The sequence below is a fragment of the Petromyzon marinus genome, unplaced genomic scaffold (genome assembly GCF_048934315.1).
Source record: "Petromyzon marinus isolate PM22_M1 ecotype Great Lakes invasive population unplaced genomic scaffold, UKy_Petmar_22M1.pri1.0 PM_G_Scaffold_37, whole genome shotgun sequence".
Classification (NCBI taxonomy): domain Eukaryota; kingdom Metazoa; phylum Chordata; class Hyperoartia; order Petromyzontiformes; family Petromyzontidae; genus Petromyzon; species Petromyzon marinus.
Window position 1 is genome coordinate 2143365 of NW_027422950.1, and position 71249 is coordinate 2214613.

A 71249-nucleotide genomic window follows, 5' to 3' on the forward strand; every position below is an offset into this window, starting at 1 on the left:
CTGCAGGTAAGTGTACACAGCCCATTGACATCCCCACACGTGTGTTGTGTTGTATAATGACGAGTAAACTTCTTACGAGGCACACTCTGTTTATTGTCTTCTCTTACACAGTCCTTAACACACACAGAGGGGTATACGGTCCCCTCAACCGATACCCTAAGAAGGTACAGCGTCCGGACTTAGCGGGACCTACACACAAGTCTCTTGCTAACCTAAGGAGGTACAGCATCCTGTCTTGGCGGGACTTACACGTCTACCGCTATCCTACAGTCCTCCGGCTTGGACCTAGGGAGGCTATCTGACCCACCGCTGGCCTGGCGGGTCTTGACCACTGGATACGCCGAGCCTTAGCCCTCAGAAGGGCCGGGAAGCCGGGTCCAGGGTCCTGGCTATCTTCAGCCCGGGCTTTGGTCTTCGTGTAGGGAGAGAACTCACCCTTATACCCGTTTGTGGCCAGGTGTAACCAATCCCACATTCACACGTGGAACTGTCTGATTGGTTCTTACCAAACCGTGGCTACGACCCACTTCACCTCGTCTGACCCTAACCGTTATCTACACCGAGGTAACGCTGCACTGCCCCTTTGATACCTAGTGGCCATGCAGGTTACCGAACAGTGAGTAGTTAGCACCTCTACACGTGTACAATACACCTACAAAGGCTAAAACTCTATGCTAATTTACTTTTTAACCTAATGCGCCCCGGTCAGAGCTGTCGTTACTACCCAATCACAGTGACGCTTCGAAGTCACGTGGTTTTGTCTGCACGCGCTGCCGGTTTCGGTCACTGCTGGTGTTTCTATAGTCGCTGAATTTTGTCAGATTTTCTGGTGTTTTAGCTACAATATTGCGCCATTTAGTTTTTGTGAACCTATATCGATAACGTTTTTGAGAATGAAGTAGTAATTAAAAGCGATATTGTCATTTAAAGGTGTAATTTTAATGTTGCTCGTTGTTTACGTCACTAATATTGCCATTGCATTCAGTGATATATGGGAATTACGATGTACGAGTAACGGTACAAAAATCTCAGGAGTCTGTATGGTCTGGTGCGGGCAGAGGTCCATGAGGGGTGACAACATGGGTCACCGCACTGGGTGACACCAATCCTAGCGACGCCACTGGGGTAGTGTATCGCGTAGTGTACACTATATACTACACGATACGCTGTTTTATGTGTACACCACACCATGCACGCGTAAAAATACACTATACACTACCACGAAAACTCCATATGTACAGCAGCAGATATCGTCAAGGTCGAGATGGAACCCACGACCTCCTGTAATACCAGACAAGATAGTTAATCTCCAAGTCACCGTGGTGATGATGATGATGAGAGAGAGAAATAACTCCAAATGTACAGCAGCAGACATTCTCATGGTCTGTATTGACCCACGACCTCCCGTATACCAGGCGAGAGAGATAATCTCCTAGCCACCGTGGTGGTGGTGATGATGGTGATGAGAGAGAAATAACTCCAAATGTACAGCAGCAGACATCCTCAGGGTCTGTATTGAACCCACGACCCCCCGTGTACCAGGCGAGAGAGGTAATCTCCTAGCCACCGTAGTGGTGATGATGATGAGAGAGAGAAATAACTCAAAATGTACAGCAGCAGACATCCTCAGGGTCTGTATTGACCCACGACCTCCCGTATACCAAGCGAGAGAGTTAATCTCCTAGCCACCGTGGTGGTGGTGATGAGTGATGAGAGAGAGAGAGAGAAATAACTCCAAACGTACAGCAGCAAACATCCTCATGGTCTGTATTGACCCACGACCTCCCGTATACCAGGCGAGAGAGTTAACCTCCTAGCCACCGTAGTGGTGATGATGATGATGAGAGAGAGAAATAACTCCAAATGTACATCAGCAGACATCCTCAGGGTCTGTATTGACCCACGACCTCCCCTATACCAGGCGAGAGAGTTAACCTCCTAGCCACTGTAGTGGTGATGATGATGATGAGAGAGAGAGAAATAACTCCAAATGTACAGGAGCAGACATCCTCATGGTCTGTATTGACCCACGACCCCCCGTGTACCAGGCGAGAGAGTTAACCTCCTAGCCACCGTAGTGATGATGAGTGATGAGAGAGAGAGAAATAACTCCAAATGTACAGCAGCAGACATCCTCAGGGTCTGTATTGACCCACGACCTCCATATACCAAGCGAGAGAGTTAATCTCCTAGCCACCGTAGTGATGATGAGTGATGAGAGAGAGAGAGAGAAATAACTCCAAATGTACAGCAGCAGACATCCTCATGGTCTGTATTGAACCCACAACCCCCCGTGTACCAGGCGAGAGAGTTAACCTCCTAGCCACCGTAGTGATGATGATGGTGATGATGAGAGAGAGACAGACACTTTGCACCAATCCAAGCGGTCAATGCGTTGCCACAGAATCTCAAACAATGAGTCGACAACAACGCCGCCCCCCTCCCCCCACCCCCCCTCCCCCCACCTGGTTCGCAGCTGTTGAAGCGGCACGCGGTTTGACGGCCGCACCTGGCCGAAGCAATTAACCACTCAGTGAATTAAGGTGATGGGTTGGGGGGTTGGGCACCTGTAGCACAACGCGTGGCTGGGATAATGCAAATTAACACCACCACCACCACAATCATCTCGCGTCCAATGCTGATGTCACATCCCTGCACCACCATCACCACCACCGCCATCACCATCACCACCATCACCACCACCATCATCACGTGTGGAGAGGCAGAAGAGGGGAGGCGGTGGCGGTGGTGCAGAGAGGAGCTTACTCGAAAGACGGAGGAGGTGTGGAGGAAGGTGAAGTGAGGAGGAGAAAGGTGAGAAGGAGGAAGAGAAGGAAGAGGAGGGAGAGGAGGAGGGAGAGGAGCAGGAAGAGGAAGAGGAGAGAGGAAGAAGAGCAGGAAGAGGAGGAGGGAGAGGAGGAGGAAGAGGAGGAAGAGGATGAGGGAGAGGAGGAGGATGGGTGAACTGCATCTGCAGCGGCCCCACGCAGCAGGGAACTTTGTCCGCTACCTCCTCCTGCCCCTGCTGCTGCTGCCGCTGTGCGGGGTTCGTACTGCACCGGCCTCCTGCTGCCCCTGCTGCTGCTGCCCCTGCTGCTGCTGCCACTGCTGCCCCTGCTGCTGCTCCTGTTGCTGCCCCTGCTGCTGCTGCCCCTGCTGCTGCTGCCCCTGCTGCTGCTGCCCCTGCTGCTGCTTCTGCTGCCCCTGCTGCTGCTGCCCCTGCTGCTGCTTCTGCTGTTGCTCCTGCTGCTGCCCCTGCCCCTGCTGCCCCTGCCGCTGCTGCCCCTGCTGCTGCTTCTGCCCCTGCTGTTGCTCCTTACAATGTCCCCCCCTCACCTCCCTCACCTCCCCCCTCACCTCCTCCTCTCCTCTCCCTCCCCCCTCCCCCCCAGCAGTGCGACGCCTCTGGCGACTTCTCCCTGCAGGTGACTTCTCTCCAGGCCCTGCCCAGCGGGGGCGACGCTCTGCGTGGCTCCTTCCCCTCCTCCTTCGTGGTCCGCGTCTGCCTCGGGGAGGCGTCCCACGGGCTGAGGCCCTCGCCGGGCCTCCGCCCGTGCCCCTTGGGCTCGGCCACCGCTCGCGGCGAAGGCGGTGCGGGGCTCCTCCTGTCAGTGGCCTTCGACTTCGCGTGGCCGGTGAGGGTGAGACGCTCACCTGGTGAGGGTGAGACGCTCACCTGGTGAGACGCTCACCTGGTGAGGGTGAGACGCTCACCTGGTGAGGGTGAGACGCTCACCTGGTGAGACGCTCACCTGGTGAGGGTGAGACGCTCGCCTGGTGAGGGTGAGACGCTCACCTGGTGAGACGCTCACCTGGTGAGATGCTCACCTGGTGGGGGTGAGACGCTCACCTGGTGAGGGTGAGACGCTCACCTGGTGGGGGTGAGACGCTCACCTGGTGAGGGTGAGATGCTCACCTGGTGAGGGTGAGACGCTCACCTGGTGAGGGTGAGACGCTCACCCGGTCGGGGTGAGACGCTCACCTGGTGGGGGTGAGACGCTCACCTGGAGACGGTGAGAAGCTCACCTGGTGGGGGTGAGACACTCACTTGGTGAGGGTGAGACGCTCACCTGGCGGGGGTTGTGGTAGTGGGAATTGTGGTGGTGGTTGTGGTGGCGGTTGTGGTGGTGGGGGTTGTGGTGGTGGTGGTTGTGGCAGTGGTTGTGGTGGGGATGGGAGTTGTGGTGGTGGTTGAGGTGGTGGGGGTTGTGGGGGTTGTGGCGGTGGTGGTGGTGGTGGTGGGGCTTGTGGTTGCCATTTGCGGTTTTGAGCTATCACGGGTGAAGGGTAACCTCCTTTGTATAACAATTCACAGCTTTCTCCAAGTAAGAGGGGAGGGGAGGGAGGCAGGGAGGGAGGGAGGGGAGGGAGGCAGGGAAGGAGGGAAGTGAGAGAGGGGAGGGAGTGCCGTGACCTCGCCCTGACCTCGCCATCAATGAGTGACTCATTGACGGTGAGCTTGAACTTTGCAGCTGTGGTGCTCGCTGGCTGTGGATGTGTGGGAACAGCACAACGGCACCGCGCCAGGTACGTGCGTGTGTGTACGTGTGTGTGTGTACTTGTGTGTGTGTACGTGTGCGTGTGTACATGTGCGTGTGTACGTGTGTGTGTGTACGTGTGTGTGTACGTGTGTACGTGTGTGCGTGTGTACGTGTGTGTGTACGTGTGTGCGTGTACGCGTGTGTGTGTACGTGTGTGTGTGGGGAGCGATAGTGTAGCGGTTAGCGCGCTGCGCTATGAACCTGGCGACCCGGGTTCGATTCCCGCTCACGGCCAACACCAGTGACGATTATCTGAACCGGTCCCGGGCCTCCCCTAGGTCGACTCAGCCTCAAATGAGTACCTGGTGCGGTGTGTAAACATTGCCACTAGGGAGACAAAGGCGGTCGGGCGTGGTGCTGGCCACCCACCCCCTCGTGTACCGTTCCGGCCTTCATAGGTGCTCGCTAACAGCACTTGCCCCTACAGTCTGTTAAGGCTATATGGGGGATCTTTGTCTTTGTGTGTGTACGCGTGTGTGTACGTGCATATTGCTCACGTATGATGAGCGGTGGTGCAGTGGTTAGCTCACCGCGCTATTAAAATTCGCAGCCAATATTGAATTTATTTTTTTTAATGAATATAGTTTAAATATTTACGACCATATTTATTTAAATCTTCATATAACACGTATTTATTGTTCATATATTTATCTAGATATGTATTTACATAGTTACATAATACAGCAAAAAAATGTTACGTAAATATTCATGTAAATATTTCTATAAATATTCATGTAATATTTCTATACTCTTTGGTTCTTTTTGGTAAAGTCACGTAAAAAAAAACAAAAAATATTCATGTAAATATTTCAATGAATATTCGCATGCTTTTATTTTGCACATTTTTATTTCGCTATTTATTTGAATCGTCACGCGACATCCTCCTCCTCCTCTTCCTCCACCCCCCCCCCCCCCCACAGGAGGAGATCTCCGGCAGGTGACGCGAGCCGTCCACGTCATCGGCGACCGCCCCGGCGAGCCGTGGCGGACGCTGCACCACGCGGCCGCCGCCAACGCCACCGCCCTGGAGTACCGCGTCCGCGTGCGTTGCCACGCCGACTACTACGGCGTCGACTGCAAGCGGTGGTGCCGTCGCCGTGACGACCACTTCGGCCACAACGAGTGCGACGCCCACGGACGCAAGGAGTGCATGCCGGGCTGGGCGGGGGAATATTGTGACAGAGGTGCGCTGGTGGCGGTGGTGGTGGTGGTGTTGGTGGTAGTGGTGGTGGTGGCGGTGGTGGCGGTGGTGGTGGTGGAAGCGGTGGTGATGGTGGTAGCAGTGGTGGTAGCGGTGGTAGCGGTGGTGGTAGCGGTGGTAGCGGTGGTGGTGGCGGTGGTGGTGGCGGTGGTGGTGGTGGTGGTGGCGGTGGTGGTGGTGGTGGTGGCGGTGGTGGTGATGGTGGTGGCGGTGGTGGTGGCGGTGGTGGTGGTGGCGGTGGTGGTAGTTTTGGTGGTGGTAGCGGTGGTGGTAGCGGTGGTGGTAGCGGTGGTGGTAGCGGTGGTGACGTGAGGCCCTGATGAAGCACACACACACAACACAATCCTTGACACAAATAAACCCCCGACACCTCCCTCGCTGCTGCTGAGCTCGTCAAGGAGCATGAACCACCACCACCACCACCACGCCAACTCCGCTCATTCTCGCAGCAGCAGCGGCCTTCTGGAGTGTTCTTTCCTGCCGATATCTTGGGGAGCCGCTGGGAGGCCGTGCACTCTGAAACCGCCGCCCCGAATTGACGACCTCGTTGCTTTAGAAGTGAATTATTTCTCAAGCTTGACGCGTAGGGAGCCTTTCACGACCGATATTTGTCGTAACAAAGGTTTGTTGGTATCAGATTGCATAAGTATCGATGTTGTGTCGTAACCCTCCACCACCCGACACAACCAATCAGTAAGGGATTTGTAACGTCAACAAAATGCCAATTTGTTACTATTATAATTTAAAGTAATGTATAGTGTAGTGTATAGTGTCGTGTATAGTGTACAGTATAGTGTATAGTAGTATAGGGTATAGTAGTGTATAGTGTAGTAGTGTAGTGTATAGTAGTGTTTAGTGTAGTGTATAGTGTAGTGTATAGTGTAGTGTATAGTGTAGTGTATAGTGTAGTGTATAGTAGTGTATAGTAGTGTAGTGTATCGTGTAGTGTATAGTGTAGTGTATAGTAGTGTATAGTGTAGTGTATAGTTGTGTATTGTATAGTGTAGTGTATAGTGTAGTGTATAGTGTGGTGTATAGTGGTGTATAGTAGTGTATAGTAGTGTGTGGTGTATAGTATAGTGTATAGTGTAGTGTATAGTGTAGTGTATAGTAGTGTATAGTGTAGTGCATAGTATAGTGTAGTGTATAGTGTAGTGTATAGTATAGTGTAGTGTAAAGTGTACTGTATAGTGTAGTGTATAGTAGTGTATGGTGTAGTGTATAGTGTAGTGTATAGTGTAGTAGTGTAGTGTATAGTTGTGTATAGTATAGTGTAGTGTATAGTTGTGCATAGTATAGTAGTGTAGTGTACAGTATAGTGTATAGTAGTGCAGTGTCTAGCGGTGCATAGTGTGTGTATAGTCGTGTTTAATGTAATATATAGTGCAGTATATAGTGTAATGTATAGTAGTGTATAGTCGTGTAGTGTATATTAGTGTAGTGTATCGTGTAAAGTATTGTGTAAAGTATAGTGTAGTTTATAGTGTATAGTAGTGTGGTGTACAGTAGTGTATAGTATAGTGAAGTGTACAGTAGTGTATAGTAGTGTAGTATATTGTAGTGTAAAGTATAGTGCAGTGTATAGTAGTGTGGTGTATAGTGTACAGTAGTGTAGTGTATAGTGTAGTGTATAGTAGTGTAGTGTATAGTAGTGTAGTGTATAGTAGTGTAGTGTATAGTGTAGTGTGTAGTGTATAGTATAGTGTATAGTGTAGTGTATAGTAGTGTAGTGTATAGTAGTGTAGTGTATAGTATAGTGTATAGTAGTGTAGTGTATAGTATAGTGTATAGTAGTGTAGTATATTATAGTGTAGTGTATAGTAGTGTAGTGTATAGTAGTGTAGAGTATAGTGTAGTGTATAGTAGTGTAGTGTATAGTAGTGTAGTGTATAGTGTAGTGTATAGTAATGTCGTATAGTATATAGTAGTATATAGTAGTGTAGTGTATAGTGTAGTGTATAGTGTAGTGTATAGTAGTGTATATTATAGTGTAGTGTATAGTGTAGTGTATAGTAGTGTATTGTAGTGTAGTATATTATAGTGTAGTGTATAGTGTAGTGTATAGTGCAGTGTATAGTGCAGTGTATAGTAGTGTAGTATATTGTAGTGAAGTGTATAATGTAGTGTATAGTAGTGTAGTATATTGTAGTGTAGTGTATAGTGTAGTGTATAGTAGTGTAGTGTATAGTAGTGTAGTATATTGTAGTGTAGTGTATAGTAGTGTAGCATATTGTAGTGTAGTTTATATTGTAGTGTATAGTAGTGTAGTGTATAGTGTAGTATACGACATGAGCCCACCGGTGTGTTTGCAGAGTAAATCCACGACATTGACAATGTGTGTGAGCACCGTGACGTTTCGCCGTTACATCAACCAGTGGAATCGTCGCCGTGGTCGGGCGATTTGCCAGAATGGCGACGAATTTTCTCTTCGGCTTCCTGCCTCAGCAATTTGCAGGCCGGGCTGCGATTCGCTGCGTGGAGGCTGCGACGTCCCCGGACAATGCCGGTGAGCGAAACTTTGACGCCAACAACGCCGCAATGCACTCCCAGCGAGGCGTTGGACGACCTGCCGCTGAGCGTACCGACGTCGTGTGTCAAGTAGTGGAGTGTGTAGTGTAAAGTATAGTGTAGTGTATAGTGTAGTGTATAGTGTAGTGTAGTGTATAGTGTAGTGTATAGTGTAGTGTATAGTAGTGTAGTGTATAGTGTAGTGTATAGTGTAGTGTATAGTGTAGTGTGTAGTGTTTAGTGTAGTGTAATGTATAGTGTAGTGTATAGTAGTGTAGTGTATAGTGTAGTGTAAAGTGTAATATATAGTGTAGTGTATAATGTAGTGTGTAGTGTAGTGTATAGTGTAGTGTAGTGTGTAGTGTATAGTGTAGTGTAATGTATAGTGTAGTGTATAGTAGTGTAGTGTATAGTGTAGTGTATAGTGTAGTGTATAGTGTAGTGTATAGTGTAGTGTAGAGTGTAGTGTGTAGTGTATAGTGTAGTGTATAGTGTAATGTATAGTAGTGTATAGTGTAGTGTATAGTGTAGTGTATACTAGTGTATAGTGTAGTGTATAGTAGTGTATAGTGTAGTGTATAGTGTAGTGTATAGTGTAGTGTGTAGTGTAGTGTAGTGTGTAGTGTATAGTGTAGTGTAGTGGATAGTAGTGTAGTGTTTAGTGTAGTGTATAGTAGTGTATAGTAGTGTAGTGTATAGTAGTGTAGTGTATAGTAGTGTAGTGTGTAGTGTATAGTAGTGTAGTGTATAGTGTAGTGTATAGTAGTGTAGTGTATAGTGTAGTGTGTAGTGTAGTGTATAGTGTAGTGTAGTGTATAGTGTAGTGTATAGTGTAGTGTATAGTATAGTGTATAGCGTAGTGTATAGTGAAGGAATGAGCAGGATTTGCATTTTTAAACCATTTGCAACCGTTCCCTGACGACGTCAGCGCTGCATCGTCTCGCAGCCATACCTGGCGATGTCCACGTGGGGTCTCGTCAGGGCCGTGGTGTCCAACAGGCCACAATAGGCACCGTGGATGGGGGGAGGGAGGGAGTTGGGGATGATGGAAGTACTAACACTGCCCACAGACTCAACACTACCCATAGACTCAACACTGCCCATAGACTCAACACTGCGCCATAGACTCAACACTGCACCATAGACTCAACACTGCACCATAGACTCAACACTGCACCATAGACTCAACACTGCACCATAGACTCAACACTGCACCATAGACTCAGCATTGCCCATAGACTCAACACTGCACCATAGACTCAACCATAGACTCAGCACTGCCCATAGACTCAACATTGCACCATAGACTCAACACTGCCCATAGACTCAACACTGCACCATAGACTCAACACTGCACCATAGACTCAACACTGCACCATAGACTCAACACTGCCCATAGACTCAGCACTGCACCATAGACTCAGCACTGCACCATAGACTCAGCACTGCACCATAGACTCAACATTGCCCATAGACTCAACACTGCCCATAGACTCAACACTGCCCATAGACTCAACACTGCCCATAGACTCAACACTGCACCATTGACTCAACACCGCACCATAGACTCAACACTGCACCATAGACTCAACACCGCACCATAGACTCAACACTGCACCATAGACTGAGCACTGCCCATAGACTCAACACTGCACCATAGACTCAACACTGCACCATAGACTCAACACTGCCCATAGACTCAACACTGCACCATAGACTCAACACTACCCATAGACTCAACACTGCCCATAGACTCAGCACTGCACCATAGACTCAACATTGCCCATAGACTCAACACTGCACCATAGACTCAACACTGCACCATTGACTCAACACCGCACCATAGACTCAACACTGCACCATAGACTCAACACCGCACCATAGACTCAACACTGCACCATAGACTGAGCACTGCCCATAGACTCAACACTGCACCATAGACTCAACACTGCACCATAGACTTAGCACTGCCCATAGACTCAACACTGCACCATAGACTCAACACTGCCCATAGACTCAACACTGCCCATAGACTCAGCACTGCACCATAGACTCAACATTGCCCATAGACTCAACACTGCCCATAGACTCAGCACTGCACCATAGACTCAACACTGCACCATAGACTCAACACTGCACCATAGACTCAGCACTGCCCATAGACTCAACACTGCACCATAGACTCAAAACTGCCCATAGACTCAACACTGCACCATAGACTCAACACTGCCCATAGACTCAACACTGCACCATAGACTCAACACTGCACCATAGACTCAACACTGCACCATAGACTCAGCACTGCACCATAGACTCAACACTGCACCATAGACTCAACACTGCACCATAGACTCAACACTGCCCATAGACTCAACACTGCACCATAGACTCAACACTAACCATAGATTCAGCACCTCCCCATAGACTCAACACTACCCATAGACTCAACACTGCACCATAGGCTCAACACTGCCCATAGACTCAAGACTGCCCATAGACTCAACACTACCCATAGACTCAACACTGCACCATAGACTCAACACTGCACCATAGACTCAACACTACCCATAGAGTCAGCACTGCACCATAGACTCAACATTGCACCATAGACTCAGCACTGCACCATAGACTCAACACTACCTATAGACTCAGCACTGCACCATAGACTCAGCACTGCACCATAGACTCAACACTGCACCATAGACTCAGCACTGCACCATAGACTCAACACTGCACAATAGACTCAACACTGCACCATAGACTCAACACTGCACCATAGACTCAACACTGCACCATAGACTCAACACTGCACCATAGACTCAACACTGGACCATAGACTCAACACTGCACCATAGACTCAAAACTGCCCCAAAGACTCAACACTGCCCATAGACTCAACACTGCACCATAAACTCAACACTGCACCATAGACTCAACACTGCCCATAGACTCAACACTGCACCATAGACTCAACATTGCACCATAGACTCAACACTGCACCATAGACTCAACACTGCACCATAGACTCAGCATTGCCCAAGGACTCAACACTGCACCATAGACTCAACCATAGACTCAGCACTGCCCATAGACTCAACATTGCACCATAGACTCAACACTGCCCATAGACTCAACACTGCACCATAGACTCAACACTGCACCATAGACTCAACACTGCACCATAGACTCAACACTGCCCATAGACTCAGCACTGCACCATAGACTCAGCACTGCACCATAGACTCAGCACTGCACCATAGACTCAACATTGCCCATAGACTTGTAGTGTTGTAAGGACGAGCAGACTTCTTTAGGAGGCACACTCTGTTTATTGTATTACTTCCTTATACATCGCTTAACACACACAGAGGGATATTCGGTCCCCTCACCCGATACCCTAGGGAGGTACAGCCTCCAGACTTGGCGGGACTCACACGTCTACCGCTAACCTCCTTGATACCTAAGGAGGTACAACCTCCGGACTTGGCGGGACTCACACGTCTACCGCTATCCTAGTCCTCCGGCTAGGACCTAGGGGAGGCTATCTGACCCACCGCTGGCCCGGTGGGTCCTGACCACTGGGTATGCCGAGCCTTAGCCCTTAGAAGGGCTGAAAGGCTGGTCCAGGGTCCTAGCTAGGCTTCAGCCCAGTCTTCTGTCTTCGTGCCGGGAGAGAACCCCCGAGGTCCGTTGGGTCACCCATCTTATACCCCTTCGTGGCCAGGTAGAACCAATCACACATTCCCACGTGGAACCGTCTGATTGGTTCGCACCAAACCCTGGCCACGATCCGTTTCACCTCGACTGACCCCAACCGTTGTACCCAGGGGTAATGCTGCACTGCCCTGGTGGCAACGCAGGTTACGCAACAGCGCGTAGTTAACACCTCTACATCACCCCCTCCTTCGGAAGCTCCAGCCGTCCCGGCTGCAACAATGGGAACTCCGAAATTACCAACGGTAGAAGAATTGTGAGTGTGCCTCACGAACAACAAGAACAATTAAACCCCTATAAATACCCCCCTTAACAACATAACGTATGTACAAGGCACTAGACATGCCAAAAAAAAACATTATAACAACCGGCGAGATTTCGCGCGCGTGCGTTTCGCGGGACCATCGTAGGGGATGGCAGGCTTTGTTGGCGGCACAAGGGAAGGAGGAGGATGAGCCAGAGCATCCGGTGGGCCTTTAGGCATCTCCACGGGGACACCTGCTGCTCCACGGTCCATTGAGGCCGAACGTGGCCTGCATGGAGCCGTCACTCCCGCGTCATCTGCAGGAGGAATGACACGCCTGCGCTGCGGGTTAGGCACCAACGGGGCAACATCTGGCTCGTCGGACGCGTTGCACACTCGGCCCCCATGTCGTGTGTGTTGTGGAGGGACGCGTGGCGTGACGAAGGGTTTTAACCGAGAGGGGTGAACGCACCAGCGACGCCGTCCCCAGCGAATTTTAACACATTTGGGACGCAGGACTTCCACTACCTCAACCGGGCCTCGCCATGGTCTGAGGAGTTTGGCCGACGTGGACACCGGCACCTGGGGGCAGTGGAGCCATGCCCTGTCTCCCGGTGCCCACCGATGCGTGTACGACCGAGGGTCCCGCAGTCGCAAATTCGCCCGTTGGCGGGAAGCCGAATTTTCAATGGCGGCCTCCCGTGCCTCGGCCAACTTACGGAGGCTGAATCGCAAGTGGTCAACGAGCTTTGACTTTTGCGGTGGCTGTTCGATTTCCAGCCGAACGTCGGCGGGAGGAAAGGCATCCCTGCCGTACATTAGAAAGAACGGGGAAAATCCCGTCGCCGCGTGAGGTGCCATACGGTATGCGGCGAGGACCCCCGGAACCTGCAAGTCCCAATCGAGGTGGGATTCATCGACCTGATGGCATAACATAGCGGTGAGAGTTCTATGAAGGCGCTCCACCATGCCGTCGGTCTGGGGATGGTAGGGCGAAGTGCGCACTTTCTTAGTGCCCAACAGGCGGCACACATCAGTCAGCAAGGCTCCCGAAAAATTTCTTCCCTGATCGGTCAGCAACCGTTCTGGTGCGCCCTTGTCCAGGACGTAGCCTTGAACAAAGGCGTCCACAACGGCCGCCGCCGACTGGTTGGGGAGGGCCCAGGCCATAGGCCACCGTGTAAAATACTCTACCCCAACCAGAAGGTACTTATTACCCCGTGGCGTAGTAGGAAAAGGGCCCAAAATATCGAGAGCCACCAACTCATTTATACGAGAGACCGAAATGGGTTGCAGGGGTGGGCATGCCGGTTTAGCCGGTGGTTTACGTTGCGCACAATGGGTGCATCCCAGCAAAATGTCAGTGACGTCGCGCAGCATGCCCGGCCAGAAAAATTGCAACCGCAACAACCCAATGGTCTTATGAACACCCAGGTGCAATAAACGCTCATGCGCCGCCCATACGGCCTTGCATCGCAAGGCGGATGGCACGACGATTTTATGTTGACACGAGTCAGCATCCCAATGCATCAACAAGCCGCGCTTCATGACAAATGAATTAAATTTGCCCTGTCTTGGAACCGCATTATTCGCGTGGCGACGCAACCTCAATAATGACATGTCCTCGCCCTGGTGCCGACCCCATTCGGCCAAAGTTAGCCCCAGCAAATCGTCACTGGCCATTGGATCTGCATGATCCAACATCGGCGCTGAGGCGGTGGGAAGTGCGGCTGACACCGTTGTGAGAGGCACGACCTGCGCAGGCGGTGGCGGCTTACAACGGCCCGAGCCCAAAAAACACGCACATTTTTGAGCCGGCGGAAGGCGAGACAACGCATCGGCATTCGTGTGTTGTGCACCCCTACGGTAAGTGACATTGAAATCTTAGTCCTGAAGGACTTCGAGCCACCGAGAAAGCTGCCCGGACGGTTGGTCAACCCGCAGAGCGTACTGTAAAGCCGAATGATCAGATCGCACGGTAAAATGCTGACCATACAGGTACGGCCTGTATTGCTGAATAAAAAAAACAATGGCCAGCAGCTCACGTCTGGTCACACAGTATCTTTGTTCAGCAAGAGACAAGACTCTGCTACCATAGGCAACAACCCTTTCAATGCCATCAACTTTTTGTGACAGAACACCCCCAATCCCCGTATTGCTAGCGTCGGTGTCCAACACGAATGGCACGGAAAAATCGGGGTACGCAAGGGACGGTGCCGTCACGAGCGCGTTCCGCAAGGAGTCGAACGCAGCCTGTTCTGCGTCCCCCCAATGAAACGCCACCCCTTTCGACGTAAGGGCGTGGAGCGGCTTGGCAATCGTCGCGAAGCCAGCAACAAACCGGCGGTAGTACGACGCAAAACCAATAAAACTACGAACATCGCCCGCAGATGTAGGGGTCGGCCAATGTTGAACACATTTGGTTTTTTCAGGGTCGGTAGAGATGCCCGAGCGGCTAACTATGTGGCCCAGATAGCGCACAGACTCACGCAGAAGGTGACACTTCTGCGGCTTGAATTTCAAGTTAGCGGCCCGCATTTTCAAGAAGACAGCACGCAACCGTTCGATGTGTTCGCCGAACGTGCGGCTAAAGACGATGACGTCGTCAAGATAAATGAGACATGAGTCCCACTGGAGCCCAGCGAGGACCAGCTCCATGAGCCTCTGGAACGTCGCTGGGGCCGAGTGGAGACCCATGGGCAATCTATTAAACTCGAAAAGGCCCTGTGGTGTCCGAAAAGCAGTCTTAGGTTTTGACGATTCGTCGAGGGGTAGTTGCCAAAACCCCGACAGAAGGTCCAAGGTGGAGAAATAGTGCGCCCCTGCCAGGGCATCCAATGACTCGTCCATACGAGGGAGAGGGTAGGCGTCCGCTACCGAGATTTTATTTAGGCGCCGAAAATCAACGCAAAAACGGAGACTGCCATCGTGCTTTTTGACCAGCACTATTGGAGCACCCCAGGGACTAGTGGAGGGAGAAATTATATCGGCCTTCAGCATGTCATCCACAGCCGATTTAACATGCTGTTTCTCCGCCGGGCTAAGCCGAAACGGGTTTTGTCGAATCGGGGCAGCGTCACCAGTATCAATGTGGTGACGCAGCAGCTTGGTGCAGCCAATATCAAATTTAGATTTACTAAAGACATCGGAAAATTCTCGCAGAAGAGCGCGCAATTTAATTCGCTGCGAATGAGACAGATCACCCGTGTCTGTGCAGAGCGCGTCCAACCATCTCTCATCCGATTCGGAAGGAGGTGGGACCTGCGGCGTGTCACGCACGTGTCCCGCGACTCCGGTCCCCAACGGCACCGGGGTCGCGTGAGCGAGCACAGTTCCTTGCGGAATGACGGTTGTGGACAATCCGACATTCAAAACCTGCAAGAACGGCTCCCTGTCGGCTGCTACGAGGGTCTGTGCAGCCACCAAATCTAACCCCTTAGCAGCTGCGTTTGAAGGCCCCAGCAAAATGCCATGTGCCGAGGCCTCCGGGGCTAGCGGTTTTTTAAGTTGCAAGGGCACGAGCATTTGTGTCCCTGGCGGAATGCGGACTGTGCTCGCAACAAACGCCTGCACCGAGGCACTAGCCATGCGCGGATGTGAGGGTGTGGGCAAGAACGCCATCCGTCGACCCGACGGGAGTTCGATGCAGCCTTGATCTACAAGGATCTTAATAGGCATTTTCGCGAGAAAATCAGTGCCTAACAAACACGGCACGGCGAGGGAAGAAGAGACCAAAATAGGCCCTGCCAATTTAATGTCTCCAATCGAAATTTGCGCCCGAATTTGCCCAATAATGCCAAGTGAACTGCCATTAGCGGCGAAACACGGGATAGAAACCCGTTCCAAGGGGCGGCATCGTACGGGCAGTATATTGTAAATCAGATCCGAAATGATCGTAGCCGACGCACCAGTATCGACCAACACGCGAAATTCCACACCCTCGATTGATCCGACAACCACGGATGAACCTTCCGTCGCCGCGACTACCCTATGGGCCAACTCAGACCACTGCCCAGGTCCGAGTGGCCGCGAACAAACGCCAGAATACCCCCCATCACACGCTGAATCGCGAGCCCTTCTTATGGTGCGCTGCAGTGTGTATGGTGTGAATGAGGGCCGAGCGTGAGAGGCGTCGCGACTTGCCTGGTTTTGCCGCGATGCCGTGGACGTCCTGTAGTCCTGGCCCCGGGATGCGGAGGGGCGTCGTCGAGGCGCACGGCAGTCAGAGGAGATGTGGCCTCGTCGGCCACAGTTGAAGCACGTCACGTCGCCGCGTGGAGCAGGCCGTCCCCGCTGCTGGTCGTTGCGGCGACCAGCGTGGTCGGACGATCGCCGGCCCGTTGACCTGGTCGCCATGAAGGCCCGGTCGGGGGAGAACTCGGCATCCCTGCTGGAAGGCTCCGACGTCGAAGCCGAGGCGGCGATGGTCGATTCCGTGTGGAGCAGCAGATGTGCGTGGATGCACCGAGCGGCTCGTAGCGAGCACATACTGTCGTCGTCCACCGCTTGGATGACAATGCGCAGCTCGCGCGCCAGCTCCAGCATTTCCTGGAGAACGATGGCATCGATGGCCTCGTCGTCCATGCGAGGGTAACCCGCTCTTGCCATCGCCAGTAGAGCGGTCCGGAATGCCAACGGAGACTCTTTAGGGCGGCGTCGCCTGTCGTAAAATCGGCTGCGGACGTCGGATGGAGGCCCGTACACGTCGGACATCCGTCGGAGGGCCGATTGAAGAGTCGCCCTTTGTTGCCTGGGGATGGTGAGGAGCGAGACGAGAGCGTCGTCATCCAAAGTGGCCGGTAGTGCTCGGAGCGCCTGTGCGTCCGACCAGCCCACCATCTCTTGGTGGCTCAGGAAGCGACGCTGGAATGCTGCCCAGTCGCCCCCTTCAGATGTGAATTCTCGGAAGATGGGCAGGCGTTGTTGGATGGCGGACGTCGTCTCCCCCTCAGCTTGTACCGTCTCGAGCCGGAGATCGGCGATTTCCCGGCCGATAGAGTCTACTGTACCGTGTCGGTACAGTGATGACGCGGCGTCCGCTGAGAAAGTTGAATTCGCAGCGTCGCGTGCTGATGACGTTGCGGGTTGTGATGGGCCCCCCGCGTTCCCAGGATGCCCCTGGCTTCCGCTTCCGGCGGAATCACGTGGTTCCCCGGGCGGGAAAATCAAAATGTCTGCCCTGGCCGGTGGCGGGAACGTCTGCCGGCGGTTGACTCGGCCTGCCCGCAACCTCCAAGTTGATCTCTAAGAGAATTGAGGCCGCGGCGTGTAGGAGTTGAGCGAGACGGCCGTGTGCTGCCCTGAGTCCATCCCCCATGGCAGGGGGAGCAACCGGCTGCTCAACCGGTGGCTGGGCGGCCGTCAACGCGGCAGCGTTTTCAGCGGAGCTGGGGGTGCATGCAGGTGAGACAGCGTTTTCTTCGTTCTGGCTCCGCGCGTGGGCTGAACTTCTGGTTTCCATTTCCAACCACTTCTGACACCAGTTGTAGTGTTGTAAGGACGAGCAGACTTCTTTAGGAGGCACACTCTGTTTATTGTATTACTTCCTTATACATCGCTTAACACACACAGAGGGATATTCGGTCCCCTCACCCGATACCCTAGGGAGGTACAGCCTCCAGACTTGGCGGGACTCACACGTCTACCGCTAACCTCCTTGATACCTAAGGAGGTACAACCTCCGGACTTGGCGGGACTCACACGTCTACCGCTATCCTAGTCCTCCGGCTAGGACCTAGGGGAGGCTATCTGACCCACCGCTGGCCCGGTGGGTCCTGACCACTGGGTATGCCGAGCCTTAGCCCTTAGAAGGGCTGAAAGGCTGGTCCAGGGTCCTAGCTAGGCTTCAGCCCAGTCTTCTGTCTTCGTGCCGGGAGAGAACCCCCGAGGTCCGTTGGGTCACCCGTCTTATACCCCTTCGTGGCCAGGTAGAACCAATCACACATTCCCACGTGGAACCGTCTGATTGGTTCGCACCAAACCCTGGCCACGATCCGTTTCACCTCGACTGACCCCAACCGTTGTACCCAGGGGTAATGCTGCACTGCCCTGGTGGCAACGCCGGTTACGCAACAGCGCATAGTTAACACCTCTACAGACTCAACACTGCCCATAGACTCAACACTGCCCATAGACTCAACACTGCCCATAGACTCAACACTGCACCATTGACTCAACACCGCACCATAGACTCAACACTGCACCATAGACTCAACACCGCACCATAGACTCAACACTGCACCATAGACTGAGCACTGCCCATAGACTCAACACTGCACCATAGACTCAACACTGCACCATAGACTTAGCACTGCCCATAGACTCAACACTGCACCATAGACTCAACACTGCCCATAGACTCAACACTGCCCATAGACTCAGCACTGCACCATAGACTCAACATTGCCCATAGACTCAACACTGCCCATAGACTCAGCACTGCACCATAGACTCAACACTGCACCATAGACTCAACACTGCACCATAGACTCAACACTGCCCATAGACTCAACACTGCACCATAGACTCAACACTACCCATAGACTCAACACTGCACCATAGACTCAACATTGCACCATAGACTCAACACTGCACCATAGACTCAGCACTGCACCATAGACTCAACACTAGCCATAGATTCAACACTGCACCATAGACTCAACACTGCACCATAGACTCAGCACTGCACCATAGACTCAGCACTGAACCCTAGACTCAACACTGCACCATAGACTCAACACTGCACCATAGACTCAACACTGCACCATAGTCTCAACACTGCACCATAGACTCAGCACTGCCCATAGACTCAACACTGCACCATAGACTCAACACTGCCCATAGACTCAACACTGCACCATAGACTCAACACTGCCCATAGACTCAACACTGCACCATAGACTCAGCACTCCCCATAGACTCAACACTGCACCATAGACTCAACACTGCACCATAGACTCAACACTGGACCATAGACTCAACACTGCACCATAGACTCAAAACTGCCCCAAAGACTCAACACTGCCCATAGACTCAACACTGCACCATAAACTCAACACTGCACCATAGACTCAACACTGCCCATAGACTCAACACTGCACCATAGACTCAACATTGCACCATAGACTCAACACTGCACCATAGACTCAACACTGCACCATAGACTCAGCATTGCCCATAGACTCAACACTGCACCATAGACTCAACCATAGACTCAGCACTGCCCATAGACTCAACATTGCACCATAGACTCAACACTGCCCATAGACTCAACACTGCACCATAGACTCAACACTGCACCATAGACTCAACACTGCACCATAGACTCAACACTGCCCATAGACTCAGCACTGCACCATAGACTCAGCACTGCACCATAGACTCAGCACTGCACCATAGACTCAACATTGCCCATAGACTCAACACTGCCCATAGACTCAACACTGCCCATAGACTCAACACTGCCCATAGACTCAACACTGCACCATTGACTCAACACCGCACCATAGACTCAACACTGCACCATAGACTCAACACCGCACCATAGACTCAACACTGCACCATAGACTGAGCACTGCCCATAGACTCAACACTGCACCATAGACTCAACACTGCACCATAGACTTAGCACTGCCCATAGACTCAACACTGCACCATAGACTCAACACTGCCCATAGACTCAACACTGCACCATAGACTCAACACTACCCATAGACTCAACACTGCCCATAGACTCAGCACTGCACCATAGACTCAACATTGCCCATAGACTCAACACTGCCCATAGACTCAGCACTGCACCATAGACTCAACACTGCACCATAGACTCAACACTGCACCATAGACTCAGCACTGCCCATAGACTCAACACTGCACCATAGACTCAACACTGCCCATAGACTCAACACTGCACCATAGACTCAACACTGCCCATAGACTCAACAATGCACCATAGACTCAACACTGCACCATAGACTCAACACTGCACCATAGACTCAGCACTGCACCATAGACTCAACACTAGCCATAGATTCAACACTGCACCATAGACTCAACACTGCACCATAGACTCAGCACTGCACCATAGACTCAGCACTGAACCCTAGACTCAACACTGCACCATAGACTCAACACTGCACCATAGACTCAACACTGCACCATAGTCTCAACACTGCACCATAGACTCAGCACTGCCCATAGACTCAACACTGCACCATAGACTCAACACTGCCCATAGACTCAACACTGCACCATAGACTCAACACTGCCCATAGACTCAACACTGCACCATAGACTCAGCACTCCCCATAGACTCAACACTGCACCATAGACTCAACACTGAACCATAGACTCAGCACTACCCATAGACTCAACACTGCACCAAAGACTCAGCACTGCACCATAGACTCAACACTACCCATAGACTCAACACTGCACCATAGACTCAACACTGCACCATAGACTCAACACTGCACCATAGACTCAACACTGTACCATAGACTCAACACTACCCATAGACTCTACACTGCACCATAGCACTGCCCATAGACTCAACACTGCCCATAGACTCAACATTGCACCATAGACTCAACACTGCACCATAGACTCAACACTGCACCATAGACTCAACACTGCACCATAGACTCAACACTGCACCATAGACTCAACACTGCACCATAGACTCAACACTGCACCATAGACTCAACACTGCCCATAGACTCAACACTGCACCATAGACTCAACACTGCCCATAGACTCAACACTGCCCATAGACTCAACACTGCACCATAGACTCAGCACTGCCCGCGTGTCTGCAGGTGCCGCTCCGGGTGGCAGGGCGAGCTGTGCCAGCGCTGCGTCCCCTACCCAGGCTGTGGCCACGGCAGCTGCAGACAGCAGCCCTGGCGCTGCAGCTGTGACAGTGGCTGGGGAGGCCTCCTCTGTGACAAAGGTGCCACTACCGCACCCCCCTCCTCCTACTCCCCCCCCCTCCTCCCCCCCCTCCTCCACCTACCCCCCCTCCTCCACCTACCCCCTCTCCCCACCTCCTCCACCTACCTCCCCTCCTCCCCCCCCCTCCTCCCCCCTCCACCCCCCAAGTCACCCGGTGAATTTCCCTCCACTCGCTCCCCATCCAACGCTCGGATGTGTCCATCAATATTTACCTATCATCATCATCATCACCATCATCCGTGGTGGTGGTGATGGTGGGGGTGGTGGGGTGGTGGTGGTGATGGTGGTGGTGGTGATAGTGGTGGTGGTGGTGGTGATGGTGGGGGTGGTGGTGATGGTGGTGGTGGTGATGGTGATGGTGGTAATGGTGGTGGTGGTGATGGTGGTGGTGGTGATGGTGGTGGTGGTGATGGTGGTGGTGGTGATGGTGGGGGTGGTGGTGATGGTGGTGGTGTTGGTGGTGGTGGTGGTGATGGTGATGGTGGTAATGGTGGTGGTGGTGATGGTGGTGGTGGTGGTGATGGTGGTGGTGGTGATGGTGGTGGTGGTGATGGTGGGGGTGGTGGTGATGGTGATGGTGGTAATGGTGGTGGTGGTGATGGTGGTGGTGGTGGTGATGGTGGTGATGGTGGTGGTGGTAATGGTGGTGGTGGTGATGGTGGTGGTGGTGATGGTGGGGGTGGTGGTGATGGTGGTGGTGGCGATGGTGGGGGTGGTGGTGGTGTTGGTGGTGGTGATGGTGGTGATGGTGGTTGTGGTTGTGGTGGTTGTGGTGGTTGTGGTGGTGGTGATGGTGATAGTTGTGATGGTGTTGGTGGTGGTGTTGGTGGTGGTGATGGTGGTGCTGCTGGTGGTGGTGTTGGTGGTGGTTATGGTGGTTGTGGTGGTGGTGTTGGTGGATGTGGTGGTGGTTGTTGTGGTGGTTGTGGTGGTTGTGGATGTTACATCATGGGACCTCCTCTGCCAGTACCAAAATATGATAATAACTTTTCCCCTTTTTTTCTGGCAACAAAACAGCGGCGTTAAGATGTTAAAACACCACACTGTGAAACCTTTTACAAGGCATGACGTCACTGCACGAACCACAATGCCTTGCGGTTCAGAATGAACCTCTGGTCTAGAGGTCACCTCTGGTCTAGAGGTCACCTCTGGTCTGGAGGTCACCTCTGGTCTGGAGGTCACCTCTGGTCTAGAGGTCACCTCTGGTCTGGAGGTCACCTCTGGTCTGGAGGTCACCTCTGGTCTGGAGGTCACCTCTGGTCTAGAGGTCACCTCTGGTCTAGAGGTCACATCTGGTCTAGAGGTCACCTCTGGTCTAGAGGTCACCTCTGGTCTCACACCGTTTGAGACGAGGCTCTAAAGAAAGCCGTCTCTGGTGTGGACCAATCAGCTTCAAGGACAGCGCATCATCATCATCTACTATCAGATGATGTGTTTTGTTTGCATTCTGACCACAAGCATTTTGGTTAATGCAGTGACGTGATTCCTTGTAAAAGGGTTTCACAATTTGGTGTTTTAACATCTTAACGTCGCTGTTTTGCTGCCAGATAAAAGGGGGAAACCCAATTGTCACACGGTGGTGGATGTTGTTGTTGCCGTTCCCCTCCCTCGCTTCTCGCTAGATCTGAATTACTGCGCCAGCCACCAGCCGTGCTTGAATGGAGGCAGCTGCATCAACGCCAAGCCGGATGAGTTCACCTGCAACTGCCCCCAAGGGTATTCCGGCATGAGCTGCGAGATAGGTGAGTGTGTGGTGAGTGTGTGGTGTGTGTGTGTGGTGTGGTGAGTGTGTGTTGAGCGTGTGGTGAGTGTGTGGTGAGTGTGGTGAGTGTAGTGAGTGTGTGTGGTGAGTGTAGTGTGTGTGGTGTGTGTGGTGAGTGTGGTGAGTGTGGTGAGTGTGTCGTGAGTGTGTGGTGAGTGTGTGGTGAGTGTGGTGTGTGTGTGAGTGTGGTGAGTGTAGTGTGAGTCTGGTGAGTGTGGTGAGTGTGGTGTGTGTGTGTTGAGTGTAGTGAGTGTGTGGTGAGTGTGTGTGGTGAGTGTGGGGAGTGTAGTGAGTATGTGGTGAGTGTGGTGTGTATGTGGTGAGTGTGGTTAGTGTTGTGAGTGTGTGGTGAGTGTGTGTGGTGAGTGTGGTGAGTGTAGTGAGTGTGTGGTGAGTGTGGTGTGTGTGTGGTGAGTGTGGTGAGTGTGGTGAGTGTGTGGTGAGTGTGTAGTGAGTGTAGTGTGTGTTGTGAGTGTGTGGTGAATGTGGTGAGTGTGGGGAGTGTGTGGTGAGTGTTTGTTGAGCGTGTGGTGAGTGTGTGGTGAGTGTGGTGAGTGTAGTGAGTGTATGTGGTGAGTGTAGTGTGTGTGGTGTGTGTGGTGAGTGTGTGTTGTGTGTGTGGTGAGTGTGGTGAGTGTGGTGAGTGTGTCGTGAGTGTGTGGTGAGTGTGTGGTGAGTGTGGTGTGTGTGTTGTGAGTGTAGTGTGAGTGTGGTGAGTGTGGTGAGTGTGGTGTGTGTGTGTTGAGTGTAGTGAGTGTGTGGTGAGTATGTGTGGTGAGTGTGGTGAGTGTTGTGAGTGTGTGGTGTGTGTGTGTGGTGTGGTGAGTGTGTGTTGAGCGTGTGGTGAGTGTGTGGTGAGTGTGGTGAGTGTAGTGAGTGTGTGTGGTGAGTGTAGTGTGTGTGGTGTGTGTGGTGAGTGTGGTGAGTGTGGTGAGTGTGTCGTGAGTGTGTGATGAGTGTGTGGTGAGTGTGGTGTGTGTGTGAGTGTGGTGAGTGTAGTGTGAGTCTGGTGAGTGTGGTGAGTGTGGTGTGTGTGTGTTGAGTGTAGTGAGTGTGTGGTGAGTGTGTGTGGTGAGTGTGGGGAGTGTAGTGAGTATGTGGTGAGTGTGGTGTGTATGTGGTGAGTGTGGTTAGTGTTGTGAGTGTGTGGTGAGTGTGTGTGGTGAGTGTGGTGAGTGTAGTGAGTGTGTGGTGAGTGTGGTGTGTGTGTGGTGAGTGTGGTGAGTGTGGTGAGTGTGTGGTGAGTGTGTAGTGAGTGTAGTGTGTGTTGTGAGTGTGTGGTGAATGTGGTGAGTGTGGTGAGTGTGTGGTGAGTGTGTGTTGAGCGTGTGGTGAGTGTGTGGTGAGTGTGGTGAGTGTAGTGAGTGTATGTGGTGAGTGTAGTGTGTGTGGTGTGTGTGGTGAGTGTGTGTTGTGTGTGTGGTGAGTGTGGTGAGTGTGGTGAGTGTGTCGTGAGTGTGTGGTGAGTGTGTGGTGAGTGTGGTGTGTGTGTTGTGAGTGTAGTGTGAGTGTGGTGAGTGTGGTGAGTGTGGTGTGTGTGTGTTGAGTGTAGTGAGTGTGTGGTGAGTATGTGTGGTGAGTGTGGTGAGTGTTGTGAGTGTGTGGTGAGTGTGTGGTGAGTGTGGTGTGTGTGTTTTGAGTGTGGTGAGTATGTGGTGAGTGTGTGGTGTGTGTGTGTGTGAATGTGGTGAGTGTAGTGTGAGTGTGGTGAGTGTGGTGAGTGTGCGTTGAGTGTAGTGAGTGTGTGGTGAGTGTGTGTGGTGAGTGTGGTGAGTGTAGTGAGTGTGTGGTGAGTGTGGTGTGTGTGTGGTGAGTGTGGTGAGTGTGGTGAGTGTGTGGTGAGTGTGTGTGGTGAGTGTAGTGCGTGTAGTGATTGTGTGGTGAGTGTGTGGTGTGTGTGTGTTGAGTGTGGTGAGTGTAGTGTGAGTGTGGTGAGTGTGGTGTGTGTGTGTGTTGAGTGTAGTGAGTGTGTGGTGAGTGTGTGGTGAGTGTGTGGTGTGTGTGTGGTGAGTGTGGTGAGTGTAGTGAGTGTGGTGAGTGTGGTGTGTGTGTGGTGAGTGTGTTGAGTGTAGTGAGTGTGTGGTGAGTGTGGTGAGTGTTGTGTGTGTGTTGAGTGTGGTGAGTGTGTGGTGTGAGTGTGGTGAGTGTGTGGTGAGTGTGGTGAGTATGTGGTGTGTGTGTGGGGAGTGTCGTGAGTGTGTGGTGTGTGTGGTGAGTGTGTGGTGTGTGTGGTGTGAGTGTGGTGTGTGTGTGGTGAGTGTGGTGAGTGTGTGGTGTGTGGTGTGAGTGTGGTGAGTGTGTGGTGTGTGGTGTGTGTGGTGTGTGTGGTGAGTGTGGTGAGTGTGTGGTGGTGGTGGCGGTGGTGGTGGTGGCGGTGGTGGTGGGGGTGGTGATAGTGGTGGTGATAGTGGTGGTGGTGTTGGTGGTGGTGATGGTGGTGATAGTGGTGGTGATAGTGGTAGTGATGGTGGTGGTGATGGTGGTGGTGGTGATAGTGGTGGTGGTGATGGTGGTGGTGGTGATGGTGGTGGTGGTGATAGTGGTGGTGATGGTGATAGTGGTGGTGATGGTGGTGGTGATGGTGGTGCTGGTGGTGGTGATGGTGGTGGTGATGGTGGTGGTGATAGTGGTGGTGGTGATAGTGGTGGTGATAGTGGTGGTGATGGTGGTTGTGGTGGTTGTGGTGGTTGTGGTGGTGATGGTGATAGTCGTGATGGTGTTGGTGGTGGTGTTGGTGGTGGTGGTGGTGCTGGTGGTGGTGGTGTTGGTGGTTGTGGTTGTGGTGGTGGTGATTGTGGTGGTGTTGTTGGTGGATGTGGTGGTGGTTGTTGTGGTTGTGGTGGTTGTGGATGTTACATCATGGGACCTCCTCTGCCAGTACCAAAATATGACAATAAGTTTTTCCCCTTTTTTTCTGGCAACAAAACAGCGGCGTTAAGATGTTAAAACACCAAACTGTGAAACCTTTTACAAGGCATGACGTCACTGCACAAACCACAATGCCTTGCGGTTCAGAATGAACCTCTGGTCTAGAGGTCACCTCTGGTCTGGAGGTCACCTCTGGTCTAGAGGCCACCTCTGGTCTAAAGGTCACCTCTGGTCTCGAGGTCACCTCAGGTCTCGAGGTCACCTCAGGTCTAGAGGTCACCTCTGGTCTAAGGTGACCTCTGGTCTTGAGGTCACCTCTGGTCTAGAGGTCACCTCTGGTCTAGAGGTCACCTCTGGTCTAGAGGTCACATCTGGTCTAGAGGTCACCTCTGGTCTAGAGGTCACCTCTGGTCTCACACCGTTTGAGACGAGGCTCTAAAGAAAGCCGTCTCTGGTGTGGACCAATCAGCTTCAAGGACAGCGCATCATCATCATCTACTATCAGATGATGTGTTTTGTTTGCATTCTGACCACAAGCATTTTGGTTAATGCAGTGACGTGATTCCTTGTAAAAGGGTTTCACAATTTGGTGTTTTAACATCTTAACGTCGCTGTTTTGCTGCCAGATAAAAGGGGGAAACCCAATTGTCACACGGTGGTGGATGTTGTTGTTGCCGTTCCCCTCCCTCGCTTCTCGCTAGATCTGAATTACTGCGCCAGCCACCAGCCGTGCTTGAATGGAGGCAGCTGCATCAACGCCAAGCCGGATGAGTTCACCTGCAACTGCCCCCAAGGGTATTCCGGCATGAGCTGCGAGATAGGTGAGTGTGTGGTGAGTGTGTGGTGTGTGTGTGTGGTGTGTGTGTGGTGAGTGTGGTGAGTGTGTCGTGAGTGTGTGGTGAGTGTGTGGTGAGTGTGGTGAGTGTGTGTTGAGTGTGGTGAGTGTGGTGAGTGTGTGTGTGTGTCGTGAGTGTGTGGTGAGTGTGTGGTGAGTGTGGTGTGTGTATGTTGAGTGTGGTGAGTGTAGTGAGTGTAGTGAGTGTGTGTGGTGAGTGTGGTGAGTGTGGTGAGTGTGTGGTGTGTTGTTGCCGATCCCCCCCATAGACTCATCACACGGAGACCCATAGACTCATCACACACAGAGACCCATAGACTCACCACGCAGAGACCCATAGACTCATCACACAGAGACCCATAGACTCACCACGCAGAGACCCATAGACTCATCACACAGAGACCCAGAGTCTAATCACACAGATACCCATAGACTGACCACACAGAGACCCATAGACTGACCACACAGAGACCCATAGACTCACCACACAGAGACCCATAGACTCACCACGCAGAGACCCATAGACTCACCTTACAGAGACCCATAGACTCATCACACAGAGACCCATAGACTCACCACACAGAGACCCATAGACTCATCACACAGAGACCCATAGACTCATCACACAGAGACCCATAGACTCATCACACAGAGACCCATAGACTCACCACACAGAGACCCATAGACTCATCACACAGTGACCCATAGACTCACCACACAGAGACCCATAGACTCACCACACAGAGACTCATAGACTCATCACACAGAGACCCATAGACTCATCACACAGAGACCCATAGACTCACCACACAGAGACCCATAGACGTACCTACGGCCTTCCTGTGTTTTTTGTGCGCCATCAGGAGAGAAGGTGGACGATGACAACGACGACAACGAGGAGGAGGAGGTGGAGGAGGTGGAGGAGTGCAGCAGCGTTGACGGTGTTGGCTCCTCGTGTGAGTCCAGCGAGGGCGTCACGACCATCGACGGTGGCAGATTCGTCCCCCCGGCTTCCGCCGGCGTGGATGGTGAGTGGGGGGGGGGGGGGGGGGGGGTGATAGGGGACTGAGTAGTTGACCGTGATGGTGGTGACGTTGAGACTTAGGAACACACGGAGCTCTGGAACGTTACTTGTTCGTTAGTAGAGTTGTCCGCCTGCAATTGCATGGTACCTAAGTAGGGGAGTATTTGGAGTTTGTGGTCTCAATCCCCTTCCTCCCCCCCCCTCCCTCCATCCCCCTCCCTCCCCCTCCCCTCCCCCAGGCTCCCTGCTGCCTGTGCTGCTCCCCCTGTCGCTGGCCGTCTGCCTGCTGAGCGGCCTGGCCGTAGGCCGCCGCTGCCGGCCGCGGTGTCTCAGGCGCCGGCCCAGGGAAGTTTCCTGGATAGCTAACGACTTGGGCGGCGGCGGCGATGGCGGCGGTGGTGGCGGTAACACGGAGGGCGGTCGCTCCCCCAAACTTCCTCCCAAAGGCCCCGACGAGGTGCGCCTGGAGGCACGGGAGATGCCAAAGCTGGGAGAGCGACGGCTCCCACTGACGCCGGAATGGGGAGCGAAGTTCTCCAAGCTCGGGGGACTGGGAGCTGAAGACGTGAATGTTAATAACGTGTCGCGAGTGAAAATACACGCGGCCACGGAGAGACGAGACGGGAAGGGGTCTGAGAGTGGGGGGAGTGGAGTGGAGTGAGATGAGAGGGGAGAGGTAGGAGAGTGAGTGGAGTGGAGTGGAGTGAGAGGGAGAGGCAGGAGAGTGAGTGGAGTGAGATGAGAGGGAGAGGCAGGAGAGTGAGTGGAGGGGAGTGAGAGACAGGAGAGTGAGTGGAGGGGAGTGAGATGAGAGGGAGAGGCAGGAGAGTGAGGGGAATGGAGTGAGATGAGAGGGGAGGGTCGGGAGAGTGAGTGGAGTGGAGTTAGATGAGAGGGAGAGGCAGGAGAGTGAGTGGAGTGAGATGAGAGGGAGAGGCAGGAGAGTGAGTGGAGTGGAGTGGGATGAGAGGGAGAGGCAGGAGAGTGAGTGGAGGGTAGTGGAGTGAGAGGGAGAGGCAGGAGAGTGCGTGGAGGGGAGTGGATTGAGAGGGAGAGGCAGGAGAGTGAGTGGAGGGGAGTGAGATGAGAGGAGAGTGGAGTGAGATGAGAGGTAGGTGAAGTGCATTTGTGAGCAATTTTTTTCTTAAATTGTCCAAGTAATTTCCTGTCACGCGACTGCCGCGTTCAATGCGACGATTTGTGGATCAAAAACGCGACAGAATTTACGATAAATGTGCGTTGATGAAGTGGCAAGCCAACCAGCGTCAAGGGGCGACCTAAATGTGGGGCTGGCGTACTCGATCCACAAATCGCTTCAACGATAAAACATTAATGAATTAAAAACGTGACAGCTTCATCTGTACTCAAACACGAACATAGATCATCAATGTCGTGGCTTTAGCTCTCCAACACACAACTGGTGTGCCGTGCAGGTAACGAATTGGCACATTCTGTTTACGTGACGAACCTGACTAAATGGGCTGTCGGGTGGTGGCGGGTTTGAAGACATTCATATATCTACGCCATCTAACCAATAAAAAACCTCTGTTGTGTACCCCGGGTGTAAGATCTTTGTTAGCTCGCGCACATCCTCGGCATAATCAGGCAGGTCCTCACCGGGTTGGCGACGGCGTGCCTCTAAGGCTGCTTTTGCCTCCTCCTCATCGCGCGTACCGAAACGCAGATCAAGTCGGCGCATCAGCTCCTCTAGCTGTGTCTGCGCGCTTGCGGGTAGGGCTTCCACAAAATCGGCTGCCCGCCCATCCAGATTCATATTAAGTTGACGTAACGCCTGCGCGTCCGTCCACCCACTAATTTCCTTAGCCCCTAGGACATTGCGGGCAAACGCTTTCCACGAAGGGGTACCCCGGCCGGTGAATATATGCCTTATTTTTGCGTGGGGTAACGCGGGGGTTCGTACCGCTTCTGACGCCAAACTGTGGGGGCTACCGTCCCCCGCCATCACTGAATTGTCAGGGCCGTTGCCCACCGACTCCCCCGTTCCACTCATACCGCTACCCCCCGGCTGCTCTGTCAGGTCCAGACTGCCGACCCCTAATGTCTCGCACCCCTGTACCTCTGCCTGGGATGTCGACCGTGTTTGCGTAGCTTAATTAGCGGCTCGTACGCTTTGCGCTTGCGATGCGCTACCCTGTTCAACGGCGGCGTGCCACAGTGAGCGCGCTCACAAAGTAAAACCCCGTCCTGCACGGGAATAAACAGGTGTGGCGCGCCGCCGTGGGATTCCCTCCCACCCACGCTCCACCCGCTTGAGCAAAAACAAACACGCCGCGATTACTTTGCTCCGATTTAACGGGCTGTTTACACAGCTGCGTTTTCGTGCACGCTAGGCGCTTAATTCGCTCCCTCGCTATTAGACAATCGCGCGGGTGCGCGACCGCCACCCCGTCACACAGATGCGCGAGCGTTAAGCCCTACTGTAAACAATCGTACAGGTATGCGAGCGCTAAACGCCACCGAAACCAAACGCGTAGGCACGCGTACACTGAACACTCCGCTTCGTGGAAAACAACCGCGCACGCACGCGAGCGCAAAGCGCTACTGTAGGTGATTGCGCAGGTACGCGAGCGCTGGGCACCACCGAAAATAGTCGTGTAGGTATGCGCTGAACAATACTGGAAACGATCGTACAGGTACGGACACCAAGCACGCTCTACTCCCTTATTCGCCGCAAACAGCCGCGTGTGCGCGCGAACACAAAACACTCTCCACCCTCCTCTTCACCCTCCAAAGGACCACACGAAACAGTTTATTCCCCTACCAGTTATTTTATTTACCGCGAGCAACCCGTTAAGCTACGCGTAATTCTGTGGGTAAGTGGATGTCAGCCTATTCCCCTTGGGATCCTAGACTGTATTTCCCCTGCCTATCGCTCTGCTTTCTACCCTCAATCAAATAGCCCAAACTTACCTCTCTCTTACTCATGCGTACTTCCACTCTGCTGCACTGGAAGCTGTAGAAAAGCGATCAGTAGAGGGTTGAGCCTGGCTGCGCTGAAGTTCGTCACGCGGACGTCTCGAACGGCTGACTCCCCTCCTGCGTGGACCGCGATGATCTTGAAGAAGAACTGCCTTGCTACCTGAATCCCCCTCCCTTTATCCAACCTACAACAAAGGAATTTCGGCGTTTCGCTTCCTTGACCTCCCGTCCAATCAGGGGCTCGGATTTTCCCGCCCTTTCGATACCCGGATCCCAGCTCAGGTGACGTCGCCGCAATGATCTCTCCGACATACGCTCTTTGTTCTCCCGCTACCAGTCCACTGACCCGTGCTTGTGTGTGTGTGGTTCCACTCGCGGTGGCTCGATGGCCCTTTCCGTGACCATGCAACTTTTACTATTAGGTCACGGCGCCGCAGTGCATGTCAGCTACAGGGGGAAGATCGCCCAATTTCCCGGCCGCAGGAAACCATGAAGTTCGATCCCATTAGGGACTTCTGGAAAAAAATCTATCGGCCGGGTGACCTCCCCTCCCGGCTCTACGTTGGGCGTGTGTGCGTTCGTGCGGGGGGGGGGGGGGGTGGTGAGGGTGCACCGCGTCGGCATCCCCCGGTGGCGGCAGAGTGGCGGTGGGCACGGCCTCGGCAGAGCGGCCCTGCTGCGGCGGCCTCACGACTGTGCAGTGGGCAAAACGCGGACGTCTGAGAAGGCACCGGCCCGGGAGAGTGGCGGGAAATCCGAGGCATCGGTGATGGCGTCGCGGCGATGGGTACGGCTCCGCTGGAGCGGCTCCGCTGCGGCGGCACCACACAGCCCCCCGAGGTGCCAGTCCCCGTTCCGGGTTGACTGGAGCACCTCGCCTGGGTTGCCCCTACGAGGTAGCGCCGCGGGGTCTGCGGGACTCGTCCGGCTCTTGTGGCTGGTCTCGGCGGTGGCGGGTCCGTCTCTCGGGGTTCTGGCGGCGGTCTCCTCCTCCACTCCAGGGGTTCTTTCCGGTCCTGGGTACCTGCGGGCTGGGAGACAAACTCGGGGGCGGTAGGGTTCAGGGGCCGTCGTCCTCGTCTCCCTTGGCTTGGGTCGGTACCCCCTGGGGCCCAGGGCCCCGTGGGGCCCATATACGGCACGAGGCCCCCGGGTATGGGGGGTGTGGGGGGGGGAGGTTCCGGCGTCCTCGAGCGGCGGGGTTCTCCCTTGCTGGGGCCGCCCTCCATGGTTTCAGTCGCCGGACACTGACTACCATCTCCCAGCCCCCCTCTCCCCCTTGAATCAGTACCATCCAAGGGGAGATCTGTCGCCCCACCGTCCAGGGCCCCCGCCAGTAGGTGGTTTACTTCCCCACCTGCCTGGCCCCGACGCGAGGGGTGTGCAGCCACATCTGAGAGCCCGCCGAGTAGAAGGGGGGCTCCATTCGGGGTCGGGTGCCCCGCTCCTGCCACTGGTGCGCGGTCTCGCCTTGCGGGTAGGCCCGGACCCTAGCTTCTCGCAGGGTCGCCATCAAGTCCTCCACGGGGCGGCTCCCTTCCTCCCATTGCGGTGGAGGGACACCGAACAGCAGATCTGTAGGCAGGCGAGACTCACGACCAAACATCATTAGGAGCGGGGTCTGTCCCGTGGAGGTGTGTACTGTGGTGGCGTAGGCGAACAGAGCATAGGGGAGGTGTTCGTCCCAGTCCCGTTGATTCGCGGCCGCCATGCGTTTAAGCTTCCCGGCTAGGGTCTGGTTCATTCTCTCTACCATCCCATTTGCCTGGGGATGATACGCCGTAGTTCGGTCCTTCTGGATCCCGAACTCCCGGCACAGCGCCTGGAATAGCTCTGCCTCGAACTCACTACCCTGGTCAGTAATGACTCTGTGAGGGATCCCGTGCTTAAGTACACAGTGTTCCAAGAACGCTCGGGCTACTACGAGGGCTGTCTTATCGGGGATGGCCACCGCTACGGGATAGCGTGTGAAGTACTCCACCGCTACGAGAATATATCGGTTGCCCCGGTGGGATCGCGGGAATGGCCCTTGCAGGTCGATCCCAACCAGCTGATTCGTTCGACTGACGCGGAACAGTCTCATGGGTACCTGGTATCGTGCCGGTTTCGGCCCACATTGCTGGCACGCGCGACAGCCCTGTACCCAGGCGGCCACGTCTTGTGCTAACTTGGGCCAGAGATACTGGCGATGCAGGGTTTCCCGAGTGCGCCGTTTCCCCGTCATGGTCCCCGAGCGGGTGGTGGTGCACCAGTCTTAGCAGCTGGGGTCGCACCTGGGCGGAAACACAGATGCACCCAGGCTGGCCGGCTTCTGTCAGCTCTCGTACTACCCCGTTCTGCACGCACAACCGGGCGTACAAACCACTCCAGGGTCCTGGTAGGGCGTCCTTCTTCTCCCGTAGAGCCGCTTCCACCGCCGCCAGATCCGGATCCCGCAGCTGGGTCCGTATCAGCTGCGCGTGGTCCAGGCCCGGAAAGGCGCAGCCGACGTCCTCCTGGATCCGATCGGATGGGGTTGCGCGACCCGTTGGGCCCCAGGGTGTGGGCCCCGTGCCTGTCGAGTGGTCCCCCGGGTCCCTGGTTCCTCCTACTGGGGTCTCTGTGGCACATACTGCACTGCCTCTCACCGGGGGAGGGTTAGTCTCGGTGCGCTCCTGGGGGCCTGCCACCTGCCAGCAACGGCCCCCCGTGAAGCACGGGCAGACTTCCTCCAACCTTGTCTCGGCACACACCGCGGGCTGCCTCGACAAGGCATCCGCGTTTGCGTGCGTACGCCCAGCTCGGTACTCTATTTGCAGGTTGTACTCCTGCAACTGCGCCAGCCATCGGGCCATCTGCCCCCGCAGTTCCTTGAATGTAAGGAGAAACTGCAGGGCATAATGGTCAGTGCGCACCCGACATTTCCTGCCGTACAAATACGGTCGGAACTGTTTACACGCGAAGATCACGGCATACAGTTCTTGACGGGTCACGCAATAATTCAGCTCGGCCCCACTCAGGGTCCGACTGGCGTATGCGATGACCCGCTCTGTCCCACCCTGCACCTGTGACAGCACCGCGCCCAGCCCACTGCTGCAGGCGTCGGTGTCCAAGATAAAATCCGTGGTGAAATCTGGGAAAGCTAGGGTGGGGGTGTGGGTGAGGTGGTCTTTGAGGGCGGTGAAGGCCGTTTCGCAGGCCTCCGTCCATCGATAGGGGTTCTTAGGGGAGGTGAGTTGGGTGAGGGGGCGTGCAATCTCGCTGAATCCCTTTACAAATCGACGATAATAGGTGGCGAGTCCTAAGAATGACCTGATCTCCGTCAGATTCCTGGGCCGTGGCCATTCCACTACGGCGCGCACCTTTTCCGGATCGGTGCACACCCCTGCCTCGCTGACTCGGTGTCCGAGGTACCCTACCTCGCGCTGCGCAATGTAGCACTTACGCGGCTTGAGCTTGAGATGGGCTGCTCGTAGTCGCTGGAACACCTCTCGCAACCTTGACCAGTGCTCGGACAGAGATCTGCTGAACACTATCACGTCATCCAGGTAAATCAGGCACTGTTCCCACTGTAAGCCCCGCATTACCAACTCCATCAACCGCTGGAATGTCGCGGGTGCGTTAGTGAGTCCGAACGGAAGCACTCGAAACTCGAACAGCCCCATCGGGGTGGTGAACGCGGTTTTCAGCCGATCCTCCTCCGCCATCTCCACCTGCCAGTACCCGGACGCCAGATCGAGGGTGGAAAAATACCGTGCCCCTGCGAGGCTGTCAAAGGTGCCGTCGATGCGCGGTATGGGGAAGGCGTCGCCGAGGGTGACTGCGTTCAATTTTCGGTAATCAACGCAGAATCGGGTCGACCCGTCTTTTTTCGTCACTAGCACCACGGGGGCAGACCAGGGGCTCGTCGAGGGCTGAATTATGTTATCACGTAGCATGTCCGCGACTGCCTCCTTGATCTGGGTCCGTTCAGGCGCGCCCACCCGGTATGCGGGGAGTTTGATCGGTCGGGCTGCACCTGTGTCAATTTGGTGCTTAACAAGGTCTGTTCGGCCTACATCTGAATCGTGCTCGCTGAACACGTCGGCGTACTCCCGTAACAACCCGCGCAGCTGATCGGCCTCCCCCCTAGGTAAATCTGCCCAAGGCACATGTAACGCATCATGTAGGGGAGCGATCTCGGCCCGGGGGGTTGGGCCGACCCGCCAGGCCAGATCCTGGTTGTCCTCAGAGTGGCCAGGGTCTTCCGCCCAGAGTGCAAACACCGAGTCGTTAGAGTGGTGCGCGTGCAGGGGGTGTATGGTGGCTACTGTGGTGCGTCGTCGTAGCATCGCCGGGGTACTGTGTGGGTTAAACACCGGCATGAACAGTCAGCCCCCATCTGCGTTTACCAGCGTGGCTGATCCTACGACTCCGTACCGCGCTGCCAACTCCGGGTGAGGAGTTAGCATTACCTCACCCGATGGTCGGTGTGTGGGGTCGGCGGAGGGGGTTGCCACTGGCACCAGCATCTCGGCGAGTGGCCCGATGGTGAGGGCTGACACCAGCGTAGCGGCCACGGGTGTGAAGCGAGGGCGATTCGGCTCGGGTCCCAGGAACGGAATCCGCTCCCCGCTGCCCTCCACGGTGGCGCATCGCTGGCGGGGCTGCACGTTGAGCCCCAGCTTTTCCAGGAGGTCCGTACCTGCAATACACTCATGGCACAACACACTCGAGACGTAGAATTCCTGGTTGCACAACTGGTTTCCGAGACGGAGCTCGAGGGAGATCCTTCCCAGCAACCCCATCCCGGCTCCGCTCGCTGTGTGCAGCGCGCAATCCGGGGCCTGCAGGCGGCTCACGTCAACCCCGAGCACGCTGCAGTGCGTGGCGCTCACGAGTGAGGCTACGGCCCCCGTGTCCAGTAGGATCCGGGTGCGCTGCCCGTTCACCTGTCCTTCCACCAGCGACGTGGCCCCCGTGATTCCTGCCACCAGCTCCCGTAGCCAGTTGCCCGTCCTCACCGCGTCCTTGGGTGTTGTGGCCGGGACCTGTGTGGGTGTCACTTGCTCACCATTATTATTATCGCCGTTTTGTTTCGGGACCTCGTTGATTGCAACCCTAGGTGGTCCACTCTCTAGGGGGCGTTGGCGTTTAACCCTGGCGCCTTTCTAGCGCGGGCGATCTGGGGACAGTCCCTCACCAGATGCCCTCGCTGGTCGCACAGGTAGCATGCTCGGGGAAGGGCGGCGGCCCCGTAGGAGCCTCCCCGCCCGCTCCCTCTTTCCCCTCCCGTACGCCGCTGCCCAGACTCCGCCTCTAGTCAGGCTACCCTCTCGGCCAGCCCTCCCAACTCGGTCTGAACCGTCTCTACCATAGTCTGCAGCGCAGTCATATGTGCCCGTACTTGGGTTACCTTGTTGTCCACTTGGGTTGCTCTCTCACCCACTTGGGTTACCTTGTGTCCATTTGGGTTACCTTGTTGTCGATCCCCCCAATGCCCGTCTGTATCCCTGCTACCCATCCCGGGGTTGTCTCGCGGGATGCCGGAGGCTCCCTTTCCCGACCCCTTACCGTCCTGGCGAGCCCCTGTTCCTCCTCTTCCTCCTCGGTGGACAGACTTGCGATGGTGCGCTCCCGTCCCAGTCCTCGGAGCTGTGCGCGTTCGCTAGAAATTCTTTCACATTTGCGCGCGCGCTCGACAAGGGCGTTAAAGGGGAGGCGCGTACAGTTCATGTCTGGCTGCCACCACGCCGTGCGCGTTAAGTATCGCTGGATTTTCTCTGCGGCCAGCTCCTCAATCACTTCCGTTGTGTACCCCGGGCGTGCGATCTTTGTTAGCTCGCGCACATCCTCGGCATAATCGCGCAGGTCCTCGCCGGGTTGGCGACGGCGAGCCTCTAAGGCCGCTTTTGCCTCCTCATCGCGCGTACCGAAACGCAGATCAAGTCGGCGCATCAGCTCCTCTAGCTGTGTCTGCGCGCTTGCGGGTAGGGCTTCCACAAAATCGGCTGCCCGCCCATCCAGATTCATATTAAGTTGACGTAACGCCTGCGCGTCCGTCCACCAATTAATTTCCTTAGCCCCTAGGACGTTGCGGGCAAATGCTTTCCACGAAGGTGTACCCCGGCCGGTGAATATATGCCTTATTTTCGCGTGGGGTAATGCGGGGGTTCGTACCGCTTCTGACGCCAAACTGTGGGGGCTACCGTCCCCTGCCATCACTGAATTGTCGGGGCCGCTGCCCACCGACTCCCCCATTCCACTCACACCGCTACCCCCCGGCTGCTCTGTCAGGTCCAGACTAACGACCCCTAACGTCTCGCCCCCCTGTACCTCTGCCTGGGATGTCGACCGCGTTTGCATAGTTTAATTAGCGGCTCGTACGCTTCGCGCTTGCGATGCACTACACTGTGCAACGGCGGGGTGGGGCTGTAAGCGCGCTCACCAGTAAATCTCCGTACCGCCCATAAACAAACAGGCGCGGCGCGTGTTTCCCTCCCACCCGCGCTCCACGTGTGCCGACAATAACAAACACGTCCCTTCCCTCTGCCCGTAAACAGACCAATCGCACGCGAGGGGGTTGGAGCCGGGGGGCGGGCGGGCGGGGTTTCTGCCGTGCGCGCACCGCTGATTGGGGACGCTCGCTTGGCTCTGAGTTAAAGATCCCGCTCAAACAGTCGCGCGAATACGCGCGCGCTCGGCGCTCTAACTCGCTATCTCGCGACCAGACCCGTGTGCGGGTGCGTGACCGCGGCACCGCCACCCAGGTACGCGATCGCTAAGCACTATGGTGGGCAATCGTGCGGGCACGTAAACACCCCACGCTTCGTCTCGAGGTGCACAGCCGCGCATACATGTAGACACCCAGCGCACACTGCCCTCCACTTCACACTCCCAAAAGACCACGCAGCACAGTTTTATTCCCCCACTAGCGAATTTTATTTACCTGTGATGGTATGGTCAGTGGAAGCTAATCTTTCCTCGGAGGTCTTCGAGTCGATTTCCCCTACCGCTCGCCCCGCTCTCTATCCTGGATTTAAAACGGCTGAACTTACGCCTCTCTCACTCGTACTTACTTCTCCCCGATGTACTGACCGCTGTAAGGGAATGAGGCGGCGAGCCTGCCGATGCTGGAGTACGTCTCACGGACGTCTCGGATGGCTGACTCCCCTGCTCCCGGGACCGCAATGATCTTGAACAAGAAGAACCCCCCTGCTACCCCAATCCCCCTCCTTTTATCCTACCTACAACAAAGGCATTTTTGCTCTTTCAGACCCTTGGCCTCCCGTCCAATCAGGGGCTCGGATTCTCCCGCCCTATCGATGCCCAGATCCCAGCTCGGGTGACGTCGCCGCAGTGATCTCACCGACGTCCGCTCTCTGTTCTCCCGCTACCAGTCCACTGACCCGCGCTTGTGCGTGCGTGGCTCCACTCGCGGTGGTTCGATGGCCCTTGCCGTGACCATGCAACTTTAATATCAGGTCGCGGCGCCGCAGTGCATGTCAGCTACAGGGGGAAGATCGCCCAATTTCCCGGCCGCAGGAAACCATGAAGTTTGATCCCATTAGGGACTTCTGGACAAAAACCAATCAGCCGGGTGACCTCCCCTTCTGGCTCTACGTGGGGCGTGTGTACGTTCGTGTGGGGGGGAAGGGGGGGTGGTGAGGGTGCGCAGCGTCGGCGTCGACATCCCCCGGTGGCGGCTTTGCGGCGGTGGGCACGACCTCGGCAGAGCGGCCCTGCTGCAGCGGCCTCACGACTGTGCAGGGGCCAAAACGCGGACGTCTGAGAAGGCACCGGCTCCGGGAGAGTGGCAGGAAATCCGAGGCATCGGTGACGGCATCACGGTGGTGGGCGCGGCTCCGCTGCGGCGGCACCACAACTCCACAACATAACATTCAACACGTAAACGTGTGAATGTATTTGTGCAAAAGCTCTGAGGCCGTATCCAGACCACTGAGAACTGAGTGTGTGCACAAATAGCAGTTATAATGAAAAATATTTGTAAGTAGTGCTTGGAATCAAGCTTTATTATAGTACCATACCTTGTTATCTAGAAACGTCACGGACTTCACTCCAGCCAGAATGAGGTTCTTCACAACCTCAGCTCCAAGCCCTTTCATCCCCACGATCTGCAGCTTGGAAGCCCTCAGTCTGCAGAGGACGATTTACCGTTATTGTCGTCAACGTACCAGCATCACCACCATCACAACCGTCACCAGCACCACCATTACCACCACCACTACCATCATCACCACCATCGTCACCATCATCACCATCATCACCATCATAACCATCACAACCATCACCATCATCACCACCATCATTAACATCGTCGACAATATCGCCATCACCACCACCATCAACTCTCTCACCTGACCTGGCGATGGCCCGCCACGTAATAAAATATCGTGTGGGAGGAGGATTCTCTGGTCCCTCTCCCCTTCCTCCCCTCCATGCCTCTCGTTCCGTTCCTCTTCCTCCCCCCTCGCCTCTCTCCATCTCTTTTTTTTCGCCTCCTCACTCCTCTTCAATGACGAGCTTCTTCCTCCCTCTGCTGCTGCTGCTGCTGCTTTCACTGCCCCTCTCTCTCTCTCCCTGTGCCATGCCTCTCTCCCTGCCTGCCTCTGTCACTGTCCTTCTCTCGTTTTTTTAACGATCAGAAGAAACAAGATGCTCGCTGGATTCGGCAACTTGGTTCCATTCATCATTTCGTTTTTTGGGGGATTTTTTTATGCTTTGTTTAACGTAACCCCACCCCCCCTTCTCTTCTTTTCTAGGATTTTTTTTTATGTTTTTGTTTTTTCTTCATGGCTCGTGCCGCGCGGCCCCCCCGTGCCGTGAGGCAGAGCGCGTGGGCGGCACAGCGCAGTACCGGAAGCCCAACCGGGGTTAATTCTCACAGGAGGCAGGGGATTAATTGTGTATGTCTGTGGATGTCTGTACGCATGTATCCGAACACCCGGATAAAATGGGAGGGGTGGGGCTGGGTGGAGAGGGGAGGGTGGGAAGTGGCTGGGTGGGGAGGGTGGGGCTGGGTGGGGGGTGGGAGGGGTGGGGCTGGGTGGGGAGGGGCTGGGTGGGGAGGGGAGGGTGGGGAGGGGCTGGGTGGGGAGGTAGGGGCTGGGTGGGGGTGGGAGGGGTGGAGCTGGGTGGGGAGGGGCTGGTCACCCCGTGGTGCCCTTATAAAACTCAACGTTTAACCTACTCACGCCGGCTTGTGCCCGCCCTCACAGACGGGCATATTTGCTGAATGCACCACGTGGTGCCGCCGTTGACCCTGGCCATTGACCGAGCAACCCAACGTTCCTACCAGCTCCCTCCGCAGGAATGTGTTTCAACAAAGTGCGATCACCACGCGTGTGCATCCACTAAAAAGCGCCATTGTCAAGCCACGTGCAAGCTTCAGCGCTTTTGAATTTAAAGACATCACACGAGACGGGGGGGGGGTGGTGTGTGAGCCAGCAACCACGCCCGGCCGCCTTTGTCTCTCCCCCCCCCCAACCCCAGAGGGACCGGTTACGTCTTTGATGGTGTTGGGTAGGGCGCATCCGTGAGCGGGAATCGAACTCGGGTGTCTGTCGGGCGCCTCTCTTCAGATGTGTTTGGCCGTGAATTGATTTGTAGTTTGTTTTGGCTGCGCACGAGTCTATGGGTCTCTGTGTGAGTCTGTGTGAGTCTGTGATTCTGTCTCTCCGTGTGAGTCGATGGCTCTGTGAGTGTGTGGCTCTCTGTGTGAGTCGATGGCTCTGTCATTTTGTGGCTCTCTGCGTGAGTCGATGGCTCTCTGTGTGAGTCGATGGCTCTCTGTGTGAGTCTATGGCTCTGAGTCTGTGGCTCTCTGTGTGAGTCGATGGCTCTGTGATTCTGTGGATCTCTGTGTGAGTCGATGGCTCTCCGTGTGAGTCTATGTCTCTGATTCTGTGGCTCTCCGTGTGAGTCGATGGCTCTCCGTGTTGCAATCTAAACGTCGTGGTATTTTTTATTCACTTTATTTTTTTCTATCTACGTGACTTTACTGAAAAAAACAGAATATGAATAAGCGGTAAGGCTCTGTGTGAACGGACAGAAGTAAGAACATCACAAAACAATGACGTGAACAATTATCGACGGATCCTACTAATGTAGTGTGTCGTAGTGTATAGTGTAGTGTATAGTGTAGTGTATAGTGTGTAGTGTAGTGTATAGTGTAGTGTATATAGTGTGGTGTAGTATATAGTGTATAGTGTAGTATATATAGTGTAGTATATATAGTGTGTAGTGTAGTGTATAGTGTAGTATATATAGTGTAGTATATATAGTGTGTAGTGTATAGTATAGTGTGTAGTGTATAGTGTAGTGTATAGTGTAGTATATATAGTGTATAGTGTAGTGTATATAGTGTGCAGTGTAGTATAGTGTAGTATATATAGTGTATAGTAGTGTATAGTGTAGTATATATAGTGTGTAGTGTAGTGTATAGTGTAGTGTATAGTGTAGTGTAGTATATATAGTGTGTAGTGTAGTGTATAGTGTAATGTATAGTGTAGTATATATAGTGTGTAGTGTATAGTGCGTAGTGTAGTATATATAGTGTAGTGTATAGTGTAGTGTATAGTGTAGTGTCTAGTGTAGTATATATAGTGCAGGGGTCGGGAACCTATGGCTCGCGAGCCAGATGTGGCTCTTTTGATGATTGCATATGGCTCGCAGATAAAACAAAATATTCTCACTTGTTTTAATCCATCCATCGATTTTTCACTGCGCATGTCCTGTTCAGGGCTGCAGGAGCAATTGTCCATTATTTTAATTGGATGATACTGGCCTACGTTTGCCGTTGCTGGGTAAAACAGGTAAACGCCCCCTTTTGAATCAGTCTGAGACTGCGTCTGCTCGGTCATTAGCTCAAAGCTAACCCTTCGAGGAAGAAGATGGCGAAAAGAAAAAAAGACGACGAGTATCGTACATTTCAGGACGAATGGACCGAAGAATTCGCCTTTGTGGAGAGAGCGGGTTCTGCGGTGTGTCTAATTTGCAATTACAAAATTACATCGTTGAAACGGTCGAATGTAAAGCGGCACTTCGACACGCGCCACGCTACCTTTGCATCAAAATACCCTGCGGGAGACAGCAGAAAGAAAGCGTGCCAAGAGCTTCTGAGCAGGGTGCAAGCTAGCCAGCAGCAACTCCGCGTATGGACCCGGCAAGGTGACTATAATTCGGCTAGCTTTGCTGGTTCTTTAGCAATAGTGAGGAACGGAAAACCATTCACAGATGGCGAGTCAACGTACCAGCATCACCACCATCACAACCGTCACCAGCACCACCATTACCACCACCACTACCATCATCACCACCATCGTCACCATCATCACCATCATCACCATCATAACCATCACAACCATCACCATCATCACCACCATCATTAACATCGTCGACAATATCGCCATCACCACCACCATCAACTCTCTCACCTGACCTGGCGATGGCCCGCCACGTAATAAAATATCGTGTGGGAGGAGGATTCTCTGGTCCCTCTCCCCTTCCTCCCCTCCATGCCTCTCGTTCCGTTCCTCTTCCTCCCCCCTCGCCTCTCTCCATCTCTTTTTTTTCGCCTCCTCACTCCTCTTCAATGACGAGCTTCTTCCTCCCTCTGCTGCTGCTGCTGCTGCTTTCACTGCCCCTCTCTCTCTCTCCCTGTGCCATGCCTCTCTCCCTGCCTGCCTCTGTCACTGTCCTTCTCTCGTTTTTTTAACGATCAGAAGAAACAAGATGCTCGCTGGATTCGGCAACTTGGTTCCATTCATCATTTCGTTTTTTGGGGGATTTTTTTATGCTTTGTTTAACGTAACCCCACCCCCCCCTTCTCTTCTTTTCTAGGATTTTTTTTTATGTTTTTGTTTTTTCTTCATGGCTCGTGCCGCGCGGCCCCCCCGTGCCGTGAGGCAGAGCGCGTGGGCGGCACAGCGCAGTACCGGAAGCCCAACCGGGGTTAATTCTCACAGGAGGCAGGGGATTAATTGTGTATGTCTGTGGATGTCTGTACGCATGTATCCGAACACCCGGATAAAATGGGAGGGGTGGGGCTGGGTGGAGAGGGGAGGGTGGGAAGTGGCTGGGTGGGGAGGGTGGGGCTGGGTGGGGGGTGGGAGGGGTGGGGCTGGGTGGGGAGGGGCTGGGTGGGGAGGGTGGGGAGGGGCTGGGTGGGGAGGTAGGGGCTGGGTGGGGGTGGGAGGGGTGGAGCTGGGTGGGGAGGGGCTGGTCACCCCGTGGTGCCCTTATAAAACTCAACGTTTAACCTACTCACGCCGGCTTGTGCCCGCCCTCACAGACGGGCATATTTGCTGAATGCACCACGTGGTGCCGCCGTTGACCCTGGCCATTGACCGAGCAACCCAACGTTCCTACCAGCTCCCTCCGCAGGAATGTGTTTCAACAAAGTGCGATCACCACGCGTGTGCATCCACTAAAAAGCGCCATTGTCAAGCCACGTGCAAGCTTCAGCGCTTTTGAATTTAAAGACATCACACGAGACGGGGGGGGGGGGTGGTGTGTGAGCCAGCAACCACGCCCGGCCGCCTTTGTCTCTCCCCCCCCCCAACCCCAGAGGGACCGGTTACGTCTTTGATGGTGTTGGGTAGGGCGCATCCGTGAGCGGGAATCGAACTCGGGTGTCTGTCGGGCGCCTCTCTTCAGATGTGTTTGGCCGTGAATTGATTTGTAGTTTGTTTTGGCTGCGCGCGAGTCTATGGGTCTCTGTGTGAGTCTGTGTGAGTCTGTGATTCTGTCTCTCCGTGTGAGTCGATGGCTCTGTGAGTGTGTGGCTCTCTGTGTGAGTCGATGGCTCTGTCATTTTGTGGCTCTCTGCGTGAGTCGATGGCTCTCTGTGTGAGTCGATGGCTCTCTGTGTGAGTCTATGGCTCTGAGTCTGTGGCTCTCTGTGTGAGTCGATGGCTCTGTGATTCTGTGGATCTCTGTGTGAGTCGATGGCTCTCCGTGTGAGTCTATGTCTCTGATTCTGTGGCTCTCCGTGTGAGTCGATGGCTCTCCGTGTTGCAATCTAAACGTCGTGGTATTTTTTATTCACTTTATTTTTTTCTATCTACGTGACTTTACTGAAAAAAACAGAATATGAATAAGCGGTAAGGCTCTGTGTGAACGAACAGAAGTAAGAACATCACAAAACAATGACGTGAACAATTATCGACGGATCCTACTAATGTAGTGTGTCGTAGTGTATAGTGTAGTGTATAGTGTAGTGTATAGTGTGTAGTGTAGTGTATAGTGTAGTGTATATAGTGTGGTGTAGTATATAGTGTATAGTGTAGTATATATAGTGTAGTATATATAGTGTGTAGTGTAGTGTATAGTGTAGTATATATAGTGTAGTATATATAGTGTGTAGTGTATAGTATAGTGTGTAGTGTATAGTGTAGTGTATAGTGTAGTGTATAGTGTAGTATATATAGTGTATAGTGTAGTGTATATAGTGTGCAGTGTAGTATAGTGTAGTATATATAGTGTATAGTAGTGTATAGTGTAGTATATATAGTGTGTAGTGTAGTGTATAGTGTAGTGTATAGTGTAGTGTAGTATATATAGTGTGTAGTGTAGTGTATAGTGTAATGTATAGTGTAGTATATATAGTGTGTAGTGTATAGTGCGTAGTGTAGTATATATAGTGTAGTGTATAGTGTAGTGTATAGTGTAGTGTCTAGTGTAGTATATATAGTGCAGGGGTCGGGAACCTATGGCTCGCGAGCCAGATGTGGCTCTTTTGATGATTGCATATGGCTCGCAGATAAAACAAAATATTCTCACTTGTTTTAATCCATCCATCGATTTTTCACTGCGCATGTCCTGTTCAGGGCTGCAGGAGCAATTGTCCATTATTTTAATTGGATGATACTGGCCTACGTTTGCCGTTGCTGGGTAAAACAGGTAAACGCCCCCTTTTGAATCAGTCTGAGACTGCGTCTGCTCGGTCATTAGCTCAAAGCTAACCCTTCGAGGAAGAAGATGGCGAAAAGAAAAAAAGACGACGAGTATCGTACATTTCAGGACGAATGGACCGAAGAATTCGCCTTTGTGGAGAGAGCGGGTTCTGCGGTGTGTCTAATTTGCAATTACAAAATTACATCGTTGAAACGGTCGAATGTAAAGCGGCACTTCGACACGCGCCACGCTACCTTTGCATCAAAATACCCTGCGGGAGACAGCAGAAAGAAAGCGTGCCAAGAGCTTCTGAGCAGGGTGCAAGCTAGCCAGCAGCAACTCCGCGTATGGACCCGGCAAGGTGACTATAATTCGGCTAGCTTTGCTGGTTCTTTAGCAATAGTGAGGAACGGAAAACCATTCACAGATGGCGAGTATGCTAAAACGTTCATGCTGGATGTAGCCAATGAACTTTTTGATGATCTTCCGAACAAAGACAAGATAATCAAACGGATACAAGACATGCCTCTGTCGGCAAGAACTGTTCATGATCGTACCATCGTGATGGCAAACAAAGTGGAGGAAACGCAAGTGAAGGACATAAATGCAGCGCCGTTCTTTTCTCTGGCTTTGGATGAGTCAACAGACGTGAGCCATTTGTCGCAGTTCAGCGTGATTGCAAGATATGCTGTTGGTGACACACTGCGCGAAGAAAGTCTTGCTGTTCTGCCATTAAAAGGGTCCACAAGAGGTGAGGATTTATTCAAGTCTTTCATGGAGTTTGCTCAAGAAAAAAGTCTACCTATGGATAAACTTCTCTCAGTGTGTACTGATGGTTCTCCGTGTATGGTGGGGAAAAACAAAGGATTTGTGGCGCTTCTCCGTGAACATGAAAATAGACCCATCCTAAGTTTCCATTGCATTATACACCAGGAGGCACTTTGTGCTCAGATGCGTGACAGGCAGTTTGGCGAAGTGATGTCGCTGGTCATTCGTGTGATCAACTTTATTGTTGCCCGAGCCTTAAATGATCGCCAGTTTAAAACACTGCTGGATGAAGTTGTAAATAACTATCCTGGTCTGCTTTTGCACAGCAATGTGCGTTGGTTGTCAAGAGGGAAGGTGCTTAGCCGTTTTGCGGCTTGCCTGAACGAAATCCGGACTTTCCTTGAAATGAAAGGCGTCGGGCATCCTGAGCTAGCCGACACCGAGTGGCTCCTCAAGTTTTACTATCTCGTAGATCTGACTGAACATCTGAACCAGCTCAACGTGAAAATGCAAGGCATTGGAAATACAGTGTTATCCCTTCAACAAGCTGTATTTGCTTTTGAAAACAAGCTGGAGCTTTTCATCACGGATCTTGAAACAGGTCGTTTACTACATTTTGAAAAACTGAGCCAATTTAAAGATGCATGCACAGCAAGTGAGCCCATTCAAAACCTTGATCTCCACCAGCTAGCTGGCTGCACATCCAGTCTCCTACAGTCCTTCAAAGCACGCTTTGGAGAATTTCGTGAGCACACTCGTCTTTTTAAGTTCATCACCCATCCAAACGAGTGTTCACTGAACACAGCCGACCTGAATTACATCCCTGGTGTCTCCGTCAGAGATTTTGAAGCAGAAGTGGCTGACCTGAAGGCCTCAGACATGTGGGTGAATAAGTTCAAGTCACTGAATGAAGATTTGGAAAGAATCACACGACAGAAAGCGGAGTTGGCGAGCAAGCACATGTGGACAGAAATGAAAAAACTCCAACCCGAAGACCAGCTGATTCTCAAAACTTGGAACGCGCTTCCTGTCACATACCACACACTGCAGCGTGTGAGTATTGCTGTATTGACCATGTTTGGATCTACGTATGCATGTGAGCAGTCATTCTCACATCTTAAAAACATCAAGTCCAACCTACGATCACGTTTAACGGATGAAAGCCTCAACGCTTGCATGAAGCTTAACCTCACCAAGTACCAACCCGACTACAAAGACATCAGCAAATCCATGCAGCACCAGAAGTCGCATTAATGGTGAGTGTTATAACAACATTATTTAAAAGAATAAATTCAGAGGCTTATTATACTGACATTTAGTTGAATTCACTTTTAAAATATATTATATGGCTCTCACTGAAATACATTTCCAAATTTTTTGCTTTCATGGCTCTCTTAGTCAAAAAGGTTCCCGACCCCTGATATAGTGTGTAGTGTATAGTGCGTAGTGTAGTATATATAGTGTAGTATATATAGTTTAGTGTATAGTGTAGTGTATAGTGTAGTGTCTAGTGTAGTGTATAGTGTGGTATACATAGTGTAGTATATATAGTGTGTAGTGTATAGTGTAGTGTATAGTGTAGTATACATAGTGTAGTATATATAGTGTGTAGTGTATAGTGTAGTGTATAGTGTAGTATACATAGTGTAGTATATATAGTGTGTAGTGTAGTGTGTAGTGTAGTACACTAGTACAGCACACTGGTGGGTTAGCGAGCCAAGCAACAACATTTGCACTCTGGATACCGTGACATTTCGCCAGCAATCACAACAACCAGCTTCATCAGGCGACAGCCACATTTGTACATTGATTTATTTACACAATCTAACCCGGCTGATATCAGTTCGCCGAAAACCAACAGTGTCAAACTATGAAAGTACCGCGGCATCGCGGGAGCGGCCGATGAAACTGGCCGGGTTCGGGGAGAAATAAAAAACTGAGACGCTGACGGGGCGCACGAAGGCTCACGGCGTTGTACGCGCCTCGTGACGCCGCTTGTTGCCTCGATAAAACAATAATATAAACCGCCGGCCGGCCGGCACATGTGGAACTCCCTTCGTGCCGGACGTCGTGACGGACCGTGCCGATGTCGCCGCTCGTTGACCCCCAGCCACGCGAGGGCGAATTTAAATTCTCCCCCCCCCACCCCCCTCTCCCTGGCTCCCTGGCACCATGCCCAGTCGCCTCCCTTCCAACGGCACATGCCGGGGGAAAGCACTGGCAGGTGAGAGACCGTCACGAGTCTAAAATAAAATAATAAAAAACTGCGTCCAGTAACAGAGAGCTCTTTCGTAAAAAAAATCCCCCCCCCCCAAAAAAACAAAAGTCAAAAGCCAAACTTTGGCACTGATTGTTGGGATCACACAACAACAACAAATCTTCTTGGTTCTTTCGGTGAAGTCACGTAGAAGGGAAATAATACAATAATAAAAATAAAACATAAAATAATAAAATTCTCACGACGTCTCGGCCACAACACAAGCAGCCGAAACGTCGGGAGAATCTTATCACGTTATGTTTTATTTTTATTAATTCCCTTCTACGTGGTGACTTTACCGGAAGAACAAAGAAGATGAATCCCTGCAGTCTCCGCTACAGTCCAGATCGTCGCACGCGGGGGTTCATCCGCTCGTGAAGCCGCCCACGGCGACAATCCCCAGCGTTGCCCCGGCAACTGGAGGCACGGTAAGGTGGAGCACGGCAAGGTGGAGCACGGCAAGGTGGAGCACGGCAGGGTGGAGCACGGCAAGGTGGAGCACGGCAAGGTGGAGCACTCTCCCTCCTCGGGCACCCCCCCCCCCCCCCCGCGCCGCTTCTCAAACATCTTCCTCCCCTTCCTCGTCGTCATCTTCGTCTTTGAAAACCTGCGCGGGTCAGAATAAATAAGAGAGACGGTGACCGACTCCACCCCCCCCCGCCCCTGGGGTGGCCAGAAGTTGCTCACCGCTCACCCGCCCACCAATGGCTCCCTTTAAGAGTGTGCTCCTAATCTCAGCTCGTTACCTGTATAAAAGACACCTGGGAGCCAGAAATCTTTCTGATTGAGAGGGGGTCAAATACCTATTTCCCTCATTAAAATGCAAATCAATTTATAACATCTTTGACATGCGCTTTTCTGGATTTTTTTTGTTATTCTGTCTCTCGCTGTTCAAATAAACCTACCATTCAATTATAGACTGATCATTTCTTTATCAGTGGGCAAACGTACAAAATCAGCAGGGGATCAAATACTTTTTTCCCTCACTGTATACACTACACTACTATACACTACACTATACACTACACTATACACTACACAGAATACGGAGAGAGACACGGATGGAATGGGCCTCTGTGCGCGGGCGGTGTGCCACTCACGTAGCCAAGGTCGTCCTCCGCGTTTCTCCGCGGTGGCTTGGGGAGAGTGGGGGGTTCCTCCCTGCACGCATGTGGGTAGTGGAGGGGTGGTGGGGGGGTAGCGGGGGGGGGTGGTGAGGTAGCGGGGGGGGTGGTGGGGGGGGCACAGCGGCAGGTCGTCACACAGGTAACCCCGCAGGCACCGCCAACGTCCGCCCGACGTCCGAGAGAAGCGAGCGACTCACGTGGGGCCCCAGGGCTCGTGACGACGCTACCGCTGCCGGCGGCGGCGGCAGCAGAGCAGCAGATTGGCTGCCAGGGCGAGGGACACGGCGAGGATTGCGGCCGGAATGGCCCAGCTGGCCCAGCCCGCCGCCGCCGCCTCCGCCGCCTTCTCTGCGTGGCACAACGATCCCCCGCGTGGCGTTAGCGTGCTGCTGTAGCACGACGACAACAACCATCGTGACAACAACCACCGCAATGACAACACGCGCCAGGCTAGGTGCACTTTAAGGCTCGTGCTGCTTGCACCCAGGCGTTGCGGGTTGAGGGAGTGAGATGAAGGACAGACAGAGACAAAGTTCCCCCGTAAAAGCCCTAGCAGACTGTTGGGGCAGGTGCCGCTAGCGAGTATCAGCAACTATGAAGGCCTTGATTGTGACAAACGAGGGGATGGGTGGCCAGAACAGGGACACGCACACGGACAGGCACACACACACGCACACGGACAGATATGCATGCACACGGACACACTTGCATGCACACGGACAGACACGCACCAACACACATGGTTGCACACACACACATACTAGGACACACACGCATGCAACATTCAGAGATGCGAACAAACCTGTTTGTGTGTCGAGTTGCCTGTTCGGACCGAAAGTCGTGAGTTCAACTGGCGTGCAACAGACGGCGGTGGTGGCGTCTACATCTGTAGAACGTGAAGAACCAGTGGCATCTACATCTGTAGAACGTGAAGAACCAGTGGCATCTACATCTGTAGAACGTGAAGAACCAGTGGCATCTACATCTCCAGAAAGTGAAGAAGCAGTGGCATCTACATCTCCAGAAGGTGAAGAACCAGTGACATCTACATCTGCAAAACGAGAAGAACCAGTGACATTAACATCAACAGAATACGAAAAACCAGTGGCATGTACATCTGCAGAACGTAAAGAACCAGTGGCATCTACATCTCCAGAAGGTGAAGAACCAGTGGCATCTACATCTGCAAAACGAGAAGAACCAATGGCATCTACATCTGCAGAACGTGAAGAAACAGTGGCATCTACATCTGCAAAACGAGAAGAACCAGTGGCATCTACATCTGTAGAACGTGAAGAACCAGTGGCATCTACATCTGTAGAACGTGAAGAACCAGTGGCATCTACATCTGCAAAACGAGAAGGACAAGTGGCATCTACAGAATATGAAAAACTGGTGGCATCTACATCTACAGATTATGAAGAACGAGTTGCATCTACATCTGTAGAACATGAAGAAACAATGGGATCTACATCTGTAGAATGTGAAGAACCAGTGGCATCTACATCTGTGGAATGTGAAGAGAACGTGAAGAACCAGTGGCATCTACATCTGTAGAACATGAAGAAGCAGTGGCATCTACATCTGTAGAAGGTGAAGAACCAGTGACATCTACATCTGCAGAACGTGAAGAACCAGTGGCATCTACATCTGCAGAACGTGAAGAACCAGTGGCATCTACATCTGCAGAGCGTGAAGAACCAGTGGCATCTACATCTGCAGAAGATAACGAGCTTTTGGTCTCTGTGTGAGTCTATGGGTTTCTGTCTGAGTAGACTATGGGTGTCTGTGTGATGAGTCTATGGGTCTCTATGTGAGTAGTCTATGGGTCTCTGTGTGAGTAGTCTATGGGTGTCTGTGTGATGAGTCTATGGGTCTCTGTGTGAGTAATCTATGGGTGTCTGTGTGAGTAGTGATGAGTCTATGGGTCTCTGTGTGATGAGTCTATGGGTCTCTGTGTGAGTAGTCTATGGGTGTCTGTGTGAGTAGTCTATGGGTCTCTGTGTGATGAGTCTATGGGTGTCTGTGTGATGAGTCGATGGGTCTCTGTGTGATGAGTCTATGGGTCCCTGTGTGAGTAGTCTATGGGTGTCTGTGTGAGTAGTCTATGGGGCTCTGTGTGAGTAGTCTATGGGTCTCTGTGTGAGTAGTCTATGGGTCTCTGTGTGAGTAGTCTATGGGTCTCTGTGTGAGTAGTCTATGGGTGTCTGTGTGAGCAGTCTATGCGTCTCTGTGTGATGAGTCTATGGGTGTCTGTGCGATGAGTCGATGGGTCTCTGTGTGATGAGTCTATGGATCTCTGTGTGAGTAGTCTATGGGTCTCTGTGTGAGTAGTCTATGGGTCTCTGTGTGAGTAGTCTATGGGTCTCTGTGTGAGTAGTCTATGGGTCTCTGTGTGAGTAGTCTATGGGTGTCTGTGTGAGTAGTCTATGAGTCTCTGTGTGAGTAGTCTATGGGTCTCTGTGTGAGTAGTCTATGGGTGTCTGTGTGAGTAGTCTATGGGTCTCTGTGTGAGTAGTCTATGGGTCTCTGTGTGAGTAGTCTATGGGTGTCTGTGTGAGTAGTCTATGAGTCTCTGTGTGAGTAGTCTATGGGTCTCTGTGTGAGTAGTCTATGGGTGTCTGTGTGAGTAGTCTATGAGTCTCTGTGTGATGAGTCTATGGGTGTCTGTGTGATGAGTCGATGGGTCTCTGTGTGATGAGTCTATGGGTCTCTGTGTGAGTAGTCTATGGGTCTCTGTGTGATGAGTCTATGGGTGTCTGTGTGATGAGTCGATGGGTCTCTGTGTGATGAGTATATGGGTCTCTGTGTGAGTAGTCTATGGGTCTCTGTGTGATGAGTATATGGGTCTCTGTGTGAGTAGTCTATGGGTCTCTGTGTGAGTAGTCTATGGGTCTCTGTGTGAGTAGTCTATGGGTGTCTGTGTGAGTAGTCTATGGGTCTCTGTGTGATGAGTCTATGGGTCTCTGTGTGAGTAGTCTATGGGTCTCTGTGTGAGTAGTCTATGGGTCTCTGTGTGAGTAGTCTATGGGTGTCTGTGTGATGAGTCGATGGGTGTCTGTGTGATGAGTCTATGGGTCTCTGTGTGAGTAGTCTATGGGTCTCTGTGTGAGTAGTCTATGGGTCTCTGTGTGAGTAGTCTATGGGTGTCTGTGTGAGTAGTCTGAGTCTCTGTGTGAGTAGTCTATGGGTCTCTGTGTGAGTAGTCTATGGGTGTCTGTGTGATGAGTCGATGGGTGTCTGTGTGATGAGTCTATGGGTCTCTGTGTGAGTAGTCTATGGGTCTCTGTGTGAGTAGTCTATGGGTATCTGTGTGAGTAGTCTATGGGTGTCTGTGTGAGTAGTCTGAGTCTCTGTGTGAGTAGTCTATGGGTCTCTGTGTGAGTAGTCTATGAGTGTCTGTGTGAGTAGTCTATGGGTGTCTGTGTGATGAGTCGATGGGTCTCTGTGTGATGAGTCTATGGGCCTCTGTGTGAGTAGTCTATGGGTCTCTGTGTGAATAGTCTATGGGTCTCTGTGTGAGTAGTCTATGAGTGTCTGTGTGAGTAGTCTATGGGTGTCTGTGTGATGAGTCGATGGGTCTCTGTGTGATGAGTCTATGGGTGTCTGTGTGATGAGTCGATGGGTCTCTGTGTGATGAGTCTATGGGTCTCTGTGTGAGTAGTCTATGGGTGTCTGTGTGATGAGTCTATGGGTCTCTGTGTGGTGAGTCTATGGGTCTCTGTGTGAGTAGTCTATGGGTCTCTGTGTGATGAGTCTATGGGTCTCTGTGTGGGGCAGTGCCAATTCTCACCGATGACAGAGAGGTTGACCCTCCCCTCGAAGTTGCCGTGGGGGAAGGTGGCCACACGACAGAGGAAGAGGCCCCCGTCGCCATGACGCACGTCCAGCAGCTCCAGCGAGACGTCGCCGGGCGGCCCCCCACTGCGGAACCGCAGTCGGCCCGCGAGGGACGAGTTGGAGTACGCCGTGCCGTGCAGCGGGCTGAGCGCGGCCAAATTGGCCCCCGCCCAGACGTCGTCACGGGAGGCCTTCAGCCAGTTGGCCTGCACCACCACCACGGCCGCACCCCACAGGACGCAGCGCAGCACCGCCACCTTCTGGCCGACGACCGCCGTGACCTGGCCGTCCGTTTCAACACCCACACGAGGGGCTGGGTGGGAAGACCACACAAAGACCCACACACACAGTGCGCTAACCACTGCACCACCACTCCCCACACTCACACACACTGTGTGCTAACCACTGCACCACCACTCCCCACACACAGTGCGCTAACCACTGCACCACCACTTCCCACACACTCACACACACAGTGTGCTAACCACTGCACCACCACTCCCCACACACATACACTGCGCTAACCACTGCACAACCACTTCCCACCCACACAGTGCGCTAACCACTGCACCACCACTCCCCAAACACACACACAGTGCGCTAACCACTGCCCCACCACTCCCCCTTCACACACACAGTGCGCTAACCACTGCACCACCACTCCCCACACAATCACACAGTTCGCTAACCACTGCACCACCACTTCCCCTTCACACACAGTGCGCTAACCACTGCACCACCACTCCCCAGACACACAGTGCGCTAACCACTGCACCACCACTCCCCACACACTCACACAGTGCGCTAACCACTGCACCACCACTCACACACACTGCGCTAACCACTGCACCACCACTCCCCCTGCGCTAACCACTGCACCACCACTCCCCACACACTCACTCACACACAGTGCGCTAACCACTGCACCACCGCTCCCCCCACAATCACACAAACTGGCACCCGATTTATCGATCACCTCCGGCTCTGCTCACCGTGGCTGCTGCACGTGACGAGGTGGTGGTGGTGGAGGAGGAGAGGCAGGATGAAGGAGAAGAGTAGGCCAAGTTTGTAGAGTTTCGACATCGCCATGAACCCCACACGCAGCCACGCGTTCTCCTCACCCAAGCCATGTGCTGAGAAAATCGATTCAAGGTTAAATTAAAACTCGGATCGATTCTATGGGGATAACAAATGCGAATTGATAGTGGTCAAAAATGAAGCCGATGGCATCGATCCCTATTGGGACTGCATTGGAATTGACGTTGGTCGTGAGTGGAAAATGTAATCGAATACATTTTCGATAACATGGGAATTATAGTGATTTGTTCTAATGAAATGGATTCACATTAGGACAGGTGTCTTTTATACAGGTAACAAGCTGAGATTAGGAGCACTCCCTTTAAGAGTGTGCTCCTAATCTCAGCTCGTTAGCTGTATAAAAGACACCTGGGAGCCAGGAATCTTTCTGATTGAGAGGGGGTCAAATGCTTATTCCCTCATTAAAATGCAAATCAATTTATAACATTTTTGACATGCGTTTTTCTGGATTTTGTTGTTGTTATTCTGTCTCTCACTGTTCAAATAAACCTACCATTAAAATTAGAGACTGATCATTTCTTTGTCAGTGGGCAAACGTACAAAATCAGCAGGGGATCAAATACTTTTTTCCCTCACTGTACGTATATTACTGAGTAGCGAAACTTTGGGGCTAATGATGTGAAGTGATAGGCAACTAAGCCATTAAAATAATCATATATGTTGAACTTTCGCACCGTACGTAGCCAACTGTGCTGATCGGATGTGCGGAACAATGTGTCGCAAGGTGGTCGGGCGGTGGGACAGGAGTTATGTTTATGAAACGGTGGCATGTGTGGCTCCAATTGGTGGGTTAATACGGTAGCTGGAAAATGCCATCTTTGCTTTGCCAGCATCAGTTGTTTATGGGCCAAGTGCTTTCCTGGAACATTTGGAATGCGGAGGCAATATCTTCATCAGAGCTTCTTCCGGGAGGTAGGAATAAAGTCCACTCAGCTTTTCTGCAGTGAGCATCCAACTCACAATCCATCTCACAATCAAGGCGATGAGTTCACACCCGAGTCTGGGATGAATTTAGCCCCTCATCTCTGCAAGCACAATAAAACGAGGATCCCATTATAGATAGCGGGTTGCCTTCGAGAGGACTGACTCCCCACCATGGGGAATGGGGAGTGTTCACCGCTGACTCAACGGAGGTGAGCACCACAGCGGCAGCCGTAACAATCGGCCACGAGTTTCTACATTACCACAAAGTTCCTGATTATAAATTCATCGCTTGCAACCTGAAACTGGGAACGCGAAAAAAAAACGCCCAAAGGTAGAGGTTTTTTTTTTTTTGCGGTAGAGGCGGGGGACGACTTTTGGCCGAGATTACTTGAGACGAGGTCAACGTTAGACGACCCCCGTGTCCTTGACGACCCCACTCAGTCGACACACGGGGCCCAACTCTTCTTCGCTGTGCAGGAGAGGTCGGGGTCCACTTAGGCTATCGGCAAGACTAAAGCTTCGCCCCGGTTTGCTTACCAGGACGTCTGCCCCACGACCGGGCTGAAGGTAATGTGGGACACAAAAAAAACACAAAGGTCCCCTCGTATAGCATTAACAGACTGTTGGGGCAAGTGCTGCTAGCCAGCGTCTATGAAGGTCGGCACTGTGGCACGCGAGGGGGTGGGCAGCACCACGCCCGGTCGCCACCTTTGTCTCCCCGCAGTGGCGATGTTTACACACCTCATCAGATACTAATTTGAGTCCGAGTCGACCTCGGGGAGACCCAGGACCGGTTCAGATAATCGTCACCGGTGTTGGCCGTGAGCGGGAATCGAACTTGGGCAGCCGGGTTCGTGATGCAGTGCACTAACCGCTACACTACATGGGACACAGATGCATGCACACACACACACAAAGATACACACACACGCACACCAACACTGGGCGAAGTAATGAATACGATGAAATAGCGACGTCTTCTTTCACAGTCATTCTACTTATATGATTTGGGTTGCCATCTCTGAGGGACAAACCACTTAAACATATCGTGAGAATAATACGTTGTATGAGCTGAAAATGGGAGAAACCACGTGTTAATGCATCATCTCGTGTAGTTGTAATCTTACGTAACTGACAAAAAAACTAGACTTTTAACTTTCCCCGGGGGGAACAGTTTACTGGATTCCCAGCACAGCCACGATTATGGGAGAAAACCAGGACAAGGTGGCAACGCTATAACAACAACAATAATAATATAACCCAGACGTGGGTGTTGATGTCGTGGGGTCGCTTATGTCTGCAGCCGCACCAGTCGGCCAAATGGTCGCAACGCCGTGCGATGTAGGGAAAGGCGCCGCCGAACGCAACCCCCTCGTGGCGCACTTCAGAGGACTCAATAATCAACTTCGTTGGTCTCCGAGATAAACAGGATCAGCGCGCGCTGAATGGTTCGAGCGGCGTTGAACTTCTTCGCACGTGCGCACGTGGCGAACCACGCTCGCTGTGATCGTTCGCGCTGGCCGTCTTGTCATACGCGTAGGGGCATTTAAGCTGTCACGTCGTTCGTGCTGCTGTTGATCCGTGGGGGTGAAGGGGGAGGTGGAGGAGGGGGTTCCGTGAGGGTGCAGAAAACATAAATAGGCGGGCCCACTGCATGCGGTGTTCATTATGGACGCGCCGCGCCGGCTAAAGGACGGGAAGTCGTTTCACTCTTAGGAAGGAGGGGCATTGAGAGAGAGAGAGACGCACACGGAGCAAAGCTTAAGAAATGGAGACCTACTACCCGAAGGCGAAGGGCCTGGAAACGGGATCCGGCTCGGATGGAACATGCAGAGACGGATCTCCCGGCAGTCAGCCACCCACTCACCCACCCGCCCACTCACCCAGCCACTCACAACAACCGCCACTAATTGGCGGTGACGTCACCACGACGCTTGTGCCAGGCTCACGTGGTTAGCATTAATTAAACCATCTCCACCTTCAATTAATTACCGCTTACCACGTGACCCTGGCACAAGCGTCGTGGTGACGTCACCGCCAATTAGTGGCGGTTGTTGTGAGTGGCTGGGTGAGTGGCTGGGTGAGCGAGCAGGTGAGTGAGTGGGTGAGTGGCTGAGAGAGTGGGTGAGTGGGTGGGTGAGCGTGTGGGCGACTGGGTGAGTGGGTGAGTGGGTGGTGAGTGTGTGGGTGAGTGGGTGGTGAGTGTGTGAGCGACTGGGTGAGTGAGTGTGTAGGTGAGTGGGTGAGTGAGTGAGTGTGTGAGGTGAGTGTGTGAGCGACTGGGTGAGCGACTAGGTGAGTGTGTGGGTGGATGAGTGGGTGGGTGACTGTGTGAGTGAGCAACTGGGTGAGCAACTGGGTAAGTGAGTGGGTGTGTGAGTGTGCGTGCGACTGGGTGAGTGAGGGGGTGGGTGAGTGTGTAGATGAGTATGTGAGCGACTGGACGAGTGAGTGTATGAGTGTCTGGGTGAGTGGGTGGGTGAGCGACTGGGTGAGTGTCTGGGTGAGTGGGTGAGTTTGGCGCAGTAGGAGGCACAGGTGGTGCATCAGCCACTCATCTCAGTCAGTCGACCCGTGGCATCTGGGTCTGCCCCGTGACCTGCCAGCGGGCGTTCGACACTTCACGTGGCCTCAGGGTGCACATAGCCTGGCACAAGCGTCGTGGTGACGTCACCGCCACTTAGTGGCGAATGGCGGTTGTTGTTGTTGTTGTCAAAAACAACTCCCTACCTCCACGTGGTGCCGGACAGTGCTGTGGGGTGGAGGGCCAATTCCAATCGGCCTCTTCTGTCAGGTGCATTTGCGACCACTATAGTGGCTAATTAATTGAAGGTGGAGGGGCTGGTAACCCCTCCACCTTCATTTACTTAATTGAAGGTGGAGGGGTTACCCACTCACCCACCCACTCACCCAGACACTCACACATCCACCCACTCACCCAGTCGCCCACCCACTCACCCAGACACTCACCCAGACACTCACCACCCACTCACTCACCCGCCCACACACATCCACCCACTCACCCAGTCGCCCACACACCCAGCCACTCACAACAATCGTCACTAATTGGCGGTGACGTCACCACGACGCATGTGCCAGGCTCACGTGGTTAGCAGTAATTAATTAATTAAGCCCCTCTCCACCTTCAATTAATTAACCCCTCCACCTTCAATTGATTACCGCTAACCACGTGAGCCTGGCACAAGCGTCGTGGTGACGTCACCGCCAATTAGTGGCGATTGTTGTGAGTGAGTGGCTGGGTGAGTGGCTGGGTGAGCGAGCAGGTGAGCGAGTGGGTGAGTGGCTGGGTGAGCGAGCGGGTGAGTGAGTGGGTGAGTGGCTGAGAGAGTGGGTGAGTGAGTGGGTGAGCGTGTGGGCAACTGGGTGAGTGGGTGGGTGAGTGGGTGGTGAGTGTGTGAGCGACTGGGTTAGTGTGTGGGTGGGTGAGTGAGTGGGTGAGTGAGTGAGTGTGTGAGGTGAGTGTGTGAGCGACTGGGTGAGTGAGTGTGTGGGTGGGTGAGTGAGTGAGTGGGTGAGTGAGTGAGTGTGTGAGGTGAGTGTGTGGGCGACTGGGTGAGTGGGTGGGTGAGTGGGTGGTGAGTGTGTGAGCGACTGGGTGAGTGAGTGTGTAGGTGAGTGGGTGAGTGAGTGAGTGTGTGAGGTGAGTATGTGAGCGACTGGGTGAGCGACTAGGTGAGTGTGTAGGTGGATGAGTAGGTGGGTGACTGTGTGAGTGAGTGAGCAACTGGGTGAGCAACTGGGTGAGTGAGTGTGTGAGGTGAGTGTGTTGGCGACTGGGTGAGTGGGTGGGTGAGTGATTGGGTGAGTGGGTGGGTGAGTGGGTGGTGAGTGTGTGAGCGACTGGGTGAGTGAGTGTGTGGGTGAGTGGGTGAGTGAGTGAGTGAGTGTGTGAGGTGAGTGTGTGAGCAACTAGGTGAGCGACTAGGTGAGTGTGTGGGTGGATGAGTGGGTGGGTGACTGTGTGAGTGAGTGAGCAACTGGGTGAGCAACTGGGTGAGTGAGTGGGTGTGTGAGTGAGTGTGTGTGCGACTGGGTGAGTGAGTGGGTGTGTGAGTGTGTAAGCGAATGGGTGAGTGTGTGAGTGAGGGAGCGACTGGGTGAGTGTGTGGGTGAGTGTGTAGATGAGTATGTGAGCGACTGGACAAGTGAGTGTATGAGTGGATGGGTGAGTGTGTGGGTGGGTGAGTGGCTGAGTGAGTGGGCGAGTAAGTGAGCAAGTGAGTGGGTGAGTGAGTGAGTGGGTGAGCCAGCAGGTGAGTGATTGGGTGAGTGGCTGAGTGAGTGGGTGAGTAAATGGGTGGGTGAATGTGTGAGCGACTCGGTGAGTGAGTGGATGAGTGAGGAGGGGTACTGCGGAGGGTGGGGGGGTACAGGGGGTGAGGGGTAATTATTATTATACAGGGCGGTACAAAAGTCAGGACACAGTTTCTTGGGTTTCTCTTCAAGTTCATTGTGATTTTTCGAGTTTATATAGTTTAACACGTAGGTTTTCGCGACCAATATTATTCATAATAAAGGTTTTTGGGTTAGATCGCGTTATTTATAAATGTGTCGTAACCCTCCACCACCCGACACGGCCAATCAGCAAAAAAGTGTCACGTTGACAAAAGACAAATAGTTCACTACTTTAGCTCACCGGTGTGTTGAAGAGTGAATCCACAACATTTACAGTTTGAGTAGTACTGTGACGTTTCGCTCGTAAATACATCCAGCATCATCGGGCAATTGGCCAGAATGGTAAAGCCCTCTCCACTTGCTCCCGGTTTTATATAAAGCAGCAGCAGGGTGACGTCATCATTTAACTCATATCAGGTGCAGTGATTAGAGGCGGATTGGGGGGGGGGGGGGTATTGTAATTATGTAATAGATTAGTAATCAGTCAATGGTTATGATTAGTAATGGGTTGTAGATTAGTAATTAGTTGTAATGTGTGTTAGTGATTATATGCTATGTTAGTAATCCGTTAATTAGTATGTGTTTCCCCTATAAGGAATTGTAATATGTATTATTTAATAATACGCTTCCAGGCCACACTAAGCCTGTAGCTGTCAGAGCGATTAAAGTTATTTTTATTCCTCTCAATTTCAATGGATTCTCTAATTAGTCTTTGCCAGTAATAATTAGTTTTACACAACACTTCAACGTTATCAAAATCAATTGAGTGTCCTTGTTGACAAGCATGTTCTGCCACTGCCAACAGTTGTGTTTGAGATAATTTAATATTTCTCTGATGTTCTTTTAGTCTTACGCTGATGTTACGTCCCATCTGTCCAATGTAGCAGCTGCCACATAAACAATTAATCGAATATACACCTTCTGTTGATAATTTAGGTAATGCGTCTTTAGTCCCAGACACTAGTTTTTTTTAATTTTGTGTACTGTACCAAATCTTACTGTAATGTTTTGCTTTTGCAAAACACGGGCTAATTTGTCAGTTACTCCCGAGATATATGGAATTTTTATTGTTTTAACAATCTGGTCGCTTTCAGCAGTATTGCTTTGCAATCGTGATTTGGCATTCAGTGCTCTGTTAATTTGAGCATTATTGTAGCCATTCTGTCGTAGTGCGTCTTTAACGTGGTTAACCTCTCTCACTAGACTCTCACCATCTGACACTGTTTTAGCCCGATGTATGAGCGTCTTGATAAGAGAGGATTTCTGAGCTGGATGATGATGTGATTCTGCATTCAGATAGGTATCAGTGTGCGTTTGCTTTCTGTAAACGCTGTGTGTTATTTTACCGTTTAGGCCATGTCCAAGCAAAATATCTAGGAATGGGAGTGTGTTATTCACCTCCATTTCCATGGTGAACTGGATGGCCGGGTTTTGTGCATTGAGATGATTTAGAAAATCATTCAGTGTATCTTTACCATGTGGCCAGACAACCAAAGTGTCATCCACATATCTAAACCAAAAGGATGGTTTTAATGTGCTCGAGGCAAGTGCTCTTATTTCAAAGTTTTCCACGTACACATTTGCTGTAGCAGGGGATAAAGAAGAACCCATTGCTGCTCATTCCTTTTGTTTAAAGAAATCCCCTCTCCATAAGAAGTAAGTGTTATTTAAACAATGGCCAGCAAGTTTCGGAATATATTTTGGTAAACCGGTATTCTTTACTAGTGTATCAAGTAATTTAAGCGATTCGTCCACTGGAACCTTAGTGAATAGAGAAATCACATCAAAACTTACCAGAATATCATCAGGAGTAAGTTTAATATCTTTAAGCACATTCACAAGATGTTCTGAATTTTTTTTTATGAATGAAGATGTCCTACCGATGTAGGGCTGTATTTGTTGGGTTATATATTTTGCTAATTGATATGTGGCAGAGCCAATTGTACTGACTATGGGTCGTAATGGGATGCCGATTTTATGAATCTTTGGTAGCCCATAGAGTCTAGGTGGTTTTGAGGCCCTTGGCTTAATTTGGTATTGCTCATTTTTAGGGATTAATGAATTTGCAATTATTGCAGTGGTCTTACGTTCTAAAGTATTAGTTGGATCTCGTTTAATTTTAATGTAGGTGCTTTCTTCTAGTAAATTTCTAATTTTATTATAATCGGCTCGTGACATCACTACAGTAGTGCGGCCTTTATCAGCTGCTAGGATTTGGATATCCTTGTTTACACGCAGCTCTCTTAAGGCTTTTGCCTCGTTAGAGCTAATATTTACTTTTGGAACTTTGCTATTCTCAATTATTTTAGCAACCTCATGTCTAGTCATCTCTGCCTCATTATGTGGAAGGAGTCTAACTGCTGATTCTACCTCAGCAATGATCTCATCCACTGGAATTGTGCGTGGGGTAACGGCAAAGTTAAGGCCTTTAGAAAGGATAGAGACCATGTCACCGGTTAATACAGTGTTAGTCAAGTTCAGTACGGTTTTGTTTTTAAATTTTTGGTTTTCAGTAGGGATTTGTTTATTATGTAGTCTAGAAAATTGATTAATTTGGTTAGTTTTTGTTAGTTTAAACACATTATGAGGCGATTGTTGTGTTATGTTATCGATTATATTCCAATAATGCATAGATACACTATTGCTTATATCTAAGTGTAACTGCTTTAGCGATTCCGAAATGTAAGATAGTTCACTCCTATTGTGCTGTATTCTCTCTATTAATAATAATTCGCTAGCTCTGTGTAGTATTTGGTTAGCTTTAGAAGACTTTATGTGATGTGTTATTTTAACTGCGTTTGGTATTACCTTTGAATCTCTGCACCTTTTGAGGAACGCCAGTGAAGATATCAATTTCATCCGCTTAATGCGGAGCTTCTCCAATTTTCTGGTTTTAAGAAAAGTATCCTCCCCATAGAAGTTAGTCAGTTTAACATGTAGGCTTTCGCGACCAATATTATTCATAATAAAGGTTTTTGGGTTAGATCGCGTTTATTTCTAAATGTGTCGTAACCCTCCACCACCCGACACGGCCAATCAGCAAAAAAAGTGTCACGTTGACAAAAAGACAAATAATTCACTACTTTAGCCCACCGGTGTGTTGAAGAGTGAATCCACATTTACAGTTTGAGTACGACGTTTCGCTGGTAAATACATCCAGCATCATCGGGCAATTCGCCAGAATGGTAAAGCCCTCGCTTGCTCCCGGTTTTATATAGAGCAGCAGGGTGACGTCATCACTTAACTCATATCAGGTGCAGTGATTAGAGGCGGAGGGGGGGGTATTGTAATTATATAATCGATTAGTAATCAGTCATTGGTTATAATTAGTAATGAGTTGTAGATTAGTAATTCTTTAAATCAAAATGTAATGTGAATTATTTAATAATACGCTTCCAGGCCGCACTAAGCCTGTAGCTGTCAGAGTGATTAAAGTTATTCTTGTTCCTCTCAATTTCAATGGATTCTCTAATTAGTCTTTGCCAGTAATAATTAGTTTTACACACCACTGCAACATTGTCAAAATCAATTGAGTGTCCTTGTTGACAAGCATGTTCTGCCACTGCCGACAGTTGTGTTTGAGATAATTTAATATTTCTCTGATGTTCTTTTAGTCTTACGCTGATGTTACGTCCCATCTGTCCAATGTAGCAGCTGCCACATAAACAATTAATCCGATAAACACCTTCAGTTGATAATTTAGGTAATGCGTCTTTAGTGCAAGATACTAGTTTTGGAATTTTGTGTACTGTACCAAATCTTACTGTAATGTTTTGCTTTTGCAAAACACGGGCTAATTTGTCAGTTACTCCTGAGATATATGGAATTTTTATTGTTTTAACAATCTGGTCGCTTTCAGCAGTATTGCTTTGCGATCGTGATTTGGCATTCAGTGCTCTGTTAATTTGAGCATTATTGTAGCCATTCTGTCGTAGTGCGTCTTTAACGTGTTTAATCTCTCTCACTAGACTCTCACCATCTGACACTGTTTTAGCCCGATGTATAAAATAACACAGCGTTTACAGAAATCAAATGCACACTGATGCCTATCTGAATGCAGAATCACATCATCATCCAGCTCAGAAATCCTCTCTTATCAAGATGCTCATACATCGGGCTAAAACAGTCTCAGATGGTGAGAGTCTAGTGAGAGAGATTAAACACGTTAAAGACGCACTACGACAGAATGGCTACAATAATGCTCAAATTAACAGAGCACTAAATGCCAAATCACGATCGCAAAGCAATACTGCTGAAAGCGACCAGATTGTTAAAACAATAAAAATTCCCTATATCTCAGGAGTAACTGACAAATTAGCCCGTGTTTTGCAAAAGCAAAACATTACAGTAAGATTTGGTACAGTACACAAAATTCAAAAACTAGTATCTTGCACTAAAGACGCATTACCTAACTATCAACAGAAGGTGTATATCGGATTAATTGTTTATGTGGCAGCTGCTACATTGGGCAGACGGGACGTAACATCAGCGTAAGACTAAAAGAACATCAGAGAAATATTAAATTATCTCAAACACAACTCTTCTTTGGTTCTTTCGGTAAAGTCACGTAGAATGAGAATAAAATAATAAATTGATAAAATAAAATAACAATAATATTCTCATGACGTTTCGGCCACAACACAAGAGGCCTTCATCAGGTGAAGGGAGCGAGACTGTCTGGTAGGACAGCGCTGGAGTGAGAGAGCCACGTTCAGATCACGGCTTTTAAGCTGTGTGAGAGGAACAAAGAGCCTTGACGAAGGAATTAGCATAAAATTTAGCATTGAAAGGCTGAATGATTAGCTTGTGACTGGTCACAGAAATAGCTATGTTAAAAGTTAAAGCATACACATCCGCAGAGGCACCCATTGTTAAAAGGAATTAGCATAGAATTTAGCATTGAAATAGCTAAATTAAGGCATTCGCTTGTAACTGCTACAGAAATAGTTACGTTGAAGTCAGAGCATACACATTCACCGAGGCACTTAGTACAAATCAAAACAGGAGAATTTAGCATTGAAATAACTAGGCGAATTTAGCATTGAAATAACTGGGTGATTTGCTAGTGACTGGTCACAGAAATGACTACAAATCTGAGCTATTCACAGTACTATATAGTGAACCAATAAAAACTAAAATATAAATTACCTTCATGTTATCAATAAACTCTATATTCTCCAATCAGCTAAGCTACCAACCATAAGTCGTTATATATCACAATGCTATATGGCGAAAAAATGGGTGGATTCTTACCCTCAAATTTCCATACCACGGATAGCTACGGGCCCCGTTCAGACGGACGAGTTCGTCCATGGTCGGAACAGAGGAGGGGGAGAGAGACAGCTGCGAAGCCCTAGTATACTCCATGTTGTAAACCATACCATTAACCGTGGTGTGAGAGGTATTAAGAGGCAATGCTGGCGAAAGAGCTGCGGTCTGAAGGTCATCGTAAAATTACAATTAATTAAGAACAGAAATGATTTAACACATCTTTCCAGTGGTTACTGTTAAATCATTTCTGTTCTTAATTAATTGTAATTTTACGATGACCTTCAGACCGCAGCTCTTTCGCCAGCATTGCCTCTTAATACCTCTCACACCACGGTTAATGGTATGGTTTACAACATGGAGTATACTAGGGCTTCGCAGCTGTCTCTCTCCCCCTCCTCTGTTCCGACCATGGACGAACTCGTCCGTCTGAACGGGGCCCGTAGCTATCCGTGGTATGGAAATTTGAGGGTAAGAATCCACCCATTTTTTCGCCATATAGCATTGTGATATATAACGACTTATGGTTGGTAGCTTAGCTGATTGGAGAATATAGAGTTTATTGATAACATGAAGGTAATTTATATTTTAGTTTTTATTGGTTCACTATATAGTACTGTGAATAGCTCAGATTTGTAGTCATTTCTGTGACCAGTCACTAGCAAATCACCCAGTTATTTCAATGCTAAATTCGCCTAGTTATTTCAATGCTAAATTCTCCTGTTTTGATTTGTACTAAGTGCCTCGGTGAATGTGTATGCTCTGACTTCAACGTAACTATTTCTGTAGCAGTTACAAGCGAATGCCTTAATTTAGCTATTTCAATGCTAAATTCTATGCTAATTCCTTTTAACAATGGGTGCCTCTGCGGATGTGTATGCTTTAACTTTTAACATAGCTATTTCTGTGACCAGTCACAAGCTAATCATTCAGCCTTTCAATGCTAAATTTTATGCTAATTCCTTCGTCAAGGCTCTTTGTTCCTCTCACACAGCTTAAAAGCCGTGATCTGAACGTGGCTCTCTCACTCCAGCGCTGTCCTACCAGACAGTCTCGCTCCCTTCACCTGATGAAGGCCTCTTGTGTTGTGGCCGAAACGTCGTGAGAATATTATTGTTATTTTATTTTATCAATTTATTATTTTATTCTCATTCTACGTGACTTTACCGAAAGAACCAAAGAAGATGAATCATTGCAGTCACGAAAGCTTTAAATCGAAATCAAACACAACTGTCGGCAGTGGCAGAACATGCTTGTCAACAAGGACACTCAATTGATTTTGACAATGTTGCAGTGGTGTGTAAAATTAATTATTACTGGCAAAGACTAATTAGATAATCCATTGAAATTGAGAGGAACAAGAATAACTTTAATCGCTCTGACAGCTACAGGCTTAGTGCGGCCTGGAAGCGTATTATTAAATAATACACGTTACATTTTGATTTAAAGAATTACTAATCTACAACTCATTACTAATCATAACCAATGACTGATTACTAATCGATTATATAATTACAATACCCCCTCCCCTCCGCCTCTAATCACTGCACCTGATATGAGTTAAGTGATGACGTCACCCTGCTGCTCTATATAAAACCGGGAGCAAGCGAGGGCTTTACCATTCTGGCGAATTGCCCGATGATGCTGGATGTATTTACCAGCGAAACGTCGTACTCAAACTGTAAATGTGGATTCACTCTTCAACACACCGGTGGGCTAAAGTAGTGAATTATTTGTCTTTTTGTCAACGTGACACTTTTTTTTGCTGATTGGCCGTGTCGGGTGGTGGAGGGTTACAACACATTTATAAATAAACGCGATCTAACCCAAAAACCTTTATTATGAACAACGTATTTTTGTTGTTTCCCCCCCCCCAAATTTTATTCCAAGCGTCGGGGTGGAGCGGTGGCGCAGTTGTGCGCACACTGCGCTACGAACCCGGCCACCTGAGTTTTATTTCCGGCCACGGCTAACATTCGTGGCAAGTGATATCTGAACCAGTCCTGCCCCCCCCACCCCCCCCCCTTGTCCTCTATCCTTCACCAACCTACACTGACCAGTTTGGCGAAGTATGGTCAAACACCCTACATGACCAACACTGAATACGGCAGTGCCTTGATAAGGGCTGTATGAGTTGTGCTAATTGGTGCCATGTCATGAGATGGAAAAAAACATCTCATTCTGTGCATCACCTCTGGTTAGAGAATGGCCCACAGAAGGTGATCTCACAAAACTACTTCTCAGATCCATTCAAGTGTCCTGTTATTCACAAATACCAATCAAACATTTGCCAACCGCACGCACGACTTGGGCAGCCCCACCCTCAGCTGCATAATAAGTCTAGATTTTTAGCTTTCGTGACTGCAAGGATTCATACTCTTTGGTTTTTTCGGTAAAGTCACGTAGGTAAAACTATAAAATGATAGAATGAAAAAAAATGTAGTTGTTTTTTCATTTATTCTTTTATTTTATAGTTTTACCTACGTGACTTTACCGAAAAAAAACAAAGAGAAAATAAGTCAAGGAGAACATCTTTTCTGAAACGAAGACTATCCTTTGCTAAGCTTGACGTTTTGCTGCCTTTAACTTACATGTGTACTCAACTGGCCAATGCGATGTTAATCTCGTATTGCATTTTTTGTCATCTTACCGCCTTCGTTTTTAAACATCTGCATAGTTTGAGCACCCGTTCCTGCACTCCCTGCAACGAGACGATTTCATCTGGAACCTGTCAAACACCCACCTGCTCGAGTCCTACCTCTTCACTCTGGACGGCGACCCCAACCAGGGTCTGGTCAGGGAGGTCATCGCCAAGTTCCGCGAGGAGATCCAACCCAACCTGCACAAGTTTACCAGATGTACGCTCGCCTCGCAGCTTCACCCGGGACGTAGCTCCATGCCTCAGGGGGCGAGGGGCGCTTCAGGCCACCGACGAGGCCTTGAAGCCACGACGGGTGCCACGTACGTGTGTACGTTGAACTTCTTTCGCACCGTACGTAGCCAACCGTGCTAATCGGAGGTGCGGGGGAAGGACAACAAACTAAACACAAAAAAATCAGTTCAAAAATAAATTAGTGTTCAATCTAGGTTTAAAAGTGCATAGCTCCAGTGCCTTCCTAATATCGGAAAGAAGAGCTTTTCAGACGGCCGCAGAAGTGCATCTGAAAGCGCGCGATGCGGTGACCGTCTTTCTTTGTTCGATGGTTAGCCAAAAGCCGCTGCGAGGATCACCCGAATTCGCGTGATGGTTTATGCTGCTTGACGAGATCAGCAAGGTATTGTGATTCATTTGTGGCAAGCATTTTCTTTGCAATGTGCTTCACGTGATTACTTTTACCCAGCATACACAGATGCATTACAAGGCATGCATGTAATGGGGGACACTCGCACAGACACTGATCACAGGTGAAATCAAATGACAGGGTTATTACATTCAGACGCTACTGTATATAAATCATAATTGTAATTTCTACCAAATCATTTTTCAATGGATGCTAAATTGTGTTCAACAGTTTTTGTTACACATATACTCATAATAATAATGTACAGCCCTTTGTCAATGCACTATCTGGACGAAGGCATTCCCAGGCTGTGTAGGGTCATGGGGGTTGTTTTGCCTCCTTCACCATGCTGGTCGGTGAGGAGGTAGGTAGGATCCCAGGACTGGTTCAGATATCAGTGATATTCTCCATGGCCGGGAATCAAGGGCTCGTGATGCGGTGTGCATACCACTACACACCGCTCCATATCTCGCCCCTGTACAGGGTTGTACGACGCTGGTGGGTTATTGTAATTATGTGCCTTTGAAGGCAGGAGAAGTCGGTGATTCACTGAGACTCTGCGGGGGCCGTTCTTAGACTCGCACACGCGGCTTGCGCAACACCAATCGTGCGGCCGGAATAAAAACGGCACGGGCACGAACGATGACAACGGCGACGAGGGGAGGACGGTCAACAATAAAAGACAACGGACGAAATCAAATTCGACGTTTCCCCCTCGCCGCAGGCATAATCCACGGTGACTTCAATGACGACAACATCCTGGTGCAGGAGGTGGCCGCGGGAAGCGAGCAGCAGCAGCAGCAGCAGGGGCCCAAGTCGGCGGAGGGAGCGCCGCGGCACCGCGTCTCCGGCATTGTGGACCTCAACTCGATGATGTTCGGCTACCACGTGTACGACCTGGCCATGGCCATCATGTACATGATGGTGGAGAGCGGAGAGGCGATGGAGGCCGGGGGTCACGTCCTGGCCGGCTACGAGAGCGTGCAGGCCCTCACCGAGGACGAGAGGAGGGCCGTTTACTTCCTGGTGGCGTGCAGGTGAGAGCGGAGGTGGGGAGGGGGGCCGGGGCAGGTTTGGTCGGGTCTGCCCCGATCGCCGTTGGCCGCATCGGGAAACGTTGGCTTCAAAAACCTGTGGCGGTTACGTAACGAGAATTAATCCAGGTCTGGCGAGAATCCGATAAACTCGATGATTGTGCGGCAAAAAAAGTGCTTTATTATTTATTTAAAGCTCTTCATCAGACCAATTATGAAGGTCTTGCCAATGCCATGTCGATCGTCGCGGTGGTTGACCATACTTCACCATGCTGGTTAATGTGTATTGGTGAACGGGGGGGATCAGTAACAGTTAAGACATAATAATGCTGATTACCATGATGTTGCTAACAGCACTTCTACGGATGCTGCTGATGGCGGTGATGATGATTATAGAAAAGACACTCATAGCGATGTTGTTTCCGATCATGTTGCTGATCACGCTGCTGCTGCTGCTGCTGGAGACGAGGAAGATGAAGACGGCGACTTTCCTTCTGCTGGCACTTCTGCTGCTGACCACGAGACTTGATCCAACTATGGCTGCGATTCCTGGACGCTAAAATCCCAGCCGATCAACAAGTCGGCAGCAAAAACCCTCTTGAATAACAAACGATATTAACCGTCATGACAGCAACGGCGACAACAACAACATGGTCTACTTTTCCCCGCAGGTTCTGCCAGTCGCTGGTCATGGCCCGCTACACGATCCTGCGATACCCGCAGAACGCCGACTACCTGCTGATAACGGCGCGCACCGGCTGGGTGAAGCTACGCGAGCTCTGGACCAGGGGCCGGGAGGACATGCAGAGGCTGTGGTCCGATGTTGCGGCACGGTACAGAAACTAGAACCGCGGTGGAGATCGAGCGGACGGCGAGGAGAGAGAAGGGGGAGTTTGGGGTGGGAGGGGGCCCACCGTGAGACACGTCCTCCCACTCGCCCCACCGGTACCTCCCGAGGCTTCGCAAGGAACTGGTTTCAACTTGAACGTGGCGCCGTTGGTTTTGGACACGTGCGATCTTTGAATACGGAATCTGAAAAATGTGAATTGCTCATGCCAGGCACTTAATGCATAGGGGAGGTTTTTCGTGGCTTCAGGTTAGGAACGTATTGTTGCTGCATCCAGCGCTGTTGACAAAACGGCGTTCATATGCGCATCCGTGGGTGATAATAATAATACTGTCAGAATATTTTTTTCCCGTTCATTTACTCAGGAAATCCTGACTTGTTTCTGAGATTTTGTATTCATGAAGTTCCAGCGTTCAGATGTTCGACCAATTCCTTTGTAGCTTGTTTGGCTCGTGAGAGGAAACCGGAGTAACTCGGAGATTACCTGTGCATACGAAAGGTGGTGGGGGGGGGGTAACACTCGACAACTGCATAGATGTTTTATATTTTTATTATTTTATTGTTTCCCTGCTACGTGACTTTACCGAAAGAACCAAGAATATAAAAAGCGTCACCGTACACCGACATCTGTTGGCCAACTTGCAGCGCAAGGCCTAAAACGTCTGCTTTTCCCAGACAGTCTTCAAATTAAGCACTAAACCCAGGCTCTTCCCCGGCTGAGCTTCAAAGATCTGACGAGATTTGGTGCATTCTGGGTTAATTTTGTTATTTTGTGAGTTGTGGTTGCATTCAGATATTTTTGTTAATCTAAACTACAGTTGACCTTAGAACCCTCAGACACGGGCGTGGGGAGTCCTGGCCTCGTGAAAGATCAGTCGACTTTCTTGCGTTGCCATGACCTTCCACTCGGCGGACTTTGGGAACGGTAGTGGGGTGGGGGTGGTGGGTGTTTGATGATTTTGCTGTAAAGGTTTCCTCTACAAAAGTGGGACACTCCTGGATTTTGCCACCAAGTACTAAGTCATGTTTTGCAGAGGGGTCAAATACTTATTTCCCTCATTAAAATGCAAATCAATTTATAAAATTTTTGACATGCGTTTTTCTGGATTTTTGTTGTTGTTATTCTGTCTCTCACTGTTCAAATAAACCTACCATGAAAATTATAGACTGATCATTTCTTTGTCAGTGGGCAAACGTACAAAATCAGCAGGGGATCAAATACTTTTTTCCCTCACTGTAAGTTCTATTACAGGGAATGACTATAACATGAATTGAAAGTGATATCTGGACCCCTTCAAACAAACCGCATTGACCAGTGTGGTGCAGTATGGTCAAGTAACCCATATAATATGGGGAAAGGCATCATCCAGCAGTGGATTGATCTGAGGCTGTGAAAATTGGCTAAGCCTCGAACGCAGATGCACCACGTATACACTGCCGCCTCCTGTCTTATGCCATTACCAACGAGAATGTTGCCCTCTCATACTAAATTAAAACTTTTTTATTTTACCAGGGCCCACTGAGCTGTAAAGCTCTTTTTTTTAGAAGCGACCTGGCCACAAATGATAGCTCAACGAAGTGGCTTATTGTGTGAAAATTTCTAGCAGCCAAATACTCCAAACGCATGCTTCTGAATTGGGAGGGAAAAACCGGAGGACTCGGAGAAAAAGCCACACGACCAAGGGGAGAACATCCAAATATACAGCAGCAGGCGTCAGGGTCGAGATCGAACCAACGACCTCCTGTACTAGGCGAGGTAGTTAACATCTGGCCACTGTGCTTGCAGCCCATCTTACCCGAGTGAATGTGAGCTTGCATTCTGTGCTCTGGTAACCCGTAATTGTACACAAGCGAGAGTGAGAAAGTACACCGCCAGTGTTTCAGGTCGCCCTATCCGATGAGAGCGATCAAACACGAAGTGCGAT

The 71249-nt window shown here is 51.4% G+C and overlaps 2 protein-coding genes across 3 annotated transcripts; one reads left to right on the forward strand and one right to left on the reverse strand.

Annotated features, from left to right (window-relative positions):
* Positions 1–2820: 2820 nt before the first annotated feature.
* Positions 2821–29204, forward strand: LOC142915960 (protein jagged-2-like). Of its 2 annotated transcripts, none has more exons than XM_076061599.1 (10): positions 2821–3046; positions 3393–3635; positions 4473–4527; positions 5462–5725; positions 8188–8248; positions 21025–21158; positions 22783–22902; positions 26492–26611; positions 27489–27653; positions 27889–29204. In XM_076061599.1, the coding sequence occupies exons 1-10, from the start codon at positions 2939–2941 to the stop codon at positions 28308–28310; spliced, it is 1692 nt and encodes a 563-aa protein (XP_075917714.1). In that variant the 5' UTR covers positions 2821–2938; the 3' UTR covers positions 28311–29204. The 2 variants fall into 2 exon arrangements, with proteins under 2 accessions (XP_075917714.1, XP_075917715.1); XM_076061600.1 differs by having other exon boundaries at positions 3396–3635.
* A 17822-nt stretch (positions 29205–47026) lies between these two features.
* On the reverse strand, positions 47027–56358 carry LOC142915961 (uncharacterized). Its single transcript, XM_076061601.1, has 7 exons — positions 56262–56358; positions 53449–53589; positions 52410–52769; positions 49419–49667; positions 48814–48964; positions 48590–48650; positions 47027–48096 (listed from the first exon to the last, which is right to left on the reverse strand). The coding sequence occupies exons 1-5, from the start codon at positions 56305–56307 to the stop codon at positions 48840–48842; spliced, it is 921 nt and encodes a 306-aa protein (XP_075917716.1). The 5' UTR covers positions 56308–56358; the 3' UTR covers positions 47027–48096; positions 48590–48650; positions 48814–48839.
* Between the last annotated feature and the right edge of the window lie 14891 nt (positions 56359–71249).

What these genes read in the sequence shown, in the direction of transcription:
- LOC142915961 (XM_076061601.1), bottom strand. Translation starts at nt 56,307, where the DNA reads ATGTTCCATCCGAGCCGGATCCCGTTTCCAGGCCCTTCGCCTTCGG. An exon ending in TCCAGGCCCTTCGCCTTCGG is followed by an intron (nt 53,590 to 56,261) that starts GTAGTAGGTCTC and finishes CGATTTTCTCAG; the next exon opens with CACATGGCTTGGGTGAGGAG. An exon ending in GCAACTCGACACACAAACAG is followed by an intron (nt 48,965 to 49,418) that starts GTTTGTTCGCAT and finishes TGTGCCACGCAG; the next exon opens with AGAAGGCGGCGGAGGCGGCG.
- LOC142915960 (XM_076061599.1), top strand. Translation starts at nt 2,939, where the DNA reads ATGAGGGAGAGGAGGAGGATGGGTGAACTGCATCTGCAGCGGCCCCAC. An exon ending in CCTTCGACTTCGCGTGGCCG is followed by an intron (nt 3,636 to 4,472) that starts GTGAGGGTGAGA and finishes TGAACTTTGCAG; the next exon opens with CTGTGGTGCTCGCTGGCTGT. An exon ending in CGGCATGAGCTGCGAGATAG is followed by an intron (nt 22,903 to 26,491) that starts GTGAGTGTGTGG and finishes GCTTCTCGCTAG; the next exon opens with ATCTGAATTACTGCGCCAGC.